Below are 72,089 nucleotides of genomic sequence, written 5' to 3' on the forward strand. Positions count from 1 at the left end.
CAAATGTATGTTTGATCAAGTACAAAGAAAGCACAAACGTTTGCAAGGATTATGCCTAGGAATTCGATTGTCCCAGATTTTCAGGCATATCTTCTGAAACTCTTTCGGATTTCCTGAAATTTATATAATTTCAGGAATATAATATAATGTGCACCCATAGGAGGTCACAGTCCTAAGGCTGTCTTGTCGCCACCTCTCACTACTATCAAACGAGATCACAGGATAATTTCTCACTCTTGTTACTTAGTAAAATCAAAGGAGAGTATGAACCGTCAGCTCTTGATTTGCATCATGACACTGAGGTTTTAACTGCTCTCAACATTTGCTCCTCTAGCCTCCTTCTCATCTACATTGCCCCTTCAGACTACCTGTCCCCTTCATCCCCTTGCCTGTATTAGGCTCACTTGTGTGGACCCAACACCTCCCCATCATCTCTCCCTGGGTTCTAGAGGAGACACATTGCCCGCAACTTGTGTGGAAAGTGCACCACGTAATAGTGGCAGTGAAAAATATTTGAAGCACCACAAGTGTGTGCTTGTTCAGAATGTATTCCTTTAGTAGACACGTTAGTGCCAGAGTGTAGACTTGAATGCAGAGTGCCATTATTTGGTGATAAGCAAAACAAGCACTTTGTCTTCATGGGACCCAGATGTCAGGAAAGACAGCAAGATTGGGACACCTGAGTGAACCTAAACACCCTAGAAAGAGCTTGCATTGAGAAAAGGAGGCTTGTGAGCCAGGTCACTCTGGAAAGAGAACACTGGAGCTTCACAGCTACCAGCGCCCAGCAACATCCACTGAGTGAGGTCTGGTGATCTCCCCAGACATACAACATAAAACTAGTCACCCAGATGTAGTCACAGAAGGAAACTAAACAGAATAAGTGCCAAACTCAAATACCATTTACAAATGTTGTAATCCAGAGATTTGTCAAAACATCTAAGACTGCTCATCACAAGGGAAGAATCAAAACATGAGAGAAAAACAGAGCTGGAGATTAAGCAGGGTCCGAGGCTAGCGGTCAAAGCCCATCCTCAGCCAAACAAATTGGGACTTGCATTGTCATAGAGCATGATAGTCATCAAAGTAATCGCAGCATGGAAGCAAGACAGACCAGTAAACTAAGAATGTAATCTTTGGAAACAACATCAAACAACAGCCATACGCTCAAATGGATGGTTATCACAGACAGCACCCTACATGAAACTCATTTCCTGGGAGGTGGGCTGTGAGAACATAGATGAAGTTGGAGATTAGGAGCCAAGGATATTCTGTCACATTACATCAACATTTATGCATCGTGTTACCATGTATCTCAAATATCACACAAAAAGACCGACTTGGGGATTCAGTCAGTCAGTAAAAGACATGATGTGCGACATAGTCCTTTAATGACACCAGAATATACAAGCTATCCCAAGAAATGTGGACTAAATTCATACAATTCTGTTGGAAACAGATTACTGAATCTCTAAGTTGCTATGGTTCAGTTGACATGGATCACTGCACTGCATAAATTGTAATCTGTGTACCCTAGTGAGCCTACAACATGTCAATTGTGAGAGTGAAGTAATCCTGGTGTGAGAACAGCAGAACACAAAGTTGTGTTGTCAAGTTCAGAGATATTTACACAAAGGCGGTGGGGTGTTCTAACGGAGCCCACGCCATAACAGTTTATCATGGAGTAGTGCGCCATATCAATTTATTATAGGGGAGTGCACAATATCAATTAATCAAGTAGGAGAACCCCATATCAATTTATCACCCTTATGACCTTGCCAGGTAGGTCGCTCCCCCCCCCGCTGCAGCTCCACCACCGCTTCTGCGTTGCACCCTTCATTGGTTCCTGCCTATCCCTAGGTGCTGTTCTCCCTGCCCCCCATGCCCTCTGCACTCTTTTCCTGCCACTGCTGCCCCAGCGGCCCGCCCCCCTGCACCCATTCACGAGCCCCTGCCTCCCGCCTCCCGCCTCCCAGCTGTTCCTCCCTCCCAGCTCCCCTTAAGATGGAGGCAGCTCCTGCGCCCGTCCGCGCCTGGACCACGCCCAATGCCAGAACCCCTGGACCCCGCAAACACCACAACACCAGACTCCAATACGACGCCAGCAGCCTCCACACACTCAACGCGGCCGAACCCACACCTGCTTCCAGGCCACCCCGAAACGGACCCACGGACACTTCTATTGCCACACCTGCAGCTTCACCTGCGACAGAACCACCAAACCTCCAAGGACTGGACCTAACCACCTCCGCTGCATACTCCCCAACACCCGCTCCGCACGCAAACACGCAGTCGAGCTCTGGGATCTGCTCCGTGGCCTTCCTGACCGAGACCTAGTGGAACGACTCCTCGGTGCCCGACATCGCCATAGCCATCCCGGACGGCTACAAGAACACCCACAGGGATCGCACAAGTAGAACGGGAGGAGGAATAGCCATTGTCCACAAGTCCACCCTCAAGGTCGCCACGCACACAGACGACACCCTCAACACCGCAGAACACCACCACTTCCAGGTCCACACCGACCCCAACACCACCCTCAGAAGAACACTCATCTACAGACCCCCCGGACCACGGGCTCAGTTCAGCGACTCCATCACTGACCTCGCCAGCACCTACGCACTCGCCTCCACTGACTACATCCTCCTCGGGGACCTGAACTTCCACCTTGAGAACAACAACAATGCCAACTCCGCCACCCTGATCGACAACCTCGCAAACCTCGGCCTGAGACAACTTGTCACCGCACCCACCCACGCCGCCGGCCACACGCTGGACCACGTCTTCTCCACAGGCACCCACGTCGCCTTCAACCACACCACCGAACTCCACTGGACCAACTGCAATAATTTCACCTTCAAGAAACCAACCACGCACCACCGCACCCAACAGCTGCCTCGCCACTGCTGGAGCAAAGTCACGGAAGAGCGGCTGACCACCACCCTCATCCAGAATCCACCCAACGACCCCACCAACCCAGACGCCGGAGCTCGCAACTTCAGACAGTGGATCGATGACTGCGCCACCAACACCCACGTCCCGCTCAAGATACCCTCCAACAGCCACGCCAGCAATAGAGCCACCTGGTTCACCGACGAGCTCCAGACCTCCAAACGCTCATGCCGGAAACTGGAGAAAATATGGCTCAACGAACGCACACCGGACAACCACAAAGCCCACAAGGATGCCACCCGCAGACATCACCACCTCATCATATTAGCCAAGAGTTCCTCCTTCAAAGACCGCTTGGACAACAACGCACACGACAGCAAAGAGGTCTTCAGCATCGTAAAGGAACTCTCCTACCCCAGGGCCAACGACATCTCGCCCTCACAAGAACTGTGCGACTCACTAGCCATCTTCTTCCACCGCAAGATCGCTGACATCCACGACAGCTTCAACACCACAACTGCTCTGACTACGCCAGACTGCTCCTCCCCTATGAACGCCACCAGCCCCATGCGCCTGACCTCCTGGTCCAACGTCAACGACGATGAGGCACGCAAGATAATGAACTCCATCCACTCAGGATCTCTGTCAGACCCGTGCCCACACCACGTATTCAACAAAGCAGACGCAGCTATCGCACCCCAACTATGGATGGTCATCAACATCTCCTTCGAAACAGCGACATTCCCGGAAAGGTGGAAGCACGCCGAAATCAACGCCCTCCTCAAGAAGCCCAAGGCAGACCCCAAGGACCTCAAGAACTTCCGGCCTATCTCCCTGCTCCCGTTCCCGGCAAAGGTCATCGAGAAAATCGTCAACAGGCAATTGGCCCACCATCTGGAAGACACTAACATCTTGGACCCGTCCCAGTCCAGATTCAGACAAAACCACAGCACTGAGACAGCCCTCATCACCACCACAGACGACATCAGGCGCCAACTAGACAATGGCAAAACCTCAGCCCTCATCCTCCTGGACCTGTGGGCAGCCTTCGACACGGTCTGCCATCGCACTCTAAAGATACACCTCCTAGAAGGCGGAATGCAAGAGACGACCCTTGACTGGACCACGTCCTTCCTCTCCGGCAGAACCCAGAGCGTCTGCCTCCCACCCTTCCGATCCGAAGCCACCAACATCATCTGCGGCGTCCCCAGGGCTCATCCCTCAGCCCAACGCTGTTCAACATCTACATGGCACCCCTCGCACAAGTGGCCTGCCATCACAACCTCAACATCATCTCCTACGCTGACGACACCCAGCTCATCCTCTCCATCACCAAGGACCCACACACCACCAAAACCAACTTCTACAAGGGAATGAAGGCCGTCGCCAACTGGATGAGGAGCAACCGTCTGAAGCTGAACTCGGACAAGAGGGAGGTACTCATCCTCGGTCTCACCCCCTCAGCCTGGGACTACTCCTGGTGGCCAACCACACTGGGAACAGCACCAACACCCACCGACCATGCATGCAACCTAGGATTCATCCTTGACTCCTCCCTCTCCATGGCTAAGCAGGTCAACGCTGTCTCGTCTTCCTGCTACAACACCCTCCGCATGCTCCGCAGGATCTACAAGTGGATCCCGACCAAAACAAGAAGACCGGTGACACAGGCCCTCGTCAGCAGCAGACTGGACTACGGCAACGCACTCTATGCAGGAATCCAATCCAAACACCTACAGCGACTACAACGCATCCAAAGCGCCTCCGCCCGACTGATCGTCAACGTCCCCCACCACAGCCACATCACCCCCCACCTGAGGGACCTACAATGGCTCCCCGTCGACAGGAGGATCACCTTCAAGCTCCTCCCCCATGCACACAAAGCACTCCACAACGCCGGATAAGCCTACCTTAACAGCAGACTCAGCTTCTACACCCCCACCCACCAGCTCCGCTCTCCCAGCCTCGCCCTCGCCGCAGTTCCCCGCATCCAATGAATGACCTTCGGTGGCAGATCCTTCTCCTTCCTCGCCGCCAAAACCTGGAACACCCTCCCTACCCACATACAGCAGACCCAAGACCTACTTGCCTTCAGAAGACTCTTTAAGACCTGGCTCTTTGAGCAGCACCCCCCCTCCCCTCAGCACCTTGAGACCCTCACGGGTAAGTAGCGCGCTCTACAAGTATTCTGATTGATTGATTAATTGATTGATCATGGGGGAGTGCGTCATATCAGTTTATCAGGGGGGAGTACACCATATCAATTAATCATGGGGGATTGCACAATATCAATTTATCATGGGGGAGTGTGCCATATCAATTTATCATGGGGGAGCAATTCTAGTGAGAGCAAAGGCAGAGCTAGAGACTAGAAGAGTATATCTGCTGCCATGATAACGCGGGGACATCAACACCAAGTTCTGCTTGGGTTAGTCAAGGCTCCTTCAGGCTGCATACTTATTGAAGGGAGGTAGCCTTACTGTGAGACTAAAGACAAAGCAGATGAAGAAGGATTGTCTAAATCAAAGCATGGTTACCCATCAACATCTACACAAAGTGCAGCCTGGGAAACATATGGGATGGCAATGAGCAGAGAATGCAGGAAAGCAATCATATTGTTAGAACAAAGACAGAGCTGAAGAAGAGTGTACGGTCCATTTCCAGGTCTTAGCAACATTTATGCAGTGGGAGGATTGAGGATTTCACTGGGCACACACCATGAAACATCACCGGGGAGTAACTATGGATTCAGATCCAAAAAAGAGGACCCCATACACAAAGCTGTCTGCATTTGTATAATTCTGCGTCCAAATTGATTGAGTAGTATCGCAAGTCTTATACAAAAAGATGGCGTAGGCATCATAAATCCATATACAACTACATACTATTACTCCACAACAATGTCATTTTACATTAAGCGTAAATCTTATGCAAATTTTGAGGAGTAGGCATTTAAGCATGTTCAGCCATGATGGCTTCTCAAGTTGTGCAAAACAAATCTGTTCGATTTTGAGACTGTTCACAAACTTCTCTCAACCTACCCCACCCTAGAAATGGCCAGAGCTTCACCAGGGAAAGGCCAAATGTAAAATCCTTTGCATGGTGAGAAGAGGGGAAAATACCTGTACACATATAAGGGTAGATCTACAAGAAACAAACGCAGCACGGTGCCACAAGTCATTTTACTGCGCCGCACTGCGTTAGTTTCAAAGCATAGGGATGCAACATATTTACAACAATATGTTGCATCTCTGTGCTTCCTCTTGCGCTGGCACACCAACTGCTGCAATGCGCCGACGCCGGCATCCTTGCACCATGGTGGAAGTATGCCTGCGTCGTGGTGAGATTGTTTTTGTGCAGGAAGGGGTACCTTCCTGCCCAAAAACAATCAATTGAGGTGATTTCCTCTTCCAAAGTGTGCTTTAGAGTGCAGCACGCATTGAAAGAGGAAAGAAACGAGGGTAAATGAAAACATTTCTCCTCGTTGCACCTCGCTATGCCACCCCTATGGTGGTGTAGCATTCTGACGCATTTCCAGATTTACGATTTCTTGTAAATCTGGAAATGCTTCAGTGTACATGGGTGTTGCATGGGAACACCCACAGCAACACCCATGTCACTCCCCAAACACGCAAAGTGTTGTGTGATTAGGGGCAATAATTACAAGAACAGGTTAAGTCACGCAGGGGGACTTTACCTATGCTTGTAAATATCACTCAGCAGGCTGCCCCACTAGTGCGTCACGCAACGTGATGCACCGGCTGCGCAAGGGGCTTGCAAATCTGCCCGTAGGGTGCAAGAAAAGGGGTTTCTCAATGGCAAACATGAAAATGAAATTTGCCTTCCTCTTTTCAATGACAAACATAAAAAACAAATGATAATTGTATTTGTGCCTATTATGTGTATAACAAAATTGTAAGACTTAATTTCAACTAAAAACCGTTTGAATACAGCACTGTACTTATTAAAACATGAGCTTCACCTTTCGTAGCATTAGAACAAGTCACGCGTTTTATTTAACCAAAGAATCCAGAAACATAACTACAGTAAATTAGCAAAAGGACTCGAACATAATGAAAATTGCTTTCCTCTTTTCAATGAAAAACATGAAAAAACAAATGATAATCACATTTGCATCCTATTTGTGCATCACTTCATGTTAAGAGTTCATTTCAAACAAAAAGCGTTTTAATGCATCACTGTCATTATTTTTTGTTCTGTTATTGGAACATTTCGCTTCCCAGTACACTATATATTTGAAGCACTCTCTCTTGAAAGAAAAAAAATGTTAAAGGTCACAATAACAAGTAATAGAAAAGAGAGAGCTGTGCAAAAAAATAAATACAGCCTTTAATAGACAAGCCAGTTAATCTTCTGCACAGAGAATCATAGTCAGAAACCTAGACAAGATCACAGCCAGGCCCATCCTACATTAACATACACGTCTTTGCTTAGGATCTGTATGGGCCAACGGAAAATATTCTATAGTGTCAATAGCTTTCACACTTATAACGCTCCAAGGAAAATATAATGATTAGCTGTATTTTTTTGGGGGGTGTGATAAATCAATTTTTAATGTTTTTGAAAAAACATGGCCTACTGACCGTAGCATCTGCAACCCAACGATAGGCAGTACACTTGTGTTGTCGAATATAGCCCCATCAACCCTCATCCTCAAGCCCATGGTATTACCACCATGCTTCCCAAATCTTGGCATGCTTCTGTGGGCAGCCCTTTGTCTGGTAGATAGTTTGCTGCATCCCTAGTCCACCCCTTGCCTCCAGTCAGACAAGGTTGGGGGGATTTCCACCTGTGAGCAATGTATCTTTTGGCAGCCAGGATACCCTTTTCACGTGCTCCATGAAGTATTGTGTCTCTGTTTCTGTAGTTGAACATTCAAGATATCAGAGGATGGGGAGGTGCTCTGGGAGGTGGGTGCTGCTTCAGAGACTCTGCCAGCCACATTGCATGGATCTTGGCGAAGTAGCACCACATCCGTTCCCATTTCTCTGTTCTTGGTTTCAACTGCTTCCTTGGAAGATTGAATGGCTCTCAGTCTCAGGATAGCGTTGGGATTCCTTCGCTGAGCCATCACCTCCTTCCTGCTCGTCTCACCTGGAGAGGAACTACACAGGAAGGCAGCCCATGATCAAGTCTGCCAAGATCACAGGGCACTGGTCGCGGATGCTGCTAAGACCATAGCAAGAGACAAAGAGGGTAGAGTGTACGACCAAGGAGATAAGGCGGGCAAGCTCATAGCTTGGCTCGACAAAAAACGACAGGCACACAGAGTAGTGGCTGAGCTCCAACTGGAGTCCGGTGCTGTACTCACCGAGCCCCGACACATAGCTCAAGAATTTGCGTCCTATTACCAAAAGGTATACAGCAGAGGGTCGGATCGGCTGGAGGAGGACTTGGTCTCCTTACTGACAGATATACGAATGCCCTCTCTCTCGGACTTGGAGAGGGAGGACTTGGAGGCGCCAATCACTGCAGAGGAATTTACCCGAGCAATCATGGACCTCCGGTCTGGGAAGGCCCTGGGGCCCAACAGCTTACCGATAGAACTGTATAAGCTGAACCCCTCTAGCCTCGGCCCATACCTAAAAAAGATGTTCGAGGAGTGCAGGGAGCGGGGTATCTTGCCTCGGGATCAACGCATAGCCACGATAGTGGCCATTCACAAAGAAGGGAAACCCAGGGACTCCAGCGCCTCATACAGGCCCATATCCCTTCTAAACGCAGAGCCTAAAATTCTAGCCAAAGTCCTTGCTAACAGACTAAAACCTGTCCTCCCCGCTCTGGTCCACCCGGACCAATCTGGGTTTATGCCACACCGCAACACTGCGCTCAATCTCCGAAGGTTACATGGAGTTCTGGGCCGCTGCCACACTCTCCGAGAAGACGCGGTGTTGCTCTCCCTGGACGCTACGATGGCATTTGACACGCTTGAGTGGTCCTACATGATGGCGGTCCTCCGTAAACTAGGATTCGGCCCCAGTTTTATAGGATGGGTGCGCCTCCTGTATACGAAGCCCTTAGCTCAAGTTTCAGTCAACAACAAAATCTCCAAACTCTTTGAACTTGAACGGGGAACGAGACAGGGCTGCCCTCTCTCGCCCCTCCTCTTTGCCCTCTCACTGGAGCCCCTGGCTGCGTGGATCAGGCAGGATCTCTCCCTGAAGGGGATACGTTGGGCCGATGGCTGGGAGGACAGTATTTCGCTCTACGCGGATGACGTCCTACTGTACCTCACCAGACCCCGGAAGTCCCTAATAGTCGTTCTAGATATTATAACCAACTTCGGGAAAAACTCCGGCTACAGCATCAACTGGGGAAAATCTGTTCTCTACGTACTGCAGGGAGAGGTTCCCATGCTCCCACGGAACTGCCCTATCACGGTGGCCACCGAGGGTTTCCGCTATCTGGGAGTATTCATTTCCAAGGATCCGGAGGTGAGATACGAGAGGAACCTCCTTCCGCCTCTCCAGCGGTTCAAGACAGATACTGCCTCCTGGCACCGACTCCCGCTGTCCCTCCTCGGACGGGCGGCACTCTGCAAGATGATGGCTCTGCCCAGGTTCTTGTACGCCCTCCAGAATCACCCTGACCTTGTCCCGAAGGCGTACTTCGCCTCGATTGAGGCCACTCAAAGGGAACTGCTGTGGGCAGGAATGCCCCGCATTTCCATACAGAAATTGACCTTGGGTTGGTTTGACGGGGGGATAGCACTCCCTGACATCCGCAAATACTACTGGGCTGCGCATCTCTCGGCCATCAACCAGTGCACCTACAGTGATGGGAATGACCCGGCGTTTGGAATGGACAGATGGTTGCTTGAGGGTGGGAACTTCGAGGCGGCACTCTACTCCAAACCGGGGAAACACCCGCTTACGGGGCCTACGCACCACTCGGTACAGATATGGCATGTCGTGCAGCGCGCACTGGGCTGGGCGGACACCCTCACGATGGCGACCCCCCAGTGGGTCTCAGAGAGGCTCGGCAGGTTAGGCCGCACCAAGGGGTTCCGTAACTGGGACTTAATAGGTATCTCTCACGTGCGAGATCTGTGGGGCCCGAAGGGGATGATACCGTTTGCATCACTCCAGCAAACATACAAACTAGCCCAATCAGAACACTTCAGATACACTCAGGTCCGACACTCCTTACAAGCCAACATTCCTGCGGGCACGCAGCCTCCTGCCTCCTCACTGCTAGAGGACAGACTTCTTGATGGTCACCTTCCCGAACATGCAATCTCACTCATATATAAGAAACTCATCAATCAGTCCTCTGACCTACTCTCCCCCCTTAAGTGCAAATGGGAAGTTGATGGACTAGAGATAGATGAGGAGGAATGGCGCAGTGCACTAGCCTCCCCTAAGGAGGTGGCTATTCCGGCCAGGTTTCGGCTCATCCAACTAAAAATCCTACACTGTGTCTACCTTTCAGGGACTAGACTACAGCGCATGGGCCGGAGCGCGGATGGTCTTTGTAGACGGGGCTGTGGAGAGGTGGGAACCTTTTTTCATATACTTTGGGACTGCCCGCGACTATGACAATTCTGGACCCGAGTGACCCGATGGATGCAGGAGGTCTGGGAGGTAGAGGTTAGACTTGAAGCCAAGAAATGCTTGCTGAACATCCGGGAACCTACAGACCTATCGCTTAGTGGGAAAGTTTGGGCCACTCTAGGCTTTGTGGTTGCTAAAAGGAACATAGCAAGGCTGTGGGGGGCGACTCAACCTCCCAAGATTGGACAATGGAAGTCCGATATGGACTGGTGCATGCTCAGGAGAGGACTGTGTATGAGGCAAGGGGCTGCCCGGAGAAATGGACACGGATTTGGTCCGCCTGGAACGATTACAGAGGTTACAGATTACAGAGGTAACATCTGCGAGCCCCCCCCGAACCGCTTCTTCTGACGAACCCCTGTACTGTGTACTTATTACACTGTTTTTATCCCTATGCACTGTGCTTGCTGTATGTGTCCTGAGACTCCTTGCGCTACAATGGTAACCAAATTAGTGCTATACTGTGATGATTGCCACCTGTTTTGTTAATTGTTAATAAAAAGATTTTTTTTTAAATGTCTGCCAAGATCCGCAGTAGGAAATAAAGCACCAAAGCCTCCCTTAGGGCACCGCACAGGCTTTCTGAATCTTGTCCAGGCAGGGAGTCCTTCTAAGCATCTCAAAGTATTAGTTACACCACAAGCCCCTTATCACTCCTATAGAGTTTGTTGGTGCTTTGGTGCTCAGACAAGCTGCTAGGTCACAGTGTGAAGGGGGTAGCAAGAGAGGACCTGCAGCTAGTCAGCAGCAGCAACTTTAGGGGTATTACTTGTATAAAACTAGTAGGATGTTGGTGATATTGGAGGAGGGAGCGGAGCATCTCTAAAATGCATCTGCCATCTTGGCTGCTTTGGTCACACCCCAATTTACAATAGATTTATAGTAAATGGATCCTCATATCACCTTTTTGGATCATTTTTCAGAATTGCTGAGAGATTTTTGGATTGGTAAATTAAGGCAAGGGTCTCATCAGATTAGTAACCTAGCTAGATTTACAAAGGCTTTGTGTCAGGTTTCTGTTACTTTTCAATGCAGACCCAACACAAAATCTTTTTGGAGATTTACAAACAAATGCAAATTGGTATTTGTGTTCCTTTGTCAGAAAAGGTCATTCAAACCAGTGTGAAGCAATGCTTTGTGTTACTCTGCATGAGAGGGACATCCCATATGTGTTGAGCTGGAAGGAGGTTCACCGAAAATAATAATGTAAGTCTATAGAATTTTCTTCTAAATTGTTCTTTATTTTAAATCACAAAACCAGCCAATGCGTTTCATTCCCAAACTATGGAACTTTATCAGGACTGCAACAAAGAACATGAATAGCCATAAGAAACATAAAATGAGTAACGGACATAACTAATAACATTAATAAATTACAACATAAAAAACGACACTCCCTACCAATATACATGATATCATTATTTAACAAAAATATACCTTATGAAGCACATACGACAAACTATAAAGACATAACAATACGAAAATGCACAGACTAATATGATAGTTCTTCTCTATATAACAAACAATACGTAAATAATAATTTTGACATCAAACTTTATACATGAAAACAGACAGAATGCTCTGATATAAATGCCAGCAGTACTATTTAAAAAAATTATTTTAATAAAGTCTCAGGCCAGTAAACTGCCCATTTTAAATTTGATTAGATTTAATTTCAAATAAAAACTTTGAGTTAAAATAATTTAGCATTTAGATTATCCATAGAAGACCATTAATGTCCTTCAACGGTCACTCTATCATATGATGCCAAGATTGACCAAGACATATCAATATCAAAAAATCATTCTGCTATATACGAATATCAATTTGTAAAAACAACAAATATATATATATTTATATATATATATATATAAATATATATATATATAAATATATATATATATATATATATATATATACATATACATATATATATATTCACTGAAAAAACCATAGGTTATAGACCATATATAGTTAGGAATTAGCATTTACAAAACCTTGAAAATTCACTGAAAAACCATAGGTTATAGACCATATATAGTTAGGAATTAGCATTTACAAAACCTTGAAAATTCACTGAAAAAACCATAGGTTATAGACCATATATCGTTAGGAATTAGCATTTAAAAAACCTTATTTTACCCACACAAAACCATTGAAATTCCATATATAGTTAGTTGCACTAACTATATATCGCGCACCCGCAATCCACTGCTGATGATGTCACATATTACATCATTCATGACATGGTCAGTGACATCACTGATGACATCACTGATGACATCTCAAATGACATCACTGATGACATCATCCAGTGACTGTGTGTTTCTGTAAAGTTTAAATATGTTTTACATATTGAAGAATGAGTAGATGTAGAAGTGTCTGGATGAAGGATTTAGTAGGTGCGTGAGTGAGTGATTAAATGTGTCTCACTGAGTGCATGGGTTAGTGACTAAACTGTCTTAATTTGTGCATCATTATGTCTGTTGTTCTGTAAACTGCTGCATGTGTTGATCAGTAGCTATATGAGTAACTATATGGGTTATTGATTTATTGCCCAAGTATTTGTATGGGAGACTGAGTGTGTGTGTGGCTGGCTGGGAGGTGTGTGACTCTGTGCAGATCAATGTGTACTTGTATCAATGATTGTATAAGAGAGTAATTATGTGTTAGTATATGTTTCAAAATGTAAGGTGCTCTATGTTTAACTGTATAGATTAGAAAATGGAAGTGTGATTGATTCTTAACAGGACTGACTAGGTGTGTGAGTAACTCCATGGATGAGTGACAGAGTGTGAGAGTCTGTATAGGTGTATGAGTGGATATGATAGTGTTGTAAAGATGAGTGATTGTATGTATGAATGATTGTATGGGTAAATGAGTGAATGTGTGTGTAAACATAGGAATCACTGAGTGCGTATGTAGTAACTAGTATTGGTGTGTCAATGGTTTCAAAAATTATACTCTGTATTTAACACTGGGTGTAACAGAGGTTATATTAAAGTGTGAGGAGATGCATTGTATTGTCACATGAATGATATCATCAGTGATGTGGTCATTGATGTCAAATGAGATGTCATCAGTGATGTCATCAGTGATGTCATTTGAGATGTCATCAGTGATGTCATCAGTGATGTCACTGACCATGTCATGAATGATGTAATATGTGACATCATCAGCAGTGGATTGCGGGTGCGCGATATATAGTTAGTGCAACTAACTATATATGGAATTTCAATGGTTTTGTGTGGGTAAAATAAGGTTTTTTAAATGCTAATTCCTAACGATATATGGTCTATAACCTATGGTTTTTTCAGTGAATTTTCAAGGTTTTGTAAATGCTAATTCCTAACTATATATGGTCTATAACCTATGGTTTTTTCAGTGAATTTTCAAGGTTTTGTAAATGCTAATTCCTAACTATATATGGTCTATAACCTATGGTTTTTTCAGTGAATTTCAATGGTTTTTTAATAGCAAATATCATAAGCTGTCGAATGTCAAGTACGTGGTAAGTAAAAACATTTTCGTGTTTATGCACACTGATCTGCTTTGAATGCTGCCCCCCCCCCTCATTTCTATTAGGAGTACTCTCTCTTTACAGATAGTGAAAGGTAGTTAACGCAGGCCTTTGCCCCCGTTGTAATACGTCGTGCCTGCTTCTCTCTCCATTTGATTGATTGTTATCCAAGCATTTACTGTTTTAGAATTGGTTCTCTTTGGTTCATTCTCTATTTACAAACAAACACAAAGTCGCAATACTCTGTTTAGTCTTTGCAGATAACGAAAAATCGTGTAAAAAAACAAAAGGAATCGAGCAAAATCAGTAGGCCACTAATGGGATCTCTTTTTGACCTCGCTAAAATAGAAACATTAGGAACAACCCCTCATGACAAATACGAAACTAGTGAGATGAACTGAACTCCACACCATGATGGCTGCAATACAGCTCGGCTCCGCCACCCACCCCGCCCAAAATAACGATAAAGAGCGGCTGCCATGATTGCTCGCGGAATGGCCACGACTGAGCTACGAAATGGTGGTGCTCTCATGCTAACCCCAGCTTCAGTCTGAAACATCCAGAAACACTGTAGACTACCAATTCGATCAGTTCCGGTAGCGCCCCAATGTAACCCGGTAGAGAAGAACTAGCCCTCCCCTCTTTGACTGATGGTTCTTGTTGCCTGTCCCTTCTGTTGTCATTTAACAGAACTATTTAGCCTGCTGAAAGGGGTTGTGTTCCGACCGCTGGTTGGTGAAGACATTTTGACTATATTCTGGACCTGCGTTGTCACGTAATGCGTCATATGACGCGCCGCGTTAGCGCATCCGGAAGTCATCCGGGGCGCGACGCGCAGCGCGTAACGTAAGCATAACAGGTCATGTGACTTGTTAATAAAACTTTTCATTGGTTCATTTTACTTTTCTTATTCTAATGATGAAAGGCTTGGTCATATGACCTAAAAATTACGCTTTTTATTACTTCCGAACATTATTTTTTCTTAAATATATGTTATAATGTTCCAGGCTAATGTACTTTCCCGGAAAATTTACAACTGTCCTGCAAGTAAAATATATTCTTTTTTCGAGAAAAAGGGCGTTTCTTCGTCCCATGACGGAGCCGTTGAGCAAAAGAGGGTCGACCTGCTGTCTTAGTCGCCGATACGCCTGAATATGAGATTCTTATCGATCACTTTATGTTGCAGGAGTAGAAAACACAACAGCCCTTGACCATTTATCTTTACTGCGTTCCTGCGTATTATACCTTTTACCCTTCATGTAATTGGTCTGCTTTATTTCACTTGCCTTTTAATGATTCTAAAACAGTGACTATTATTAAAAACTTTACCAATGTATATACTACTACCATGTTTTCTTTTAAAAACCTTTATTGTGAAAATTTCATTATACAAATACGAGCCTATAACCACGTGGACCGGCCACGGAGCAAACTGTAATCGTATATGATGAGTAGACATTTACACTGTAGAGGAACGTAACGGGCGGGCCATTAGGTTGCAAGAACTAAGGTGTCTAACAGTTGCGGAATCGGTGGACGTACATTTTATAATTAAAATACGACAGGGCCAGTTACAATAAAATTATCTAGATATTCATTTGCGGGCAAGTACCATGGGTGACGTTAATTCGAACTTTCAATAGTACAGTAATCAATAACACATCAGAACTTAATATCAATAGGGATGTCGAAATACTCAATCAATTCTCGTCCCCGCCCGCCATGTGCTTCAAAACTGCATACGTATCTCGTGATTTCAAGGTTCTGCAACCAGTACACAACAAGGAGTTACGAGTCCCATTTATTCCGGCGCCATTTTGGGCGAGGACGGGCAGGTCCAGGATATAGTCAAAATGTCTCTACCAACCATCGACTATGATGATGTTCATATGCTGTATTTATAGAGTAACACTCATCTGTCCACATGAAATTAATTTGCCACAATCTAAACATGTCATTTTAATCTTTCCAAAGTTCTTCTAAATATTTGGGACCGTTTCCCTTGCCTCTGATGCTGTCAGTGCCACTTCTTTGATGAATGTACTGGCAGGTCGGGGGTTCTCCTCCAAATCTCTCTTTTATGCAGCACTATAATTAATTGGTGCCACCTCTCCATATGACGATGCATGGTATAGTTACCATAACTATATTTTTTTTCGGTTCCTCTGGAGAGTACATCGTGGCAGATGAAGCGTATAACGTACCGGGCATTTACCTTTTTTTGCATGTAGAGGAAAGGAAAATAAAATCGAGCGTCCGAGTTCTAAGGTGTCCCAGGGCCATTTTAGTGGACCAGGCCCAAATCCAAAGAACAGGCCGCCATTTTGAGAGTCCTGTTGCAGCCGCCTGTCGCTGTAGCATCAAGAGCGGCCAAAACTCAGCTGAATGGCAACTGAAACGGTAAAGGGGCGCCCCACTACAGCAGACGAGCCTCCACCTAGGAAGGCCCGTTCACGCCGCCTCCCCCCCCCCTTCGGGCACCCCACGCCGTTATTCGGAGCAGTATTGTAGGATGGCCACACCAGTGCAGCAACTTGCTAGACACCACCTCGGTGGTAACCGAATCTCAGCGCCTTGTGGTGTCTTCTATTCAGAAAACATTGTTGTGCTGCCTTCGACCTATTCGCCGCAAGTGCGCACGCAACTCAGCTGCATAGCTTGCTAGACACCACCTCGGTGCTAACCGAATCTCAGCGCCTTGTGGTGTCTTCTATTCCAAAAATATTGTTGCGCTGCCTTTGGCCCCATTCGCACATCGGTCCGCTACTGACGCCATCTCACAGGCCAACGGGGCGCCCCACGCCGACTTTCAGCATTGTAGGATGGCCACACCAGTGCAACTTACTAGACACCACCTCGGTGCCATCCGGATCTTGGCATCTCAGCGCCTTGTGGTGTCTTCTATTCAGAAAATATTGTTCCGCTGCCTTTGGCCCCATTCGCACATCGGTCCGCTACTGCCGCCATCTCACAGGCCAACGGGGCGCCCCACGCCGACTTTCAGCATTGTAGGATGGCCACACCAGTGCACCTTACTAGACACCACCTCGGTGCCATCCGGATCTTGGCATCTCAGCGCCTTGTGGTGTCTTCTATTCAGAAAATATTGTTGTGCTGCCTTTGGCCCCATTCGCACATCGGTCCGCTACTGACGCCATCTCACAGGCTAATGGGGCGCCCCACGCCGAGTTTCAGCATTGTAGGATGGCCACACCAGTACAGCAACTTGCTAGACATCACCTCGGTGCCATCCGGATCTTGGCATCTCAGCGCCTTGTGGTGTCTTCTAGTCAGAAAATATTGTTGCGCTGCCTTTGGCCCCATTCGCACATCGGTCCGCTACTGACACCATCTCACAGGCCAACAGGGCGCCCCACGCCGACTTTTACCATTGTAGGATGGCCACACCAGTGCCACAACTTGCTAGACACCACCTCGGTGCCATCCGGATCTTGGCATCTCAGCGCCTTGTGGTGTCTTCTATTCAGAAAATATTGTTGCGCTGCCTTTGGCCCCATTCGCACATCGGTCCGCTACTGACGCCATCTCACAGGCCAACGGGGCGCCCCACGCCGACTTTCAACATTGTAGGATGGCCACACCAGTGCGGCAACTTACTAGACACCACCTCGGTGCCATCCGGATCTTGGCGCGTTGTGCTGCCTTCGGCCTATTCGCACATCGGTCCGCTACTGACGCGAACTCACAGGCCAACGGGGCGCCCCACGCCGACTTTCAGCATTGTAGGATGGCCACACCAGTGCTGCAACTTGCTGGACACCACCTCTGTGCCATCCGGATCTTGGCGCGTTGTGTTGCCTTCGGCCTATTCGCACATCGGTCCGCTACTGACGCCGCCTCACGTGCCAACGTATTTTCTCCGCATTTTATACCCTATGCCGCATAACAGGTCATGTGACTTGTTTATAAAACTTTTCATTGGTTCATTTTACTTTTGGTTTCCTAATGATGGAAGGCTTGATCATATGACCTAAAAATAACACTTTTCATTGGATGAAAACTTTTTTTTTCCCAAACGATGAAAGCCCCACCTTGTTTCTGGATGTTTCAGACTGAAGCTGGCGTCACCATGAAAGCACCACCATCTTGTGGCTCCGTCGTGGTCATTCCACGAGCAATCATGGCAGCCGCTCCCCACCAGAAGCCTGCAGGAGTCGGGGGCCCCCAAAACTTTTGTTGAATCCTCAAGGCGGAGGGGACGCTTTCGAGAATGGGGTCCAAGACCTAGCAGACAAGCGTCCGATTTCCAAGGTGTCCCAGGGCCATTTAAGTGGACCAGGCCCAAAAAGGAAAGAGCCTGCCGCCATTTTGAGAGTCCTGTGATAGCCGCCTATCGCTGCACCGCAAGACTGGGCGCAACTCAGCTGAATTGCGGCTTTTGACACAGTGGACCAAAAGCGGACGGAATGGCAACTGAAACGGTAAAGGGGCGCCCCACTACAACAGACGAGACTCCACCTGGAGAGGCCCGTTCACGCCGCCTCCCCCCCCCCCGGGGCGCCCCACGCCGTTATTCGGAGCAGCATTGTAGGATACCAAAACCAGTGCGGCAACTTACTGGACATCACCTTGGTGCCATCGTTCTGCTGCCTTGGAACTATTCGCACAACAGTTTGCTACTGATGACCCACCCCCCGCGACACCCCACGCCGGATGCCGAAATCAGTGCGGCACCCAGGCAACATCACCTGGGTGCCGTCCAGAAATCTGGACGTTGTGCTGCGTTGGGACTATTCGCACAGCCGACCGCTACTTCGTTGTTTTTCCCTAAAAATGTTTAAATGTTTTTACTGTTTTTGTTTTGTTGTATATATTTATAAGGTATTAAAGTTTTATAATCTTACTACTTTGTTGGAGTGCTATATATTTTTAATGTGACACATAATTGTAAAAACTTTGATGTACAAAGAGTCATCCCTGGAATCTTCCGCTTCAGGCTCGGTCCCCTCCCCAATCACAATACAGGATGGTTTTCAGATAGTAGGAACGCGTGTGCTGTGACGGATCTCATCGAGTGTGGGCCTTGATCTACTATAACTCCTTTGAAGAGGGGTGATTCTTTACAGCTGGGGCCATAAACTACATCTGCAGGGCTAGCTGATAGCCTAGGACCGGCCTGGAGAATCGGACACAGAGGAAAAGGAGTGTCAGAGGGTGCGGTAGTGAATAGGGCGAAAGGGAGGTGTCGGGCGGGCACAGGGTGTCTCAGGGAAGAGCAGCGCAGATGGGGGGAGGTTTATTACCCATGCATAAGACAGAGAACGGGGGTGACCAGTGCCTGGGGGAGATGCTTGCGAGGGTGGGGAGCCATGCTAAGGATCGACAGCGTGCAGAGAGTGGGTCTGGTCAAGGCATCTAAAATGACTGCCGTGCACGACAAAAGTGTGGCATTTGAAAAAAGGCAAGATGGCGCAGACAATGTTTTTCAACACTTCCTGATTTCCTTCGAATCGAACGTTAACAGACGTTGGGGCATATTACCAAAGTTAAGCGATATTTATCCCTAACGATGCTTAGCAACAAATTTTTTACCGCTAAGCATCGTCAGAAATTATCGCAGATAAACCTTGCTATTATCAAGGTTTATCCCAAATGCGATAAAAAACGACCGCAATGCATTAATATCGCTGAAAACTCAGCGATATTCATGCATTACCGAGCTAATGCTCTTAGCCATGTTATCCACCTCCCATTGGATAACATGGCTAAGAACTGCTCAGGGCAGGTGGTAGCTTTTGGAGATATTCGCGCTTAGCGCGAATATCTCCAAAAGTTGGTAATAGCAGATAGCGATGTTAGCGACTGTTTCCAGTCGCTAACATCTTGGCATGCCCACTTTGCATGTCATTAGTGATAAATATCACTGACATGCAAAGTGGGGCCCAAGATGGTCGCTATCTCCTACTAGCGGTCGCTAACTGGTGTTAGCAACAGCTAGGTAATACAGAGATAATTTTATCTCCGCGAAGCGGAGCGCTGTTACAGATATATATCTTTTTTTGAACGTTAATTTCTCAAAATCCACTGAAACACATATATTTAGGCCTAGCAAAGGCACATCGAGCTACCAGTCCCTACAATTTTGCCAAGTTTCGTGCAAATCCATTCAGCCGTTCGATTATTATTATTATTATTTTTTTTGCCCCGCGGGGCCCTTTTAAAACCTCCACATCAAACCTAGGGGGTCAGGGAGGATCTACTATGCCCCCTTATGGTCATTTGCCCCTTCGCTTTTGCCTCCTCTTGTCTCTCGATCCTACCGAGAGACAAGATGGCGGCCGCTACGGACTGTTTGGAATGTTTACAGACGCCGGAGAACCAATCAGCTTCGCAAAGCTCCGTTACGCGAAAAGTACGCGAAGCGGAGCGCTGTTACAGATATATATCTTTTTTTGAACGATAATTTCTCAAAATCCACTGGAGCACATATATTGAGACCTAGCAAAGGCACATCGGGCTACCAGTCCCTACAATTTTGCCAAGTTTCGTGCAAATCCATTCAGCCGTTCGATTATTATTATTTTTTTTTTTGCCCCGCGGGGCCCTTTTAAAACCTCCACATCAAACCTAGAGGGTCAGGGAGGATCTACTATGCCCCCTTATGGTCATTTGCCCCTTCGCTTTGGCCTCCTCTTGTCTCTCGATCCTACCGAGAGACAAGATGGCGGCCGCTACGGACTGTTTGGAATGTTTACAGACGCCGGAGAACCAATCAGCTTCGCTTCACAAAGCTCCGTAACGCGTAAAGTCCGCGAACCGTAGCGCTGCCTGGTCCGCTGTTACAGATATATATCTTTTTTTGAACGTTAATTTCTCAAAATCCACTGGAGCACATATATTGAGACCTAGCAAAGGCACATCGGGCTACCAGTCCCTACAATTTTGCCAAGTTTCGTGCAAATCCATTCAGCCGTTCGGGCTAAAAGTGAGGCCAACCGCCCTATGGAAAACTCAATGTTAAAAACACGTTTTGGGACCCCCCTTTTTTCTCGACCCCCCCTTGACGAACCCCCCCCCAAATTTTCAGGGGCTGCTCAGAAACAAAATGTTTCATTTTCCTGAAAATTTCAGCCAATTCCGTCCACAAACGCCAAAGTTATTAGACATAGAATTTTCAAAAATCCCATAGAGAAAAAATCCTAACTATATATACCTATATGTATATCACACAAGTACATTTCTTTATAGGAGAATGAATCCATGTATTTCAAGAGGCCTACTATTATTAAGCTAGGTAAGTAGCTATGGGAGCAGGCTTCACCGCAATGCTGGCAAATCTTTTAATGGGCAAGGATGAATATACCCATTTTTACACAGATAATCAATTCCTAGAAAATATCATCTTTTGCAAAAGGTACATCAATGACTTTTTGATGATCTGGATCAGTGACAGTTGCACCCTCCAGTTATTTTTCGAATGGCTAAATAATAGACCCACTGACATACAATTCACTTTATCCCCAAGCAGACAGGAAAACTTTTTTTAGATATTACCATTAAAACACAGGATGATAAACTCTACACCACATTATTTCACAAACCTTTGGAATTCAACATATTGTTGACATATACAAGTCTTCATCCAAGGATCTAACCAGCCATATGGGCAATACATGTATATGTTAACCCAACTTGTATAGTGCAACAGCTGCCTCAGCGAAGAGGCGCCCTGGTGCTGCCAGAAACAAGACATAGAGAATAAGGCCTAAGCTGGGGGAAGAGATAGGTTTTCATATCCTTTCGAAACATCAGATAGCTGTCCAGACAACAGATCTGGGAGGGAAGGGAGTTCCAAAGTGTAGCCACTGAGCTGCGAAATGACCGTCCCCCGGCACGTGCACCTTTCACCCAAGGGACGGTACCCCAAGGAGCGTGGAAGGCGCAAGGTTGTGTAAGGCACTAACAGATTCGTCAAAATACCAGGGGAAGAGGTCTTCAGAATTTTAAAGGCCAGGCAAAGGGCTTTGAATTCAATATGCTTGGCCATAGGTAGCCAATGTAACCGAAGATTGGCATCAGTTGTCAGGCAGCTTCTATGGAGCCAAAGCAGGGCCCTGGCTGCCGCATTTTTGACCATTTTCAGACACATGACCTCATCCTTATTTACCCCAGGTAGAGCGAACTGGTGTAGTCCAGCCTTGATAGGATAGCCGCTTGGACAATCATTCGTTGGGTGGACGGATCAAAGTACCCCATTAGGGGTTTCAATCCCCTGAGTAAGCCAAAGCACGTGCCTGCCACATTCTTGGTGTGATCCTGAAAGCTGAGGATCGAGTCCAGCCACACCCCTAGATTTTTCACCACCAACTTAGGAGTGGGTGGGCTCCCAAGGATATTCGGCCACCAATGCTCACTCCAGAAATCAGTATCTCTCCCCACCAGCAACACCTCAGATTTATTGGCATTGAGCTGGAGACAGTTGGCAGTCATCCACTCCGCAACTTCCGTAAGATCGCTCCTGAATTTGGGAGCATCCTGTGTAATGTCGTCGGAGAGGACTACCACCAACTGCGTATCATCAGTGTAAGAGACAATGACCACCGCAGCCAATGGTTGAACATACAGATTGAATAGTACAGGACTCAGAGCAGAGCCCTGTGGCACACCCTGTCCAATAAACTGGACACGAGAGAGAAAAGGGGGAGCGGTCACCTGGAATGTTCTCTTAGAGAGGAAGGATCTAAACCACTCCAGAGCTGAGCCAACAATACCGACCTCCTCCAGGCGATGTAGTAGAATCTGGTGGGAGACTGTTCTTCCAGGAAAGATTACTTTAATGAGTCAGATATTTTAATCAAAAGACTGTATGTGAGAGGTTGCCCTAGAGGATAACTGAAATAGTCCCGTAAGAGGGCATAGTATTGTCCATGTGAAACTCTTCTAGAACCAGAGAGTAGAGTAAACAACAGTAAAGAGAGGATGATTTGCATTACTACTGTTTGTATTCTTAGTAATGAAATTAAGAAAATAATTAGCCAACACTGGAATATGGTATCAGATGATCTTGATTTAAGTGAGAGCATAAAGGACCATGTTGTAAATGCCCTATGGAAGAAAAAGGATCCACCAGACTTGCTGTACCAATGGAATTGTCTTTCCTTATGTGGTCACTTCAAGTGTGGGAACTGTATGGCATGTGATTAGACCATTGATACAAAATATTTTTTACACCATGAAAGGAGATACACCCTAAGAAACCATACCAACTTCAAAAGCATTAATGTGATTTATGTAATCAAATGTTCTTTTGATATACTATACATTTGCCAGATTCGTCAGAAAGTCAAAGCAAGGATTCTGCAAAACTGTAGTAGAATACTTAGCAAAACGCAAGGGGCTCCCATGGTGGAACACTTTAGAAAGTTTGGAAATACAGGAGATAGTCTTATATGGCTTGTAATTGAGATGGTCACAAATAATCCCAGAGTTGGTGACCTCAATAATGTGCTTAACCTAAGAGAGTGTAGATGGATGCATCTGTTGGACACAGTGAACGGGGCCTGAATGAGCTGGAGGAAATCACCAAACAGGTAGCTTTGTGTACCAATGGCTGAAAATATATCACATATACGCTTACAAAAACAGTAGGTATGGGGTTCAATGGGCGAATTTGTAATATATTGCATTTAACAGATCTTGCAATTTACAATAATTCACACTATATGCTGGTATGTAATTTATTTAGCATATTTTCTGATAATTGATGCCACACTGGTTATCCTCACTAATCTATGCTAATACAAAAACAATGAATTGCTGTGCACAATCTCAAATAAATATTCAAATGCTACACATTCTTATGCAGTGGATGTCCTTGCTTATCTAACAATTGAATACGTATTATGTGGAACAAAGCTGTTATGTCCATTAGGAAGATGTGTTTAAATAGGAGGGTGTTTGATATATGCACCAATTGCATCATTATACTCTGTAGCAGAATACTAAAGCAGGAGTGCCCGTATAAAACTCTACAGAAGATAATAGAACGCTAAATCTCCCTTCTGCCATCTTAGAAGTATAACTTTGGCAAGAGTGGGTAGTGCGAATCCATACGCCGGCATAGGCTTTCTTCTTCATTGGCTGCTCCATACCACGGGCCAGATGTAGGTAGGCATTTACCGGTCGGTAACGGCCGAATTCGGCCGTTACCGACCGGTAAATGGAATTTGAGATGTAGGGGCCATATTTTTACAGAATCGGTAAATTTACCGATCGGTAAATTTAGCGATTCTGTAAAATACCGAATCGGTATTTTTACCGATTCGGTAAATTTGATATGTAGGTGGGACTCTTCTGAGTCCCACAAGCCTTACCGAATCGGTATTTTACCATCAAATTCAATTTGATGGTAAAATACCGATTCCGGTGTGCATGCACATCTGTGCATGCACACCTGTGCCATATGACAGGCAGACCTGCCCTTAGGGCAGGTATGCCTGCCACATGGCACCCGAACCTGTTTTGGGGGTGCTAGAAGGGTGTCAAAGTGACACCCCCTGCACCCTTGTGAAATTCGGTATTTACCGATTCGGTAAATACCGAATCGGTAATGCCCATTCATTCCTATGGGCTTCGAAGCCCATAGGAATGAATGGGCATTACCGGTCGGTATTTACCGAATCGGTAAATACCGACTTTTACAGATTTGGTAAATCCACATCTGGATTTACCTACATCTCCCTCCTTATATTTTACCGATTCATAAATACCGAATCGGTAAAATTCGGTATTTATGAGTCGGTAAAATATATTTACCTACATCTGGCCCCACGCTACTTAAATTAGAATTCCAGTAAGCGGGAAAGGGTCATTATTACATGAAGGTAGACAGAAACTACGAGCCCTTCTTTTCTTCCAGATTGGAGTTAGGATACATGATTTTATCCTACTTGATATTCATTATTCATATATTCAAAACTAGCATCCCTCCATCCTCCAGGTATACCGTTGTCTGATTTATCCTATGTTTTTCAGAGTCCCGGGTAAAATCTGGCAATGTTTGTCATATGGTGACTTTCAAATAGGCATAAAATAAATGGGTCCTAGTATGCACCTCCCATTTCTCACAGAAGCTGGGAAATCCCATCAATCTCCCCTCTTGATAGAGACTCCCGAGCACTATAGAAGTGCTCCTCTGTATTACCTCTCTCACAAATTGAGGTAAGCTTGGACAAAGCGTTGTCCTTCATGACACTAGTTGAAGTCAATACATCCATTTATGACAGTCCATCTTAGTCGAACTGTTCCATATTGCCACCAGTGTCTGGAGGTGCATTGGTATGGTTTTAAGTGCTTTTTTGGACACGAGCGGATAGACAGCAGGTGCCCAGATGTCAGCAGAGTGTCTAGTCTGTCACACACTGGGCCCCTCCTCTCTTCTTCTAGCCAGGGGATTTGCATATTGTAATTGTGTTACTCTGAAGTTAGGGAACAGCATTCCTCCTTTCTCGCATGGGAGTTTACGTGTCTCCAGCGCAATCCACGCCTTACTACTTCACCAACAATCTCAGAGAGACAGAAGCATTGCTCCGTGATAAACTGGTTTTATGAGCCAGCACATAAAGCACCGTTGGTAGGATTTTTGTCTTGCTTAGCGCAATACGACACATGGGACATCGGAAATTGATTTGTAACCATGTGGTGATATTGGTCTTCAGGTTTCTAAGTAATGATTCAACATTGGGCTATTAGATTTTCTCTTGATCCCTGCTAAGCGTGATGCCCAGATACCAAAATGGTACTGTAACTAGTTGGAGAGGTTTCATGGAGTTATCACCCTCCTCTGCCCCATTCAATGGATCGAGGACATATGTTGAGATGTTAAGCTTAAATCCAGACAGCTGCCCTACTTCCCTCAGTGTGTGATCTATGGCAGGTCAAGTCTTGTGAGGGTCCTGCAAGGTCAGCAGAATGCCATCTGCATAGAGCATGATTATTTTACATAGGCCCCCAGAGAGACTCCTTCGTCCATATGTCTTTACCACATCAGTTGTGTCTATGGTTTAATGGTTAACGAGAAAATTAGTGGGGAAAGGGGCCGCACCTGCCGGGTTCTCCTGCGGATATTTTAGTTGCCCAACAGCCTGTCTCCCATTTCCACAAGTGCCATGCTCCCCTGGTATATGAGAAATGGCCATTGTATGGACCGCTCCGGCAAGTTCATACTATAGCCCATTTCATGTATGCCCAGTTAACCGTATCAAAGGCTTTATGTGCATCCAGATTGGCTATCACATACTTTTCCCTGTGTGAGTGACATGATCCATAATCAGTAGGGCTATATGTATATTGGAAGTGGTTGTTCGACCACCCACGAATCTTGCCTGGTCAGGGTGTATCAGGGTCTCTGCTGGGTTTGCCAATCTGCCCGCTAGGATTTCATCCAGAGTTTTCACATCTACGTTTATCGTCAAAAGTGATCTAAATAACTCACATTCCAATGGGTACTTCCCAGCTTTCGGTGGTATGGCTATATGTGCCTGAAGTAGGATAGCGGGAGGTGTCCCTGCCGTTTGTGTTTCTTTGAGCATATCCAGGACTGGGCCAGCCTGCCGTTCCACATATTTGTGGTAAAATTATGTGGGGAACACATCACTCTCTGGGGCTTTCTCTGTGACCAAATTCCTAATGGCCCAACTAATGTCCCGCTCAGTGAATGATTATTTTAATTTCTCTCTGAGGCCAGGAGCTAGTTGCAGTAGATTAGTTTTAGTAAGAAGCCACTCAATGGCCCCTTAATCTTACCTCAATTGGTCATCATAGAGAGAGGTGTAAAAGTCTTCAAAGCATTGGAGGACAGACTCCTGATCCATGACTACCCAGCCTTCCCAATTACATGTAACTGAAACTGCCCTATTTCCATTCTTCTGATTGACCATTTATGCTAATAGTCTTCCAGGTTCCCTTGTTCATGCTGTAGTTTACAATAAATTTTAAAATGATGTTTGCTTAGGTGTTCCCTAACATCCTTGAGCCATTTTAGTTCCTCATTTCATTCATTCCACTCTGCATTCCCATTCGCAATCTGGTAATCCAGCAAACGTATACATTTCTCATGTGTTTCTATTGTGCCCGTCAATGATTTCCTGACTCCATATGTTGAACCTTTGCAACCCCCCAATAGTAGCCTTAACACTTCCCACAACACTCCTGCCAATGTTACAGGCCCTTTATTTGCCTCAGAATAATTCCATATCACAGCCCTTACTTCTCCCCTGTATGGGGCATCCTGCAGTGCCGCCTCTGGGAGTTTCCAGTGAGATCTAGGGAGCACTATAGAAGTGCTTCTCTGTATTACCTCTCTCACACATTGAGGTAACCTGCAAACTCTTTTAACATTAGTGCATGATCTGGCATGGTGCAATCCAAGAATTGAGCATAACTTATGTCAGATATGTGGTCCCTGTACACCAATGCAAAATTGATTCGAGAGAATGTGCTTTCTGGCAGAGAGTAAACCAAGTACCTTCTCCAAACCTTATGATTGGAGCACCACACCTCAGTCATGTCGGATCGTACAAACTGTGGATTTTATTCCAATAAGCTCTGTTTTCCAGGCCTGTGAGTTTGTCCTCCTGTGGCTTGTGTTGCAGCTGCACTTCTACCAGGTGCTCTGAGTTACTGTTCACCACTGACTTCATGGTGGCCACAGTGTGTTCAACAGCAGCAGTCCGCTCCCTGAGCTTGCCACATGCTGCCTCAGGAGTGACACTGATTTTGCCACCCCATCAATCTTCTTCATTATAGCCCTATTCCCCTCGAGCATCAATTGTTTCAAGTCTGCTGTGTAGGGCAGGGAGGAGTCAGCCAGCTCGCCCCCCTCCGACACCCTAAAATTTTTTTGGGGTGGCCATTTTAGTGGAACTGTCTTCAATGGAGCTTCTGGCGTGTGGCAGTCTCAGCTGCGCAGAGCTCTTACCACACTGTGATATATGTGCTCTGCCACCCCCAGCAGGGCCCCTTCCATACTCTGCAGCCCCTGTCCCTTACTAGAGTCTCAGATTAGTAGTCAGAAATTTGTGCGGCCACTAACAGTGTCAGCGCGGGTCCTCAGTCCTCCTAGAAAACACTCCAGGTCCCCCAGCAACACACCCAGGCAAAGCAGCTCAGTCCACACAACAACATGGTGCACTGACCCCCCCCCCCCCGCTCCATCTGCCTCCCAACTGGTCCCATTGGCTTACGGAGTCACCAATGCCGCCTCTGTGTGCAGCCTTGCTCAGTACAGCAACCCGCTCAGCTCCACAAGGCCTTCCCCCTGGCGTTCTCTCTGCGCTCCTATAACAGTTGTCATTCAGCTGACACCGATTGTCTCATGGGCACCGCTCCTCTTCAGTCTGCTTCAGTGAACGTGAGGCCAGGGTCACAGCCGACAACCAAAACTGAGGGCAGTAGGATGCACTCAGAAGTACCATGCCCGGCTTGTTATCTGCATAATACCAGCTGTAGACCTCGTCATGGTGGGGGAGAAAAACGCATTGTGAAACCCCCCAGCACAACTGCAATCTCCAGCTTCCCCTGCACTAGGACACATTTGCCACAGACCAGGAAGGAAGACTGTGGCGGAGACTATGCCCAGAGCGATATGAAGAGGAGTCTGTTCAGGCAGCCATTCGGGCTCCTCTACTGTATTAAGTTTTGTTTTTGTTTTTACTGAAAGGAAGTATTATACATATTTTTTATGATTGCAGGAATAACTTGCACAAGGTAGCCCTTGGATTGTTGAACATTTTGAGCCATCTCCATTGACCCAGAATTTGCGTATTATCTGGATGCACGTGGGAGTTTTTATGATGCGTAATCTATCACCTTGTGTCACAATTATCTAATAACTGCCTAACCCACTCTTTTCATAATACATGGAGAAACATTTTTAGGTCTAAGGAAGTTCAACCATAGTCTTTCTTCCATCTCAAGTGAGTCTCTGCAGTTAAGGTATTGCATAACCAACAATTAATTCTAGGTACACAAGTTCTAACATAGTATTATATATCTAACATGTGTAGGTCGCTCCCCACTCATTCCCGATGAAGAACTGTTCAGATGAATAGAATATCCACACTGTATTTGAAGGTCAAAACGTCAACACAGTTTTAAGTTACCTCTACTGAATCTCCACTTTCTGGGCCCATATGGTCAGATGAATCAGGCCCTATAAAAGAGAGACTGTGCAATTTGATACGTTGGACTGGCTGTTGTCAAAGCATCTTTATTAGTTATTTGTCAGTTTTGTATGTGTTTAATTTTATTTACCTGCACAAATGTTTACATCAAATGAAATATTGTCTTTGTTATTTTCTTAAAATACATGCTATTTAGTTAGCTGTTCATACCTATGTTTTTGGATTCTTTTTCATAAAAAGAAATTCATTTGTGTGGTATATATGTTAATAAGAACTTTTCATCCTACAGAACCATTTGTTTATGTATTGGCTTAAAATCAAAGACATATGTCTTCAAACACATAAGTAAAACATGACTCGTCACAAAAACAAATAAAAAAAGGCATGAAATGAATGTATAAAATAAAGCAGGGATTGCGCAACCAGCACTGGTGGCCCAGGCAGTGCAGCACCTGCAGTATTTGCTGCACTTGTTCAATGCAGGGTGCATCACGGTGGTGTAAGTGTGCCACCTAATCAAATCCATGAGGATAGGCTCAAGAATGAGGGATGACAGGTCATTATTTTGATTTTCACTGTTTCTCTAGACACGTCTAAATGCTAATGCTTGCTTTGTTCTGCTAGATAAGGTCCTTCTAATATGCTGGTTGCTGGTTTTAAAATAGGTATTAATGTTAGTTCATTAGCAGAAGTCGTTAGCATTTGCATCTGAAAGGCAATTTGTGACGTCTTATCCACTGGGCTATTTAACCATGATTGCCTACAGGAAAAACAGGCAGACAGCCAGGAATTATTATTTTACATTTCACATTTCACTTTGGCACTACCACCTAGGATACCACCATCTTTTTTTTCAACCAACAGCATGCTGCATTGTGGAGCTTGCAGGTTCATTATCAGCCCAAACGCCCAGCATACATAGTACAGTTGGCTTAAATATCACATTTTGCTGGAGATGTTATAGCTGAAATGGAGCCACCTGTCAGCCATGCCTTACACTTTTAATAAGTCACCTAATACATTAAAAAAATGCTTGTTTCATGCATACTTCATTCACTCACATCATGTATTCAAACATGCATTGCAACATAGATCACGTTTTCTTACATGCAGAGGAGAGCTTTTTATAAACTACACAACACAATAAAGGTACAACATGGACAGACACAGTGCAATCTTCTGTAACATTATTAATTGGTTATGGATTGGTAGCAGCAGCAGAACGAACATCACACAATTCTCTTGTACATAAAGAACAGGTACAACACAGGTTGCCAACACACTCTACTCATACAGGATAGGAGCAACACGGGTAGCCAACATACTAAAGGTGTTAAAGGACTGTTGCATGATTTCCATGAACAGACATACACAAGTACAACAGTCTTGCAAGAGACCATCAAACCCCTTAAAGAATTACTGAATGTTCACGTACTTATATAGGATGATGAATACTAACCTACCTAGAGTGGTATGCTTCATCAATGGATTCCATATCCTTCACTCACTAGAAACCATTGAAGAGTATTACTGTTCACTAGTTGTACAGTGTTCTAGTTTTGGGTTTTCATGTGTAGTTGAGTTCATGGCTGGCTTTTAGCATGTTCCAGCTGGGACCAAACCCCAGTGTGCTGATTTCCAGAGGGATGCAGGAGCTGCTTGCAGAAGTCTCACTCCGACAGGCAGGAGGGGGAGTCAAGTGTGGTTTAGGTGATGAAATGTCACTTACATGAACATTTATGTTCTCCCTTTTTTAAACTATCAGACCTATATTAAAATTATATATGGGTAAGCTAAAAATGTTTTTAGTGGTGTATCCCTAGCTCAAGATTAAAAACTGAAGGTCAGAGCAATGGACCCTACTTTTCTTTTCCATCAACACATTGCAGTGCTCAAATATAGCATAGGTGTATCAAGCATCTTCCCCATGAATGTAGGTATGCTGCATCAAATATTGCGACACAATCCCAAGGGTAGGTCACTTCCCCACCGCTGCTGCTCCGCCTGCCAGTCTTTTGCCTCCTGCTCCCCCCTCCAGATCGGCGCTCTCCTAACCTGTTCGAGCGCCGCCTGGAATGCCTGCGCCTGGTTTGAGTGCCCCCGTGTGCCTGCCTGCCCCATTCTCTTTCTCTGTACCCCTGCCTGAGTGCCCGTGTGCCTGCCTGCCCCATTCTGTTTTCTGTACCCCTGCCTGAGTGCCCGTGTGCCTACCTGCCCCATTATCTATTTGGTACCCCCGTGTGAGTTGCTTCGCCCGCCAGGCTCCTCAGCCCCGTTCTACCGCCGCTGCCTCCCGTGCGGCCCCGCCCCCCCACACCCATTGGATTATTCCCTCCCGCCTCCCAGCTGACCCCTCCTACCCTTCTCCCCTCTTATGACGCCCACGGAGCGACCGCGCAGAGAACGCGCGCAGCGGGCGCGCGCAGCGGGTGCGCCGATTGTGCGCCAAAGGCGTGCCAAAGGCAAGCACGTCTGCGACCGTCCGCGCCTGGACCACGCCCAGTGCCAGGACCCCTGGTCCCCACCTCTACAAGACGACCCGACAGACCTACGACGCCGCCGCCCTCAACGCATTCAATGCCGGCCGTAACCCCGCCTGCTGCCGGGCCACCCCGAAACGCATTCACGGACCCTTCACCTGCAGAACCTGCAAGTTAACCTGCCTCCGAACCTGCACCGCACCCGCCAAGCCAAGCACCAGCAGCAACCTCGAGTGCATCCTGCTCAACACCCGCTCCGTCCACAGACACGCCGTGGAACTCTGGAACCTCCTCGACACAACATCACCAGACATCGCCTTCCTCACGGAAACCTGGATGAACGCCTCCTCAGCCCCCGACATCGCCATCGCCATCCTGGACAGGTACAAGATCATCAAGAGGGACCGCGTCAACCAGACCGGAGGAGGCATCGCCATCATCCACAAGAACACCATCCGCATCACGACCGACTCCAACAACACCTTCGCCGCCGCCGAGCACCTCCACTTCCAGATTCACACCGACCCTCAGAGGCACCCTCATCTACAGACCCCCGGGACCACGCACACAATTCAGCGAAGACATCACGGACTTCATCAGCCCACACGCCCTCCCCTCCGCCGACTACATCCTCCTAGGGGACCTCAACTTCCACCTGGAGAACAACAAGGACCGCAACACCGCCACCCTGCTGGACAACCTCGCCAACCTTGGACTCAAGCAACTGGTCAACACGCCCACCCACTACGCCGGCCACACGCTTGATCCCGTCTTCTCATCCAGCAAGCACATCACCTTCAGCCACTCCACCGTACTCCACTGGACCGACCACAGCTGCGTCCACTTCAGCTTCAGAAGAACCACAACCCACCACCACCCGCAACAGGTTCCTCACAGAAGCTGGAGCAAGATCACCGCCGACCAGCTCACCACCTCCCTCAGCCAGAACCCACCCGCCAGCACAACGGACCCCAACGAAGCAGCCCGCAACTTCACGCAGTGGCTGACTGCCTGCGCCGATGACCTCGCACCACTGAAGAACCCTCCCAGCAGACCTAGAAGCAAGAAGGCCTCCTGGTTCACCGACGAACTCAAGGACTCCAAGAAGACCTGCCACATCCTCGAGAAAGCCTGGCACCTCGACCAGACCACTCACAACATGACCGCCCTCAAACACGCCACCCGCAAGCACCACCAGCTCATCCGCACCACCAAGAAGAAATCACTGAAGGAACGACTGGACAACAACGCCCATGACAGCAAGGAACTCTTCACCATCGTCAAGGAGTTCTCCAACCCCAGCACCGGCAACAATGACATCACTCCCTCACAAGATCTCTGCGACTCTCTCGCCTCGTTCTTCCACCGCAAGATTGCCGACATCCACAACAGTTTCGGCGCACCATCCACGCACCCAACCGTCGAACCAACGCCCCCCACCGGCACCCTCCGCACCTGGACCACGGTGACCACCGAAGACACAGCCCGCACGATGAACACCATCCACTCCGGATCTCCGACCGACCCCTGCCCCCACCACGTCTTTAACAAGGCCCACTCCACCATCGCACCCCAACTCCAGGACGTCATCAACACCTCCCTCAACACCGCCACCTTCTCGGAGAGCTGGAAGCATGCCGAGCTCAGCGCGCTACTGAAGAAACCAACAGCGGACCCCACCGACCTCAAAAACTTCCGCCCCATCTCGCTCCTCCCTTTTCCCGCCAAAGTCATCGAGAAGATCGTCAACAGACAGCTTGCCGCCTTCCTCCAGACGAACGGATCCCTCGACCCCTCGCAGTCCGGTTTCAGAGCCAACCACAGCACACAGACCGCCCTCATCGCAGCCACCGACGACATCCGAGCCCTGCTCGACAACGGGGAAACAGCGGCGCTCATCCTCCTGGACCTCTCGGCAGCGTTCGACACTGTCTGCCACCGCACCCTAGTTCAACGCCTCAGCAACATCGGCATCCAAGAGAAGGCACTGGAGTGGAACATCTCGTTCCTCGCCGGTAGAACACAGAGAGTCTGCCTCCCCCAGTTTCGATCCGAGGCCACCGAAGTCATCTGCGGCGTTCCGCAAGGATCATCTCTCAGCCCCACCCTCTTCAACATCTACATGAGCCCTCTTGCTGCCATCGCACGCCAACTCAACCTCAACATCATCTCCTAAGTCGACGACACCCAGCTGATCCTCTCCCTCACCAGAGACCCCGACACCGCCAGAACCAGCCTGCACGAAGGGATGAAAGACGTCGCCGAGTGGATGAAGAACAGCCGCCTGAAACTAAACTCAGACAAGACGGAAGTCCTCATCCTGGGACCATCACCCTCCGCCTGGGACGACTCCTGGTGGCCCCCAGCCCTGGGCACCGCTCCCAAGCCAACAGACCACGCACGCAACCTAGGCTTCATCCTGGACTCCTCCCTCTCGATGACCAGACAAGTCAACGCCGTCTCCTCATCATGCTTTCACACCCTACGCATGCTTCGCAAGATCTTCAGATGGATCCTGACCGAAACCAGGAAGACGGTCACCCAGGCCCTCGTCACCAGCCGACTGGACTACGGAAACACCCTCTACGCCGGAACCACAGCCAAGCTACAGAAAAGACTCCAACGCATCCAGAACGCCTCCGCCCGACTCATCCTGGACATCCCCCGACGCAGCCACATCTCCGGCCACCTGAGGGACCTGCACTGGCTCCCTGTCAACAAGAGGATCACGTTCAGGCTCCTCACCCACGCACACAAGTCCCTCCACGACCTGGGCCCAAAGTACCTCAACGACCGCCTGACCTTCTACACGCCCACCCGCCAGCTACGGTCTACCAGCCTCGCCTTCGCCGCCATACCACGCATCCGAAGAGCCACCGCCGGAGGCAGATCCTTCTCCTACCTGGCGGCCAAGACATGGAACTCCCTCCCAATCCACCTTCGGCTGACCCAGGACCACCTCGCCTTCAGGAGACAACTCAAGACCTGGCTGTTCGAGCAGTAGCGGATCCCTTCCCCAAGCGCCTTGAGACCCTTCCGGGTGAGTAGTGCGCTATACAAGTTTTTTGATTGATTGATTGATTGAATCCCTACTTCATAGGGTATGTTCACCAGCCTCAGAAGGTGGGATTTGGCCACAATATTTCTTCAAAAATATTGTGAGACACAAATATTGTGTCAACAATAATGTGATGTCAAACTAGTGTGGGGCAGAATACAGTGGATAAGTACATAATTTTCATAGTTGTATATAATATCATTTTGTATTTATTTTGTGTGTTTCATAAGTTTTGCTTTGAAAGTTAGTATTACGTTAATGTTAGTCTGTGGAATTATTTACTGTTTATTTATATATTTTTTAGTGATATATTTAAAGATTTAATTTAATTTATTTGAAGTTATTTATTTACTGGTTTATTGAGGTTGTAGGCGAATAGATACAAAGCTTATTTTAATGTTTAATTCTAAATGTTCATAAACAATATATTTTATTATGTAAATGTATTATTAATTATGCAAGGTATTTTAAATATATATTTTTGATAGATTATTGTTTTAAAATATGTATACTTGTAAAAGATACAACTGTTATAACATTTAGGGGTCGATTCCGATTCGGGAAACTAATCCGTATGACGTTTCGAATTCGTAGCCGTTTCCGTACGAATCGTACAAATCCGTCCGAATCGCGTAATACGATACGTAGGAATCTTTGCGAACCGTATGAAAACCAACGTGAAATCGGTAAGACACAGGACCCTCACGGTGAACCGTAAGAATCATAAACATGTTGTACGACCCGACAAGTATGATCCGGACCGGGGACCGAGAACGCAATTCGTACGGAAAACGTCGTATGAGCAATTCGTACGGACAGCCACCCATTCACATATGCACCGTACCCCTGCATTCATGGGGGTACTCACTCTACTCCTATGCTATGTACCACTACGCACCGTACACCTATGCACCGTACACCTATGCACCATACACCTATGCACCGTACACCTATGCACCGTACCCGATGCACCGTACCCCTACGCACCGTACCCCGATGCACCGTACCCCTGCAATCATGGGGTGAACTTGCGTACCCGGGGAGTCCGTTTCGCACGCGGTTCGAGTTGAAATCTGCTTTTACGGATGTTTTATACTCCCTTACAAAAAGAGTTATACGGAGTGTTGTCGTAATGAATCGCACTTGCTGGGTCAGAAAAGGCTGCTTCGAACCGAATGGACATCGCGTACTGCGTGTTCCGAATGTGATTTGTACGGATTTTTTTGTCGTATGGTCTCTCGTACGATTCGTACAGAAATCTGCTTTGGGTTCGGATCATACTTCATCGTACATACAGGGACGTTGAACGTGTATGATTCGTACAGGATAAATGTTCCGCACGGCTATTCGTAGGGGATTTTACCGAATCGGAATCGACCCCTTATTGGGTAAATTAGATTATAGATTTGGTAAATTTGATCTATTTTACTTATTTGTAACTATTTGTAGATAATATAATTTAGGATTATTTTATGGTAATGTTTATTAAATTACCATGCATTTTCGTTAACCATTATTTACATTTTTTTTAGTGTTGCATTTTTTGGGTTGGGAAGTGTTTTAAATATATATAATTTTCAATGTTTTAGACTGGTAAATATTTTTTATTTTTTATATATTCTTAATAAAGTATTTTATTTTGCTTTTTTTGTAAAATGTTTGCAATGTTTAAACATATTTACTAAAACATCTGTTTAAAAATATTTCAGGTAATATTTTTATTATATAGATATTCTTACAATTGAGAGGGACATATTAAATGTACATTTTTCAATTTTCAAAAATGTCCTTACTGTTGCTTACATTGGAGTGTGAATAGTAAATGTTGACCCCTCCAAAATCTAACACTTACCTACTTTCGCTTATGTTGGAGTGGGAATAGTAAATATGATCCCTCTCTAGTCCTATACTTTCTCCACTGTTGCTCAGTTTAGAGAGAAAATAGGCAATATGACCTCTTCAAACTTTAATACTTTCCCTACTGTTGCTTACTTTTGAGTGGAAATAGTAAATGTCATACCCACAAGTGTAATTTCTTTACATGATTTGGAAAAAATGTTTTTAAAGATGTAATTTTGTGATTTCATTTTAAGTTATTTCAGATTTTTTTTAAGTAATACTATTTTTTTTAACTGTGCGCAAATTTATTGTATATGATTATAAATATGTATATTTTTAATATTTGATTGAAAGTAATTTTGAATATTGTTAAATTTTTTTTTCTTCTCACAACAGATTTTATTGTTGACGAACAATAAAAGTCCAGAAAAGATCCAGGGCAAAGCATCACATATACAATATGACAAAAGTAAGGATGTCAACATTTTACAATGAGACCCTCTGAAGCATGAGGGTATATAGAACAGAATGTGTACAAAAATAACATTGCAAACCAAAAAAAAATGTGTCACCCGATCTACATATCCTACAGTTATGCATGAGTCAAATAGCAGTATTACAGTACGTGTACACCCGGGGCTAGATCCTGCATGCAACATGAAATTAACAGGGCAAATCTTCAATACTTTGCGCAGGAGGAACTAGTTCAAGGAAAAGACCACGATAGTCGGCCCTCTGCTTACATATTTTTGGGTGTTTCTGAGGGCAGCCGCGTGCCTTAAAAATTAATATTTCAAGCCCTATAGAGAAGTCAAGGCCACGCTTCCAGGCCCCAACCAAGTGCGGAGAGGTCGCCTTACATGCCCTGGCGACGTTGCGCAAGGGTAAGCCCTAAGAATAGCAGGTGGCGTTTATACCTGTTCCCTTCGATTTCGTCAGTGATATGAAGCATGGTTAAGGACCTCGGAAAGGCAGATCAGCACCCCACCCCAGAATCGTGACAGGGCTGTGCATTCCCAGACTGGGTGGAGGAAGGTGCCTCGGCTGAATCGCATCGGAGGCAAGAGGGAAAAGTGATCATCTCTACGCACCAGAGCTGATACTGGGTATAGTATGCCCTATGGAGATACTTGAATTGTATGAGTCAAAGATGTGCTGTTCTGGCCACGCTGCATGGGGATTCTAAAGCCTCCACCCTGTCATCCTCCTCAAGGGGACCTAAATCACTCTGCCACGCCTCCCTAATCCTGTGAAGAGTATCATTACTATGAATGACCAGGGTGCGATATAGAGCTGTGATTTTGTGTGCACTCATCTCACTCATGAACTCCTTGGCCTCAATAGGGCTACAGTCGGGAATTGTATCTTGTTGTGTGAGATAGGGGAAAAGGCATGATGGAATTGAAGATATTTATAGAATTGGGAGCGGGGCATTTGGAAATCGGCCTGCAATTGTTGGAATGACTTGAGAGTCTGGCCCCTAAGGGCATCCCCGATCATGGAAATTCCGATAGCAACCCAGTCCGCAAATCCAGGGAGCTCGAACAGCTGCGGCAGGACGCCATTATGCCAGAGGGGAGTCTCCTTGGTAAGTTTACCCCTCCAACCGATTTTACGCAAAGCGTGGCGCCAGATCGTTAAGACAGTCCAGGTCACAGGTGGCAGCGCGCCGAGCACTGCATTGGAGTAGAGTATCAGGTGTAGTGATTTAGGGTCCATCAGCCATCTTTCAAGCGCATAGGCAAGATCCCGCTTGTCTCCATACCACCAGTCATTTAGGACCAATAGGTGGGAGGCCGCATGATACAGTTGGACATCTGGTGTCACAAGGTCCCCGTCGTAGGTGGATTGAAAACATGTTGGCAGAGAGCTGAACTCAATTATCGGACCCATCTGTGGGGTATAGAATAGGGGTCATTCTGAAGTTGGTAGAGCAGGGCTCTGTTCACGGTTTTTGGGGGCATACCTGAACTGCGGCGTGGTTGTCTGTGTCCCGCTTTCCCGCTGCTGGTCTCCCTCCCGCTGCTGCACTCTTCCACCAGTGCAGCGAGGAGCGAGGGGACTACCACTCCCAGGAGCCTTGGCGGCGGAAACCGCTACCGCCTACTCCGCGCCCGGAGGCGCTTAAAAGTGAGATGAGCCCCGGAAGAGCGGGGCTCTGTTCATGGTTTATGGGGGCATACCTGAACTGCGGCATGGTTGTCTGTGTCCCGCTGTCCCACTGCTGGTCTCCCTCCCGCTGCTGCACTCTTCCACCAGCGCAGCGAGGAGCGAGGGGACAACCACTCCCAGGAGCATTGCCGGCGGAAGCCGCTACCGCCGACACCGCGCCTGCGAACTACAGTGTTCATGCAGTAAAGGGTGACAGAGGACGCCCGTCGGGTGGCCTATTGATCGGGGTTAGCCAAGATCTTGATGTTATCATCAAACCCCTTGATTCTGACCACAGGGACTTCCAGATTCTCGCTCTCAATTTCAGAAATGGAAAATCAGTCCATATCTATAATTTGTACGCACGGAGCACGGGGGGCAAGAATTCAGAAGTCCTAACCCGCCTGGATGAATGTATTGAGTGTTATTCGCAGCATTCATACATTATCCTAGGTGGGGATTTAATACGACCTTTGAACCCTTGTTAGGTGGCGACTGGAACATCATGGATGATGAAGACAGGGAGTGGGGTGTCCCGAAGCTCGAATTAGACCCAGTTAAAAGGTGGACTGAACTCTCAATACAGTTAAACTCTTTTTGTTTCAACAAAGGGCTGAGAGCGACTATGGCAGGACTGTGCATGATAAACTAGGGGCCACTACCTATAGGAGTGGCGCTCGTGAAAGAAGGATCGACTATATCCTGATTAGCCTGGGATTATGGAAACACCTAGTGGATATGTCGGTAGTTGAAAGGGTTGAGAGCGATCACAACCCACTATTTATGTCCCTGACCTACTGGGAGGTATCGATTGATGCAAGGGGCGCGGGAAAAAGACTCACCCACTGATATAGTCATTTCAAATGACATGCGCCATCTTCGATGGACCAAAGTTGTAGAGTGCCAAGAGCACATTGATTTTATATCGAGCAAGCTATCACAAGCTACAAGTGATTTGGGACAGCAAGCTAGCAAAGGGACCCTCGTCTCAGCTCTAGAGATGAGCACAAAGATCCATGAATCCTTTTTTATTGATCTAAAAAGCCTGTTTGTAAGGCCATGTAAGTCGAGTGACAAACGTGTTTGCCAATCTCCTTGTTGGTAAACTAGGGAGTGTCGACAGGCTCGATTGGATCTGGGAAGAGCTATAAAAAGTTAATCAAAGCATGAACGTTCGCCTGGCTAGGGTGGCATATAAGAATGTAGTCTCTAAATCCAAGCGTGCATGGGATGAGCAAAGGTGGCAAGACTTAGAAGAAGCAGGTACCCAAAAAGATCTAAGGAGATTCTGGAATGTCCTTAAGTGGGGAAGTGAAGGAACTCTAGATAAACCCCAAAATTGGGTGGCTCAAGACCAATGGGTGGCCTATTTTAAACCTCAATATGCCAAGGGTCGGGAATCATGTACAATCATGGAGGCTCCGCACCTATCTCCCATGGAAGATGTATTTAATCTTGGTGATGTGCTTATTGCCCTAAACCTAGTTGTCCCAGGAAGAGCACCAGGCATAGATAGTGTTCCTGCTGACACATTTTTGTTCGACAAAGACTCTTGGGTCAGGTATTTATTGCTTCTAGCAAATGCAATAGCATACCCCAATCTTGGAACGGGGCAGAAATTAAATGGTGACACTTTTGAACGTAAGGGCTGTGCACCCGGCACCGGGCGGCTGGAGGGCGGCTTGCGTCGTGTTTCTGTAATTCAATTAGAAGCCGTTTAGAGTGATTCAATCGCATAAACACACGTCGATCGACGTCACCATTTAATTGAAGATTTGTATCTGCGAAGTTTCTTGGTCTAAGAGGGTAGACCACAGTGTGAAGAAAACGTATTGGTCCTGATGAGAACTCCCAAAACATAGGAGTTCGAAACGCGTCGACCTGAGACCTAACTTGTTTCAAGTTGGATATGACTCTGTTGTCAAACTTTAATCACACACCACTAGAATTTAATGTTATAACTAGCGAGGTCATTCTCCTTTGCATTTAATTTAAATAGGTGCAAAATTAGTACAATTCGCTCTAGCTGTGTTCAGTCACTTGCAGATATCGTTTTGACACGAGTCCATATTGTTTTTTTTTGGGTATATAGGTATGAGAGAAGTATGAATGGTTTAGGTAGGATGTGTCATGTAAATATGTATAAATATGTAATTGTATAATTCTTGTTGTTTTTTGTTTCATGCAAAAAAAAGTGTTTTCAAAAAAATATTAAAAATAAAATGCATAACTAGTGTGAGATAAATAAATAAACAACTAGTGACGTTAGTAACACACGGACCTATTTGTTTTATTCAAAGAGGTTTAGCCGGTATTAAGCTTAATAATAGGTGCAGTATTGGCCTTTCTTTTGTTCTTCTCGTATCCTTGGCTTAGCCTTACTGTTGAAAAGCCAAAGCCCAGTCTTGTTTTTCCCCCCCCTTAATAGTGACCAACATTTTAAGGACCTCTTCCACTGTTGTTGGTCCAAAGACTTCCAGATGTGCGAGGGCTCCGACTGGTTCTCTGCTAGCCTCTGTTATCTGGTAAATCTGGGGCAGGGTACTTAGAATGTTCTCTATTTTAGTATAAAAATAGTTTGCCAGGTCTTTACATTTCTCTCCTGGGTTGTCATGGGCTGCGGAGGGCTCGGGAACTTTCTTCCTATTTCATTTCTTCCTATAGATCAATTAACATATGCCTATAAACAGTGTATGCACTTTAGTTCCCTTGAAGTACATTGTATATATATGCATTTAAGAGAATCAATTATTCAAACCGAATTTTAACTTTATTTATAGTTTTACTCTTCAATAAACTGTATCGGTACTATATGCTTTTATGACAATCGTCGAATAAAGCTTGCTTGACTGACTGGTAGAGCAGGTATGGCAGCGAAACCCTTATAAATATGCCCTACCTGCCAAGCAGCGTCAGGGGCAGAGACGACCACGTGCTCACCTGTTGCTTAATTTGAGGCAGCAGGGGAGCTAGATTTTCAGACCAGAAATCCGGTTGGGCCGAGAACAAGCGCACCCCAAGTTTTTATAAAGCCCTCAGGCACCACTGTGACCCACTGCGTCCAAGCCCCTCGCTGATCACCATCCCTCAAGGGCCATAGACAAGACTTGTGTGCATTCATATAGAGGGCTGAAGTTTGGCCGAATATTTCCATTATGCGGACTGTCCAGTGCCCAGACCTGTTCGGGTGTGTAAAAAAGAAGAGGACCTCGTCAGTGTATAGTGTTATACGATTGAACACCTCACTTGACCACTTGAAGTCATACACATGAGCATCAATACGCAATCAGGCCGCAAGCAGCTGGATGGCTAGGGTGAATAAGTAGAGGGACAGAGGGCAGCCCTGCCTGGTACCCCGCCCGATATAGAATGGCTAGGAGACAGAATCAATGACTCGCACTGTCATTGTATAGGAGTCGGATGTACTGTAGAGGTCTAGGTCCTATGTTTAAGCAGGTGAGGATGCGAACAGATAGGTCCAACTGAGGGAATCGAACACCTTGTCCATGTCGGCCAGAAGAAGCGCTGCCGGTTCATCTAACCGGTCCACGGAGGCAATTGCGTTATGCACCCGACGGATGTTGTGCCGAGTTGCCCGGTTGTGCATAAAGCCTGCCTTATCGGAATGAACAAGCGTGGAAATATGTGGGACAAACCGGAGAATGCGATTGGCAATGATTTTGGTGAGGATCTTGGCCTCATCATTAAGGAGGGAGATTGGTCTGTAAGAGGCATGGAGCCCGGAGGGTCGGCTGGGCTTTAAGAAGATCACTATCTCTGCATGACGCCAGTCTTCCAGGAGACAGCCCTCATCGACTACCACCTTAAGGGCCACTAGGTAGTGCAGTGATACATGGGACGAGTATTTCTGGAAGAACTCCCTTGGAAACCTGTTCGGTCCCAGTGATTTGCCAGTGCGCATGTCAGTAAGAGCAGATTGGACCTCATCCACGGTGATCGGGGCATCTAGGTCATCCCGCATGTCATCAGTTAGAGAGCGCGGGAGCAGGCCAGCTAAAAATCGGTCAATAGTGTCTGCAGGAAGAGTTTCCTGTGAGGTATATACATTGGCATAGTAGTCGGCAAAACTAGTAGCAATACTCGCTGGATCAGTAAGAACCTGGCCCGTCGGTCCCAGGATCTTGGGCATGGTAACGGGGCAAAGCGTCTGTTGGCATAGATGAGGCAGGAGATTGCTAGATTTATTCCCCCCTTGATATATGCGACAACACATGGCCACCCAGTACAGCTTGCCTCGTCTAATAGGTCGCTGGCGTATAGCTGCTGGGCAATGAGAAGTTGGCGACAGGCTGGCGCTCCACCAGCCTCCCGACTCCTGTGCTCCAGGTACAGAATTTGGGCTTCTGAATGGACCAGCTTCTTGCGGCGCTGCTGACGTCGCGCGGTACAGAAGGCAATGTCCACCCCCGCAGAGTTGGTTTCATGGCCTCCCACAGGATCCCTGGGGAAACTATAGTGCCAGTATTGAGGGAGAAATATTCAGTAAGGGCCATGTAAATTTTTTGATAATAAGTGTCGTCCTGTAGCAACCAGGAGGAGAGGCGCCAGTGGGGCGGAGACCGAGCCGGGCCCAGTCGCACTGCCAGCAATATGGGAGAGCGATCAGACAGACCTCTGGACAAGATCTCAGCCATCTCAATATTGTGAACGTGTGAGGGAGATATGAATATGTAATCGAGGTGGGAGTAGGAGTTATGGGTGACAGAGAATTACGTGTATTCATTTACAGTAGGGTGTAACTTCCTCCAGGTATCAACCCACCCGAGGCCCTGTACTAAGGGATGCAGTTAGGATTCTTGTGTGCCTGTCAACGGCCCCACAAACCGCGAACTATCAACCGAGGGACACATAACGTCATTCCAGTTGCCCCCTGCCACCAGCAGGCCCTGGGAAAAGTCAGTCCATAGGGAGGTCACTCGTTCTACCAGGAATGGCGAAAAGGGTGGGGGGCATAGCAACATTAGAGGCTCACCAAAGAGCGTGCCTGTTACCCCAGCATACCTGCCCTGAGGATCAGACAAGGAACAGCCATGGACAAATGGTAGCCTGCGATGAATCAGGATTGCCACCCCTCAGGACCCCCTGGTGAAGCCAGAATGACAGGTCTGAACAATGCCGAAATGCGTCAGACATAGCGTCTTATTGCTCAAGAGGTGTGTTACATGAGCAAAAGAATGTCAGCGTTATATCGCTTAGCCTGGCGAAGCACCGCTCTGCGCTTAACCTTGTCTAGTAAGCCCCAGACAATCCAGCTGACAACACTTAAGCGTCTATCCTGATTGTAAGTCAAGTCGGGTCGGGCGTATATACATAGACCAGTAAATGTGTATCAGGATACGCACAAGCTCTAAGGAGGAAAAATATCAGTGTGACATAAACAAACAACAAACAATTCCCAAACATCCCAATCCTCCCGCCACCCACCCCCCCAAATACCTCAGAAACGCTGAAGCATCTGTGCTGCATGGCGAGCGTCCCTCCCCCAACAGGGTGTGAGAAACACTCCCATCCAATGGATCCCAACGAACCATGAAGGGTACATCTATGCAATTAAAATCTTGCCAGAATGTACAACACTATAGAGCCCACAGTATATTGCCATCAAGAATAATGCAGCTTTAATAGAGTCTAAAAGCATATAATCATGTTGGGGACCGGGATTGCCGACCATCCGTTGCCCCATACGAAATCCACTGCGGGGTCTGGATCCACGCCTTGAGCGCGACCGGCATTGCTGTTTCCCTGTGGACCCAAGCCCATCTCGATCCATGCCTGCTAAAGTAGAGTCGGAGTCCATACCAGAGGGGGTGTTAGTTTTCCGTTTAAGCGACTCGTCTGTCCACTGGAAAACATCTTCTGGAGAGTCAAGGAAATATGTTGGTGATTTAAACACGACTCACAGGCGGGCCAGGATTAACAGTGAATCCTGGAGTTTCAGGCCATGCAAGCGGGCCTTGGGCTCGGTAAATGATTGCCGGTGCTGCTGGACTGATTTGGTGTCATCAGGAAAACTCATGATAGGTACATGAATATCCCTTTGTTCCGGGCCTGCTGGACGATCCCATCTCAGTCTCGGTAGTTGAGAAAGCGTGCAATCAATAGGCGGGGGTGAGCTCCCAGGGTGGCTTCTGCTGCAAGACGTGATGAGCCCACTCAATGATGAGGCAGGGATACAAGGAGTTAGGAGGGAGCCAGTCCGTAAACCATTTGGTCAAAAAGGTGGCAGTGTCACTGGATTTGCAGTCCTCAGGAAACCCAACGAAGCAGAGTTTGTTCCTCCGGGCCCGGCCCTCCGCGTCTTCGACCCTGGCTTTGAGGCATGTGTTAGCGACTCCAAAGATGAGACCTTCTTCTGAAGTGTGGTGACCACATCTTCCATCACGGAGATCAGCGTTTCCGCCTGCGGGATGCGCTGCACCGCATTACGAAGGTCCTGCCAGAGGAGCATGACGTCAGATCCCACCACACCGATTTGGCTTCGAAGGCATCCCGGGACTGCATAATGGCCGACAACAGTGCCGCGAGCCCCAGGCCCGGAGGTGGGACGGCAGCCTCGGTGTAGTTGTCTATGGTAGGCTGTTTAGACGTGGCTCCGGTAGGTTTGTCCCTAGCCACCATAAGCAATGCAGGGAAGGATACTCCAGATGAAATTGATTGAGCAGGAGAAGGTATCTCGGCCCTCAGCCAAAAGGACGCACCACTTGTAGGGCAAAAGAGGTCGTGGGAAGGGCCTAATACCCACAAGCCGCACCAGGACCTAGCCTGCTGCCTCTGCAGGCAGAGACCCCCAACACCCCCCTAACGGGCAGACCCTGAAAGTAGCACCGGGGTATGGTCCTAATCTACCCGATGTAGGATAGTGGGGAAAGCGTGAGTGCCAGAGCACTCACCAAAGCGACGATCCAAGAATGTCTCACAAAAGTTGCAGGCAAGTCAGTCTCCAAACCACTGCCTGGGCACAGGACCACCAGAAATGCAGCCAGGGAGCAGATCAAGAGGCCTGTTGGGCTGCTCCACGTGTTGGATAGGACGGGAGGATTGGGGGAGTCACTCCTCCAACACTGGCCCCCGCACCGGGGCCATCCACATGGCCACTCGAAACAATCCCAGGGGTCCCAGATGGGACTCCCGATGTAATGCGGGAAATGGGGGCACCACTGCCCGCAAGGCCAGCCCTCCAACAGCGGGAGCAACCACCGTAAGGCCTGCTCAGGAGGAACAATTTGGGCAGCCGATAAACTCTTACAAAATGGCCGTCCCCAGCCTGCAGCGTTCCTCCCAAGGCTCCGGTGTAGGGAGGGTGGGAGAGCGGAGGCAAAGAGTAGCCACCGCGACGTCCAGGCAGCAGTCAGGAGGATCCCCACGGTCAGGCAGCTCACACAGTCGACCGCGGGCAGCAGCCGAAGACTCCCCGCAGTGGATGTGGGGCACACCCAGAACGATCCTCTGACCCGGCCGAGCTGACAAGGAAGGCGGGGCTGCAGCAGCTGGAAGTCTGGAACATGCCTAGGTGACGGCCTAAGAGATCAGAACAGCCCGCTGAGGCTCAGGGCATAAGTATTTGCGGTGAGATGGCAGGAAAGTCGAAGGATGAATGTGTGCCGGCGGGAGCAGTGTTAACGCGCGGCCACCACATTGGACCGCTTGGCCACGCCCCCAATTATTATTATTTTATAAACATGCTATAATTGTTATTTTTACATTTTGTTTATTATTTTTCTTTATATAATTTGCACAATATATTATTATTATTAGTATTATTATTATTATTATTATTATTACTATATGTTTGTATGGTATACTTTTTGTATTATATATTTTTGTAATGTAATAATGTATGTGGGAGAGGTCAATGTACAGTGTGGATCTCAATCTATTTCAATGTTCTTTCAGATGTGGTGATCATAGAAAAGGAAGGATAGTGACGAAAAATAATTACCTACGGTCACATTATTTGGTCAAGTTTGGAAGGTAGGATTGCAATCAGGAGTCATAATTAGACATTATGCAATTCTGGTCCTAAATGGATATTGCATTCTTATCCCCTACAGCCCTGATGACAACAATTGTATTAGTGGCCCAGAAGGCAAGTTGATTGTCTTGTGTTTCCTTTGCAAGACCTTTATTGTTGTTAAAGACATAGCAACATTGCGATCTATCAAATCACAACAATAAAGAGTTAGTGTACAGTGCACATTCTGAACCAAAATATTTCAAAGTACTCCTAAATGTGATGATCACTATAAAGGAGGCAGAGGAAATACAAGTAATTATCCATTGTCACAACGTTTGGTCAAGCTGGGAAGCTCTGATAGAGACCATGATCTCTGGTTGAGGGGCCTGCAACTTGTTTTGCCATGGGTCCAACAAAAGCTTCTGAATGGCAATGCTATGTATTGCATTCAACCTATCATTTGTTTTTTATAAGACACAGCACAGTAGTGGGAACATCTCGCTTCATAGTTATAGCTTGGGCAGAAACAGTGCAAGCTTTCCTACTACAGAGCAAAATACAGCTAAAGCAATAGCAGTGTAAGCTTTTCCCATCACCGAACAGGATGAAACTGAGCAGCAGCGCAAACGCTACTCACTCACAGAATAGGAACAGCATGGCAGTAACAATGCAAGCTTTCCTCTCCCACACAAGGGAAAAAGATTGATCTTCAATTTCCACAGAACAGATTCAGCAGGACAGACAAGCACAATTGTTGATCCCTCTCAGAACATGGACAGTTAATTTGTGAGTGAAATGTAGGTTACAGACAGATCTCTGGAGCCGGTACTAAACTCACTGAGAGGAATGTTTAGGTATAGTAAGCGAATGAGCAAGTTCTGACACCATTCTTACTCAGGTGATATGGCATGCCAACACTCTGCAAATCCTGCTGCTGGGTCTCAGGAACCTGTTCTTTGTGTTGATTCATTTGTTTCTCACATATTGAGAAATTACAGTAACCTTGTATGTCATTGTTGTTTGAAGTAGCCTTGTCACAGACTAAGGACTTCATTACAGCTTTGGCATTCCTTTACAGAAGCCACCACCATGCCATACGCTGGAAGACCGCCAAAGCTGTGGTGCACCTGCCCGCCAGATTAGGAGTTTAATCCTGGTTGGGCGGGAGGTGCTGATGTGGTCTCATCATGGTGGTCTGTTAGGCTCATAGGAGAGCCTAACATGCAGCCCACCACTGTGAGGATGTGGTCCGCACGTTCCTGCATGGTGTGGCATGAAAGGAGTGATGGACAGGTAACTCACAATATGGTTTGAGGTACTGTAGTGGCACTGCCAGTATATTGCAGCTCCCTGACCGCTGCCTGAATGCCACAGGATCCTGAATCCCTGTAGGACGCAGTGGTCCTGTGGGGGTCCAACCACCACACTCATTATCTTGCGGGTGGCCAGTGTGGAGGTGGTCTGATCGCCACTGCGAGTATGGCGGTCCAATGAACTGCCGTACTCATAAAGACCTTAAGTAACTATGCTTTAGACAGATACACAGGTGACAACCTCTTCGAAAACGTTGTTGGAAAGTAAGGCAAGACAACGAATTACACAACTTTGCGTTACTTTGTGGTACTATCCAACACAATTCACAGTTTGCCTTGGATAGTAAATTCCACCTGAATACTTAAAATCAGGTCTGGTGCAAAGCGTTTGTAAATCTGGGCCCCGGTGTATAAGTGCATGTATATATTTGTAAAATGATTTTTGGAACACGTGAGTCTGGTAAGACTGCTGCTACACTTTTGTTACTATGGACCGATTTTGCAGCAAAACCAGCCCCCAGTACACAAAGCAGGCCCCACCGGTTCAAAACTGGCCCCCAAAATGACTGGTGCCTGCTACTTCCAGTCCGGCCCTGCACAAAACAAATAGGAAGGCATGTTTTATTGTTTGGACCGAAAAAGTTGCCAAAGCTACCATGTGCTAGACTATCATCTAATGTTAAGAAAGACCTCGGAGCTCCTCTGTTTTAAAGCTACATTTTTCCAGCACTCTCTACTTTGTTTATTATGGTCATTTGCATTGTAAAACTAGCCATTACCCAGATGAAAATTGCTCCTGGCTTATCCCAGAAAGCATAACATCACAGCTCGAGCTTCATCTAAATTGTTGTAGATAAAGTCAATGAACCGCTTATGCCATTTGTCTTGAAAGTGTCACAGTCTTGGACACATTTATTTTTTATTTTACATTTGATTAACTTTTTTTAAACTTGAGTTAATGGACATATATTTTGTTGAAATGTTAATAAGTATATTAGAAAGTTAACATCTACTTTGGAATTTAAAATGTTTTTGATAATAAACTTTTTTTACAAATGAAATGTAATTTGTTGATATTTAATTGGATTTCTCTACCTGGGTATGCAGAGATCACTACCACTGGAGCAGAGATCTCTGTACAGAAAAGATAGACGAGGTGGAAGCAGAGATCTCTGGCTAGAGGTTTGTGATTTTAATTTTGGAGTATGAAAAGTAGGACTACAAATGGAAACCTCGCATAAAGAGTGAACTAGTACTTAAAAAGGCAGACTTCCAATTAGATCAGTTTAGGCTGCCATACAACCTTTTGTTTTAAGTGGCGGTCCACCATACATAAGGAAATTTGGCAATTCATTTCAATAAATAAAACACAAAGTGCAAACTGCAGGTGAAAAATGCTACCAGCACGCGTGCCGCCTAACGTTTTGGCTATCTCTGAGCTTTCCATATGGAACGAACAGACCACAGTTTTGAATGAGGGGTTAAATTGGTCCAGATCACATATAAGATTTAATGACATATGCACTTATACCATAAATAGTATCATAACTGCCAAAATGGATGATGACCGTAAGTATAATTATAGTTAAATAAAAGAAACAAGATATATCTATAAACAATGTAATATTCAATTCAATAGAAATTACCTAAAATTATATAATAACTTCATAGTAGTTCTTTACATATTCCAAAATGGCTTTTGTGTCTAGGGCCCACATTTTCAGTATTAATATTTCCTCATTGCGCCTCTGAAAAGAGGAGTAAACAGTACTGCCATTTTTAGGTCTCGCTTAGGCAGCATTCATGTGTTGCTCTAGGAGGACCTTTAGCCATCGGTCTTCACTTTTCAATCACTGCACTCGTGCTTGTGGCGGCATCCACCTTGTGGGAGGAAGCAGCAGTGCGCCACGAGCACGACAGCAGTGCTTGGAAAGTGAAAACTTCTCACCCAAGCTCACGCACACCACTCGCAGGCTCAACTCTCAGTTTGGGCTGAAAATCCGTTCCACTCGTGGAATTTTTGAATTTTTGATAATTTCGCGGTCCGTGAATCGCGAAATTGTCAAAGAATTCGCGAGTTGGTGGATTTTTTTTGCTTGGTCACGCTTCAAAAATACAATCTTGCGCGCGCGACGTTGACTTACCGTGATTCTGAGTTCGCCGAGTTGTTTTCCTCCTGGTTTGCGTGCGCTGCGCCATTTTCGATCTTGCTGCATGATCGCGTGAGACTTTTTGACCGCTAGTACATCATTGCGTGATTGCGCAAGACTTTTGGACCGCGAGTACGTCATAGGGTCCCGCAATCTTGCACTGCGAGATGCTCAGAACGTGAATGCGTCATAAGGGCTACCACGATCACGCATCGTGAGAGTAAACAATTGCGAACACGTAGATGCGCCACGCATTTGACTTCCGGCGGGAGATTTGAACTTCTCGCTTTAACGAAATAGCAAAAATTGCAATTCTGCACAAACAATCTATCGCTGGTAGCATAAATCTTCTGAAAATGATGATTTGGATCAGAATAACTCCTCAGATTGAAATTTGGCTGCACATTTTGTGTGCAAGGAGTGCATTTTTGGGGGTTTGGGAGGAAAGAAGTGCCCCAGTGTGTCCAACTTCCTGTCCCTGTACATCAGGCTCAGTGCTTTGTCCATGTCCTGGTCACTTTTCATTTGGATCTGGAGCTGGAAGGATTACTCTTTGTGGCTGCTGCTGTATAATTGTATTTGAGGACTTTTTGTTGGGATCACTTTTGGAGTTGAGATTTTATAAGTAAGTTGGTGTTGTTTGTTTTGGGCATTGCAGTTGCTGCAACTACAATGTATAAACTTTTTCCCAACTTTTTAAAAAATAATTAAAATATATTGTGGGTAGCCACAGTATCTAGTGGGCCCAGAGTTAGTCATGGGTGCATGATACAACTGTTTCTGTGAGTTTTGTTGAACTTAAATATCATTTACGGCATGGATGGCATGGAATTGAATAGCTGACTGTTATTATATCTATGTGGATGTTTTTTGTAATTTTGGGGTGCATGTTAAAGCCACACTAGCCAGTAGGCCCAGGGGTAGTCAGTGGTGCATGGGCCATGTCTTTCTGTTGGGTCTCTTGAATTTAAACATCATTTGGGGCATGAATGCCATTGGATTGGGGTGATTTTTTGTGTGTATTTCGATTTTTTGGGTGTTGTTGGGGCCTGGTCCTGGGCCTAGCCATGTGGGTGGGCGCCATTTTGAGGCCTGGTCCAGGGCCTGGCCATGTGGGTGGGGGTCTAGGGGCCCTTTTGAAGCCAGGCAGTGTGCTTTGTGCCATAGGCCTGTAACCAGTCTGCCTTGCTTTCATCCATTATGCCCAGGGGTAGTCAGTGGTGCATGGCCAAGTCTTTGTGTGTGTTCTCTTGATTTTAAACATCATTTAGGGCATGGATGCCATTGGATTGGGGTGACTTTTTGTGTGTATTTCGATGTTGTGGGTGTTGTTAGGGCCTGGTCCAGGGCCTGGCCATGTGGGTGGGGGCCATTTTGAGGCCTGGTCCAGGGTCTGGCCATGTGGGTGGGGGTCTAGGGCCATTTTGAAGCCAGGCAGTGTGCTTTGTGCCATAGGTCTGCAACCAGTCTGCCTTGCTTTCATCCATTATGCCCAGGGGTAGTCAGTAGTGCATGGGCCAAGTCTTTGTGTGTGTTCTCTTGATTTTAAACATCATTTAGGGCATGGATGCCATTGGATTGGGGTGAATTTTTGTGTGTATTTCGACTTTTTGGGTGTTGTTAGGGCCTGGTCCAGGGCCTGGCCATGTGGGTGGGGGCCATTTTGAGGCCTGGTCCAGGGCCTGGCCATGTGGGTGGGGGTCGAGGGGCCATTTTGAAGCCAAGCAGTGTGCTTTGTGCCATAGGCCTGCAACCAGTCTGCTTTGCTTTCATCCATTATGCCCACGGGTAGTTAGTGGTGCATGGGCCAAGTCTTTCTGTGTGTTCTCTTGATTTTAAACATCATTTAGGGCATGGATGCCATTGGATTGGAGTGATTTTTTGTGTGTATTTCGATTTTGTGGGTGTTGTTGGGGCCTAGTCCAGGGCCTGGCCATGTGGGTACGGGCCATTTGAGGCCTGGTCCAGGGCCTGGCCATGTGGGTGGGGGTCTAGGGGCCATTTTGAAGCCAGGCAGTATGTTTTGTGCCTTAGGCCTGCAACCAGTCTGCCTTGCTTTCATCCATTATGCCCAGGTGTAGTCAGTGGGCAATGGCCAAGTCTGTCTATGTGTTCTCTTGATTTTAAACATCATTTAGGGCATGGATGCCATAGGATTGGGGTGATTTGTGTGTGTATTTTGATTTTTTGGGTGTTGTTGGGGCATGGTCCAGGGCCTGGCTATGTGGGTGGGGGACATTTTTTAGGCCTGGTCCAGGGCCTGGCCATGTGGGTGTGGGTCTAGGGGCCATTTTGAAGCCAGGCAGTGTGCTTTGTGCCATTGGCCTGCAACCAGTCTGCCTTACTTTCATCCATTCTGCCCAGGGGCAGTCAGTGGTGAATGGGCCAAGTCTTTCTGTGTGTTCTCTTGATTCTAAACATCATTTAGGGCATTAATGCCATTGGATTGGGGTGATTTTTTGTGTGTATTTCGATTTTTTGGGTGTTGTTGGGGCCTGGTCCAGGGCCTGGCCATGTGGGTGGGGGCCATTTTGAGGCCTGGTCTGGGGCCTGGCCATGTGGGTGGGGGTCTAGGGGCCATTTTGAAGCCAGGCAGTGTGCTTTGTGCGATAGACCTGCAACCAGTCTGCCTTGCTTTCATCCATTATGCCCAGGGGTACTCAGTGGTGCAAGAAACAACTCTCTCTGTGTGGTCTCTCTCTCTTCTATTAATTTAAACATCTATTTTGGATTAGAATTGCAATTTTTATTTTGGGTCTTTCCGTTTTTGGGGGTGTTGTGTTAATAATAATAAATGCCTAGTTGCAAATATTATTTGAAGCACGACATATGCTACATTTACTTAACTGATGTTCCTCTGGCTTCCTTTGCTTTAGGTGCACAAAGACTGACAAAATCATCCTCAACATCATCATCACTTGCTGTAGTGCCAGGAAGAAGTCCTGCTGCGGTGTGTGCACAATGTCATGTGTCGTCACATGTGGTGGCCACAGACAACTCTGCAACTCGTGCAACAGCGACCTGCTATTCTGACATCTGAAGATGGGCCCAAAGAAAGGTGGCCGTAGCTCCTCTACCAAGAAAGTTGCCAGTGCCACTGTCAGTGTGTAGGAGCCGAAGAAGCAAGTGGAGCAACTTACCAAGGAGACTGGTGTGCCGACAGTCACTTTTTTGGGAAATAAAAAACTACACCTGCAGCAGCGGTGTCCGCCGGGGAACAAGCGGGGAGCAGCACCTCCGCTTCATTGGTCTCTGTGCCACCACGCCAAGTTAGGCCCAAGTCCAAGAGTGCCGCAGAGGCAGCCTCTTTAATTGCTCTTTCACCATCGGCCAGTGATGTTGGCGTTGACTCATCGCAAAGTAGCATCCAATCAACGCAGGGTGTAACTCATCTGATGAGTGTTCAACCACAGCCGCAACGACAACCACAGGTGCAACAAGGAGAGGCGCAAGGAGAGGCGCAAGGAGAGGTGCAAGGAGAGGCGCAAGGAGTGGCGCAAGGAGTGGCGCAAGGAGTGGCGCAAGGAGTGGCGCAAGGAGTGGAGCAAGGAGTGGCACAAGGAGTGGCGCAAGGAATGGCGCATGGAGAGGCGCATGGAGAGAGGCATGGAGAGGCACAAGTAGAGGCGCATGGAGAGGCGCATGGAGAGGCGCATGGAGAGGCACAACTGCCCACAATGCATCATCCGAGCATGTCACTCCTCCTGATGATCCATTGTCTTCCAAATCCCCAGCAAGAAAAAGGTCAAGGAGGGCTAGTACAAGTTCTTCTTCAAGTCCCCTTCCTTCTGATGATCTAGATCTTGATTGAAACCCACCAATGCAGTCTGAGAAGGAGGCACACCATGAGCCGACAAAGGTAGCTAAAAGGAAGGTTCCCGCAAGGCTTTCACTTATGGGTGATGACGACGAACAAGAAGTAGAAGTGGTGTATTCTGCTGCTAATGAACAGTCTGATGATGACGACCCAGTCATCACAGTGGTCACTCCAGCCCCAGCGGGCATGCAGCACACAGACATTTTTACCCTATGCCGAACTGCTGCTGTGCAGGATGTGGGCAGCGTGGCACTGGTAGTACCACAAACACAGGTAACTACTACACCAACACGACCTACAGCTTTCATATTTTCTCATCAGAAGGACCGGCAGGGACCTCCATCCAGCTCGACCTCCATTACCTCAAGTAGTGGTGCTGTATGTGCACAACAGAGTCAAATTCAGCCACGCCCATCCTCCACTTTATCTGCCATTGAAAGTAGCACCTCCACCACCACCAGAAATCTCCAGTCCCAAGTTTGGGACTTCTTTAGTATTAGCAAAAAGGCAGAAAACCTAGTCATTTGTTTGATTTGTAAATAAGTAGTTAGTCGGGGTAAGCTTGGTACCAACTATGGTACCGGAGGCCAGAGAGCTCATCTCAATAAACACCACATTATCCAGTGGGAGGCGCACCTAAGTAACATTCGGAAAGCCAAAAGTACAAATCCAAATGTAGACATTGATATTGTATCTGATGACAAGGAGGAGCTGAACGTGCAGGGGGGAGGTGAACAACCAACAGACATTTTTTCTGGTACACACAGTACCCCTGGCAGCAGCACTGCAGTGGTAGCGCCCACACCCTCCTCTACCCCAACAACATCAAGGAGGCACAGTAATCTGGTAGAGACACCAATGCGAAAAAGTACATCAATGGGCCTAACTGGGTTGAAGAGGTCTTGATCCTCCTCATCACATATGAAAACGGTCCAGACCATCATTAAAAGCGTGTTTTGGTCGGAGGCGCCATTTGAACACAACCACCCAACGGCACGTCTTTATAATGCAATGCTGGCTAAAATGTTAGTGCTGGACCTTCTCCCTTTTTCTTTCGTGGAAGGGGTGGGTTTTCTAGAATTTGTGGCAACAGTCTGCCCTAAATGGAAGGTTCCTAACCAGTCCTATTTTGCCAGAGTTGCGGTTCCAGCACTATATCAAGATGTGCTGGAGGTGATTGGGGCAGCTTTGCAGAAGAGTGCTGTTCACACTATCCACCTGACAACAGACATGTGGACCAGTTGCCAAGCCCTTGATTACATGTGCATCACCGCACACTAGGTCTCTTTTGCAGGGGTTAGAGACAAGATATCTGCAGGTGTTGACAGTGCCACAATTGTTCAAGCTAGTCAGAAACATGCAACAGTAGCCATGTTTGCCATGGAGAAATCTCATACTGTAGTAAACATTTTGGAGGAGTTTAACAGTAAGGTATTTAAATGGCTGCATCCAAGAAAGCGCATGATTGGTTATGTTTCCACGGATAATGCCAGTAATATAGTTAGGGCCATGAATGATGGTGGCTATTTCAGACTGCCCTGTTTGGCGCCCAGTATTAACATTGTTGTTCAAGATTATTTGAAAAAAGAAAACAAAGCCAGCAAGTTACTGACCACCTGCCGAAGAATCTGCACACATTTCAGCCATTCTTTTAAGTCCCGGAAGCAGCTGAGGATCATTCAACGTGTCCGTAGAGTGCCAGTCAGAGGACTCATCCTGCAGGTGGCAACACGTTGGAACTCAACCTTCTACATGCTTGAGCGTCTGTTAGAGCAGTGCTTGGTAATCAATGAGTATGTCTTTGCACCGGGTTCCTCTATGAAAGACATGGGGCTAGAGGTGGAGGAATGGGACCCAGTTAAAAGCCTGACAGACATGCTTCGTCCTTTAGAGGTCTTCACGCGTGAAGTCAGCAGGGAGGACTGTACTTTGGGCAAAGCTATCCTATTGTTGCGCATGCTAGAGCACCAACTGAAGGCGGTGTCTTCAACGTTCAAAGATGATACTGACAAGCAGGACGCATATCAGTTGGCGCAGAGCTTATTAACCCGCCGACTTGACAATGCAAGGCTTAAAGGAATACATTGTGAACAACATTACATTTGTGCCACTATATTGGATCCACGGTACAAAAAGACACTGGCCTGCAATACATTCATTCCTTTTAATGAAACAGATGTGTCAAAGTACAAACATTGGCTAGCTCTGTCAGCCACTTGGTTCGATAAAGAGCAGCAGGAAATTAAAGGAACCGGCAAAAGTGCTACTGAATCAGCAGGCCATCCGGCGTCAAGGTCCACTTCTGTGGCCGAAGGCAGTCACTTTCCCTCACAGCCGTTACTGACACCAGCAACTGTATCATCATCATCCTCACCTGCACCAGACCCAGCCATATTATTGTCGGAAGCGGATTAGATAACTCATCAAGGGTTTGCTCGTTCCAGAGTTGATGCAAAGGCCTCAGGTAGTATGCAAAGTTCAGCACCCTTGGATGACCTTGAGTGGATGGTGCAGGCCTATCTGGATGACCCAACAGAGGTCTTCATTGATCACAACCCATTGCTGTATTGGTATGGGAAAAGGTGTCAATGGCCACTGATCACCAAGCTGGCTCTAAATGATTTGTCTTGCCCACTCGCAAGTGTGTCTTCTGAACGTGTTTTCAGTGCTGCTGGTGCCATTGTAACTTCAAAAAGGACCTCTCGCCCAAAAATGTGGAGAGGTTAACAATGATCAAGACGGATCAGCACTTCATACCACCAGATTACAAAATACGTGAATCCACGCAGGAAGAAGAGGACACCGACTTAGGTGACGGAAGTTCTTCTCTGTTAGCTGACCTACTCCCGTCTAATTCACAGAGTTTGAGGACGAGCTCTAGTTCCCTGACACCTAGGACTGAAACTGACTTCCTTTTTTTTCGTCCTTATTCGCTTTTATTCATGTGTGTCTTTCTTTGTTTTGCAACTTTTACCACAACAAAACTCTAATCACAACAAATCCATCAGCAGCACTGTCTACGTCTTATTTCCTTATTGAAGGTGCTGCTGTCTGCATTCCTGAAGTTCACAAGTTCACAACTCAGTCATGCTCCTCTATCCTCCTCCTCCAGACTCCCCCTATCCATTTCCCTCAAGCCAGATGGCTGGATTACGCAGAATCAAGAAACTGTTGCTTCGTAGACGAGTCCCCTCAAAAGAAGTGGGGCTGGAATTACTGACTATATGCTGCTTGCTGACAGTCACTTCTGAAATTGACACGAGAGGCTGCCCTGTGGGCCTTCACTTTAAGAACAAGATGTGGACAAAAATTGGAACAGGTAATGAATAATGAGATGGCATGCAGTGGACAGCACTGGCTGTCTGGCTCTGATGAAAGCAATTGCTGTTTGTTTGTTGTGCATGAAATGAATCATATGTCGTCTGTTATTATTTAGTCTTTTACACACTAAATGTAATTCAAGTCTACTCTGTTTTTACCTTACTTAATTCAAATTGTACTTCTACTGCAGGGGCCACTACGTTGCATTTTTTAATATGCAAAATGTCCTTGGACTCACTGTGTGTGTAGACTGCAACTGCATGAACAACATTGAGTTTGCCAATATACCATGATGATGATGAGTCTTAATGATCAAAGTTACATAATATCTTTTATCTTTACAGTCAGTCACTGAGATGGATAGATCATCATCGTCATTTTACGGAAGAACTATGGCCATTTCGTGAGTGGCAAACAGGTAAATAAGTCAACAACAACTACAGCAGAACTACATGTCTGTCTAGTCATGGTATGGAGTGGTCGAGCCGGTGTAGTGTTGTTATGCCAGAGTCCAGACAGCAGTTCATGTAAAATTGCGGCTATGTGGCTTGCTGCATACAATTAGATATGCTTTGTCTGTCTGTGTCACAGAGGTACGCTACATCAGGTTGCTTCACTCAGTGGTGCCTGCCTTGACCTTCTGCATGGCCCTGGCCTGCTGTGTGCTAATTACTATCCTTGAAAAGAAGACTCAGAGTACGCACTTTAAAAATGATACTTGTAAGTAATGCTGTCGCCTCTGAAACTGAAAGTGTTATTTTTGCACTACACACCGTACCTTATATTTTTTTCACCGTGGTGTTTTAATATCACTTCCTGTTTTTCCATCAACAATTACAGGTCGGCTTTTACCCTGTGCTATGGGAAAAACGATTAACTCAGGCTTACCATTAGCGATATGCAATTCTGCATCCGTCAGGCAGGCAGTGGACAGTGTGTCTGGTCACCAAGATTTATCGACGGAGCGTCAGATGGAATGGAGGAGTACCACGAATAAGAGGAATGGCTGGATGCATGCAGCTTCCCAAATTGAACAGGACAACTACAACATACAGTTACAGTATCCTCTTCACTTCTCCTTATCTTTTAAATAATGTTATTGTTGTGAACTTCTATGAGTGTGACTCTGTGCGTTTGTTTGCTCTCTGCTTCAAATTCATCCCTCCAGCTATTTGATAAGTTTCTTTGCTATTTTTAAAACTAATTTAATGTACTAATAAGTGTTTATTCTCTCTGAGGGAGGATAGGCAAGTAAAATTGCGTAATTACTGCAGCCCTGTACGGTTAAATTGTTTCTTCATAGTTAGTAAGTTGTAGTAAGTACTACTTTTCAGTAACCTAACCATCCATTTAGCAAACAACTTCATGCATGCAGTAGCGCACTTCCTTTATGTCCCTTAAAAGATTTATGGATATCTTCGTATCCAAAGATTTGTTTTTCTTCATTTGTTGTTTGTCCATGCTGTGGTTTTTTTTCCTCTCTCCACAAAACTTTCCCAAAAAACCCCATTCCCATCCAATTTTCAACCCCTAAACCTCTTCCCCTGGGCTGTGTGGTTTTCATTGAGGTGTGACTAAATGACAACAATAATTCCACACACTTGCTGGGGAGGATAAGGTCAAAGCAACAGAAAATCAATTGTAAGGCTGGTGAAGGAATCTGAGAATATATTTTTATTCTTATTCTGCTTGACACATACCCATGAGTATTTGTAAATCAGATAAGAATTTCATGTGCGCCATCAAGTGGATTGATCATCAACAACATCCTCCTCCTACACATGACAAATCGAATGCTTACGCTGCTGTGTCCTTCACCCTCACTATTATTTCTTGTAGTAGCCATACTCCACGCAACTAGTACTTATATTTTGAATACTTTAGCATTCCTTAGGCTACAAGTTATGGCACTGTTCTTGTGTACTGCACTATCTATCGTACTGTTCTAATGCTAAGCTCAGGCCAATCAATGTTTCATTTCCTTTCTTTTCATATGCTGCTACTGCCAGTGTATACCACTACTACTACCACCACAGCGATGACATTTCATCCGTCCAGGATTCCATAGCCAACCTTAATCGCCATTTGCCATGCAGCCAGCCATGTGCCTAGCCCTATTCTCAAACACGAATCACAGGTAAGATTAGCATTTTGGGGGAGGAAGAATAATGGAGTAGGAGGAGAGGAGAGACTGGCGGTAGTACTAGTAAAGTAGTAGGACAATTGAATTCACTAACTCTGTCAGTGGCACTTTTGTACAAATGTGGGTGATTAGACAATTTCATTCAACCAGCCAGTTAAGTTTCAGGAAAAGAAACGTACAGTTAACCCACCCCTGCCTCCCCCACAAAACAGTAAAAAAGATGGATGCTATGTTTAAGTTGAAATAAATAATTATTTGAACCCTAACAAAAATAAACTATCCCACAAGAAGACCCGACCCACCCCCCTCCCTAACCCCAACCAATGTCCTTGAAATCAATGTCCCCAGTCCAAAAACCCCAACGCCCAATTCCCACCCCTCCCAAAAATCTTTAAAAAAGGGGCAAGGTATAGTCTCTCTACGTCCGCCAGCGGTGTCCTTTGGCCAGGTGGTCACGCTGCTCTCTCCAGAGGTCCTTGAGCAGGGCTTTAAACCTCGCCACCTCCTGCTCAAGGTTGGACACTCTCAGGGTCAAGCGGTGCACACGACCCTGGCACTTGCAGGTACTGTGGGGGCAGCTGTTGTTTTTGCTGCTCGGCGGTGGCGGGTGGCTGCCAGACCATGGCTTCGTACCACTGGAGGATTGCGCTGACCGTATGACCCAGGGGCAGCAGAGCCGGATGCAGCTGTTGTCGATGTCGACTGCGATTCCTCCTTCTCCTGGGCCACCAGCCGCCGATATTCGGTGACAATTGCCTCCAGCTTGCGTTGCCGGGCCCGTCTAGCCAACTCCTTCCTTATTAGTTTGGAAGCAGTATCTATATGAAGAAAGAAAAACATACTGTAACCAATGCTCTTTAAGATTAACACAAAATAATTCAGCAGAAAGTTGTGTCACAGTAGCACTCGCAACTTGCAAGCACAGTACATAACATTTGTGGCACGTATCTATCTAACCTCCCACTTCGTCGCCCTCTGCTCTAACATTAGTGGGAGTTTCAGGAATTCTACTAGCACTATATGGACTCACTACATTAGACTCAGACAGTACACCAGTCTTCGTCTTCTCTCTTGTTTAGCGAAGTTGGTACGTAAACTTGTGGAAGCCGGAATAATGCCAGCGCAGTCAACTTGCACCCGAAAAAAACAGAAGCAAGCCATGATGACACAGACTTGCGTTACTGTTACCAGTTCAGTACATGCAGGTGGGGAAGCTTTTACTTTTCTATTATGGGTGGCACTGCCATACTCTGTTACAAGGGCTACTGCTTAATTAATTTAACTTTCACCCTGCCTTGCCCCTGACTACTACAAAAGGAAAATGAAGATAAATAATATGACCATCTATCCCTTCACAGGATATTTGTTTACATATGGGATGACATTTAGGTGCTTTGTTTTTGATTGAGTGAACACCGATAGGCCACACATGAATGACAGAGTTGTAAAAAAATTATTAACAGAGGTAGTGAGTGAGTGGTCACCGTAATTGCTGGATATATGCTATGCTTGCAAACTACTGTTGCTAGTCATGGTAGTATTCTGAAAAATTACAACTTCTACTTTCCTCGGCTTTGCTACTCTGGCACGGGCGTGCGGTGTTACATGCTCTTCAAAGTAACAATCTTTATCCAGTGACCGTCTACTCTGTCTACATACACCTATGCTAACTATGAGGAAGATACCATCCAGGCAGGCATCCATCCATTCAAAGTAAATGTCAATCATTCTTCTTAATGTCTGACACTCAACTGGACAAACCTCACTTTTTCTCACCGAAAAACAACCTTTTTATTTTAGTTTGTAAAACGCCAGCCATGCATCCGTGCAGTAAAGTGTACTTGTACTGTACAACATATACACCCCTGCAGAGAGCCCAATCTGCAATCTCAATAAGTAAGGAATATAATAGCTTGCCACTGCCCGCCACTACCGTGGAATCCCCCACAGCAGTTCCTGCTGGCTGTGGCACCGCATCCGACCCTGGAGTGCCCACCTCCGCGCTGGCCCCGGCACTGATGGTTGGCTGTGCCGATGGTGTTACTCCTAGAAAAAACATTTAATATTTTTAGATGCCATATACACCACTCCCTATTTTGTCTAGGAATGAAAAAAAGTTACTAGTACTGCATAAACAAATTTAATAATTTGTGACTCTCTAGTCTAAACTAAAAATGTACCTTTCTTCAGGGAATGGTGTTTTTTATTTATGCTTAGCCATAACATGTGATGCTACCCTTTTTGACACAACTGATGAATGCTTGCTTTTTAACACGCACCATTTTTCTCATAACAGACAGAAGCTTCCCTTCTACGAACAAGAGCAAGATCATCATCATATGTTAGTCAGAGTCGTCAACGATTCATCCCCACCAAGACTTTAAGTTCCAACCAGGTGAGGGCTCTCCCGCAATTAATGTGTGAAATCATCCACTTTTCAGTCGTTCACCGTTTATCTTATATATGACATTGATTTTAATAAATGTTTTTATATAATGCACAATTTAAATTTTTAAAGAGTACACACAGAGCTAGATGTTTTACTTTTAATAAAGCTTTAAAACTTACATAGACTCTGTGGTTTTTGGTCATGAGTGAGTGAGCGAAAAGGTTTGCAATTTGCAAGCAGGAGTCCGTGACTCTGAACCCGTAGTCTTATGTTCTGGGTTGTATAATCATTGGGGATCATCGCTGTATTCGGGAGCTAAATAATGACTATGACACACTAGCTAGTCAGTAAGGAGATTGGGGGTTCATCTTCTATAATGACTGAGGTATGTGGAAAGTCTAACTGCGCCAATTATCACCAATGCCCTATTTCTTGTCCATAGTTCTGTATGTGCAGAATAGCCCCAACAACAGTAGTAGTATGTCCTCCTATCAAATCAAAAAGAAACTAGTATCTTATTCTTGGTGGCCATTGACATTTTATTGTTGGGAATTGTCAAAGCATAAACATTTAGAAGACTTCAATAGACATTATGGACAACCCAGAGGACTGCGCTCAGTGCTTAGAGCTATTGCTGAATAGGAGTTTTGTTTAACAGTACACCTTTTGCCAACTGTGCAAGCTTAGCTAGCTACACTGACAGACTAATAATAATCTAGTAGTAGTCAAGAGAGTCATAGTAGAAGCAGGATAAGAATTTAGAAACAGTCTACAAGAAGATCAAAGACGATTTAGGAAAGAATAGAATTATGAGGAACGTTTGGAATAAATAGGTGCTGTAAAAGATAGGGAAGTATAATTAATAATATTAACAGGAAAACTTAGTGGGGCCAGCAGAGGAGCCCTCGGCGGACCTATCCTGGCCTTCCTGTTGTTCCTGCTCCGCCGGCGCCGCTACCTCCTCCTCTGTCCTCTTGCCCCTGGGGCGAGCTGATATACAACATTAAAGAAAGACACAAACATGGATGATTGTTGTCAACCAAATTAAACATTTAAAAAAAAACAATAACAAATTATTTCAGGGAAATAGACAACAATTGCACTAAATGTATGGACCTATCTTATGTGGTCTACTAGGATATTAGTATTGCTGGATTTGCGGACCGTCTACTTGGAAAGTTATGTAACTCACTAAACCAACTACAAAAAGGTTCTACTAGGACTGGCAGGCAGCACTCCGCAGCAGGCGAAGTAACAGACACAGTCTGTCATGATTGCAGACCACTAAAAAGTTTCCTACTATATAACCAGTCATAATATACTCAAACTATCAATCCACCACCACTATCTCTTCTTAGTGGCAGGAGTACAAAGGAAGGACTGGACTTAAGTCTCTAGTGTCTAGCATTACGCAGTTCTGTAAAGTACACTCATACATAATCACTCAGGCCAAATGAGCACAAAATTGAAAACAAGTAAGCATAGTAGCACCGCCAGTGAGCAGGCGAGCACCTGCAATCACAGAAGCCTTTAAAACATAATTTACCTGCAATGTAATCTCTAGTGTCTAGCATTACGCACTTCTGTAAAGTACACTCATACATAATCACCCAGACCAAATGAGCACAAAATTGAAAACAAGCACCACCAGTGAGCAGGTGAGCACCTGCAATCACAGAAGCTTTTGAAACATAATTTACCGGCAATGTAATCGGCAGCATACTTGCTCTACGGAAAAAACAAATATTTGTAATATCATAACACAGAGCAGGAGAAAAAAAAGTATTGATTAAATAGCTACTACTACTCACCAAGCCCAGGGATCTCGACGCCAAGCAGGTCGAGCAGGTCGTGTTCCCGGTCCAGGATGTCGGACCACCGGTGCATCACCTGATTGTAGGTGCGCCGGACCCCAGACTCCCAATACATGGCTCGGCACACCTTCCCCCATAGCTGGCGACGCTCCCGGAGCCCATACCCGTTACCGGGCCTGCTGCCTGCCGCGACGGTCTTGCAGAGGTATCGCTGGACAAAGAAAACCAGTGCGGCCACCTCCACCGTGCTGAAGATCTCCCGGGCAGTTACTGCTTCCCCCCTTAAGCACCCGCAAGACCGGCTAGGGGGTGCGGGACCCTTCCCGTTCAGATTTTTGCCGGGTCCCTTTGCCATGGTCCTGGACAGTAAATAAAATAGGAAAGAATAGGGAAAGTAACGCGAACAAGATGGCCATGCCCATGTACGACCGCATGGGTAACTTAGTGGTAGCCGCGCTGAAAAAAACCCTGCGAACACGCAAAAATTAAAAAATCCGCAAATTAGCACAAATTCACAGATTTTGCAGACCGCAAATTCGCTTTCACGCTAATTCGCGTACCGCGAATTCGCACATTTCACCCATACTTACTCACCTCCTGTTCCCCCTCTCTCTCACAACCTCTTCATGTGCCCACTCTTCTTCCTGTATGCAACGCTCGCCGGGGCCGCGCTTGTATAGCCTCCCTCCTATTTTGGGTTTCCGTTTTTTTTCCTACCTGCTTCCCCTGATTCACTCCGCTTCATTTCTATCTCTCACCCACTTCCTGTTATTCCTTTTCAATGTTCCGATTACCGATTACCTCTCTTTATGTTTCTTTCCACAGCTCCACTCCTGATTCCATTCTGACGTCACCACTCCTCCAGCACCTTCCTCAATATTCTGCTTCTCTCCCTGCTGCCCTTTCATTCCTTCTCTTCCTAGACGCCTCTTCTATTTCTTCTCTCGCACTACCCCTCCCTTCCATCTCCATTCTTTTTCTACCCTACCTGCTCTCTCAGACGTTTAATCTCCCACTCATACCCTTCGTCTCTGTTATAGCTCCTTCTTTACCGCCCCCTTCCTTTCCTCGCTTCAGCCTCCTCAACCCTCGGTTAACCTTGTGGTGTGCTGCTTGCATGGCTCGTGCAGCGGTGCGCGAGGGGGAACTTCCTCCCCTGCAGGAAGGCCCAAACTAGAAGCGATGGGTCATAACTCCTGCTCCTTGAGCCATCACCAGCCCAGGGACGGGAAGCGCTAGAGGATGCCCCTCCGGTAGTACTAACTGCTGATGGGCACTCCTCAGCCACTGATCACAACTGCACGTAAGCATCTTGGCGCACCCAGAAATGCGTTGTCAGCACAATAGGCGCTCCAAAAAAAGTCTCCTATAGAATCGGAATAATTAGGTGACTTGGTTAAGCAGCCAATTACACAAACCAGTGGAAGTAAATATACTTACTTCATTCTCTTGGACAATCATCAGTTTGGTGATAGGGACAGAACCAGCTTGACGAGAAGACTGTTTTTCAGCACCACACAAGGGTTGGTTACACACACTGGGTCAACATCCTTAGAGTCTTCTTGTTCTATTTTTCAGGTCATCGGGCATCCGTACACTTTTTTTGACTAGTTCCCTTTGCTGGTATCCAATGGTCAGCTGCAGTATTTGGACCAGTTACTTTCACAGGTCCCCTATGATCAGTGGCAGTATTTGCCCAGTTTCTTTCGTTGGTCTCTCAGTGGCAGGATTTGGACCAGTTCCTTTCACTGGTCTCCTATGGCCAGCTGCAGTATTTGGACCAGTTACTTTCACCTGTCTTCTGTGGTCAGAGACAGTATTTGGACCTGTTCATTCCACTGGTCTCCTATGGCCTGCAGCAGTATTTGGACCAGTTCCTTTCATTGGTCCCTTATGGTCAGAGGCAGAATTTGGACTAGGTCTCTACACTGGTCTCCTATTGCCAGCAGCCGTATTTGGACTAGTTCCTTTCACTGTTTTCCAATAGTCAGTAGTAGACTTCTGTGATTCTACTGTGAGTCTTCTGTGTTCCTTACATCAACTGTAGCATGCTAAACACAGATAAGGTCTCAAAGGCGAGACCTATTGGCTATGCCAATGCTTGTTAGCTTTTCAAAGCAATAGTTAAGCATTTGTTAGAAGGTGGGGTCCCAGCAATGTTGCTTACCGACCTCTTAAAACATTGCATGTGGCCCTCACTATTGATGATAGTAACACTAAAGAAAAGGTAGAAATAATAGCCAAGTTAAGATGTGTGGTAGGATTATTGATTTGAGGGTACTATTGGCACTTAATATGAATGCCCTGATAAATGAGAACTTTATGGACCCCTGAGAGGAATACAGTGGGTATTAGGTCTGTTGGGCAAGACCTTAAATGAGTGGATTATGAGGTGTGGCCCTCCTGCTGTTGTATGTCAGTATATAGTATACACAAATATTATCTGCCTGAATATTGTTAACAGAAAATTGTCCCAATGGGCGAGCATATTTTAATAGTAACAAAAATGGCTTAATATTTTTGTAGACAATATTTAGGATATGGTGGGATAATTGTGTCATACGATATTCTGGCAGCGATATTCTATCACTGTGGGAAATGTTGTAAGATGTGAATACAATTGTATGGTGTCTAAAAAGGAATGTTCATTCTGCCTGTGATAGGGCCCTGACATGGGATTCTAGGTGTATGGTTCTTAGATGGATGCCTGGTCACTGCCCTCGCAAGTAATCATTTGAAATCTGGGACATTGAGGAAGAGTGGAGAAAGGTAATGGACTTCTAAAGGACTGGATATCTTCGCAGCTGGGAATACTTCAATGGGAGGCATGGCTCGGGTGTATCCAAACACTGCTGACCTAGTAATTTATTGAAGCAGTTGTATACTGCAGTGGTAGTAGCAGTACTCTAGGCATGATGGGGTCCTGCTATAGCACAAATAACAGTGTGTAACCTATACAGTTAATGCAAAATCTAGGTACATAGCAGTGTTACATCTTGGGGAGTAAGATGTTAGTATGAGAGGGAGTAAGTGTATTAAACTACTGGAGGGGATGAAATTCTTGATAGGTGATATCCATGGAAGCTGACATGCCATAGATCATTTGGGGATGAAGATTAAAAGCACTTTATTTTAGGAGTATGCTGCAATAAATACTGAATGATGTGAGGTTCAAAATACAGGCAGTTGTGGGTCAGGCACAGAAGAGGTTAATCAAGAAACTGCCGATCACTTCCTGATGCAAACTAGCCCTGCTAAGTAAGTGATTATGTACAATAACGTTGTATGGATCTTGCATTTTGTTCAAGGCTGGTGTGGAGACCCAGGAAGTAATGCGGATGAAGAGGACTTCCCCATGCTACCAGCTCATGTAGGTCTGCAAAACATTCTTTTGTTCAAGCTGAAGCACAATTTGGTATATGTGAGTGGCTCCATCTCCCTACCTTTGATTGAGGATTTGGGGTACTGATGTTGACAGCTCAATATTGATTCCAGACGAGACTTATATGGTTCTGGCTGATGATGATATTCAAACTCAACAATAATGACTATGATGAAGGCCCTGACACACTGAAGCCTGATACCCAATGCTCTTTAGGTTTCTGCCTTTTGGCTGCTCAAACCAGGTGGGATGTTGTTACATCCTGCTTTTCCTTTCTTTCTGTCCTTCTTTAGTGTTTGTTATAACTAGCTCAGCATACATCTATGATGTCACATAGAGTGCTGGTTGTGTATGTTTGAAATGAGAGTCAGTTACATCTGAGGCTGAGCAGCTGTCCAGCTGCTCCTGGTGGGGTTACAATTGGACCTACATATTTTTGTATTATCAACTTGACCTGAAACTAATCTTCAATAAATTATATCTATTTTAATATTCTGGATTTAAGGACTTTTAATTGCTACAGATGTGTGTCGCAATTTCTGATCGGTGGAATTTCCACTGCACTTAGTAGAAATCTACAACATTATGCTTGGAACTCCATTGATCAGAAATGCTCAGTTGTGTCCAAACTGACTGCAGAGTATTGCTTTTACCTTGTGACGGGCCCATTACAAGTCTTACGACATTTGCAAGTGGCAATACAGCACCCAGTATTACCAGTATAGGGGTTACCGGGAATACAGAGCTGAGGGATTACAAGTGAATTCCTCTTAAACCCGCAATGGAATGGGGATTTGCTTGCTGAAATTGGCTACTTTACTGATTTCTACATGTAAACCAATAATCCTGACCCTTTTCCAAGGGCATATTCATAAATGTTTGAGCTGGAAAATCTGTCCCCGGAGTATTAATGCAATTTCAATGCATACATTGCAGCAAAATTTGAGATACAAAAGAATCAAATTCAGAGCTTCAAATGATAGAAATGACAAGAGTGACAATACTAATGTGGCACTTGTTCACTCTGTGAATATTAATGGCGCATTTATACTCAATAAGCAGTCTCTCTTTCTCTAGTGGAAGAGGCTGATTCTTTTTTAAACTGTTTACTGGGAAATCAAAAACTGTATGAAGTCAGAAATGACACACTATATATCACGTGGGTGTGTGTTTATTTATTGTACACAGAGAGAAATGTGCGCCAGCCCTTGCTACGTTTTGCTTCCACTGGTCACAAACATATCTACGCATGTCAAAGTGCAGTCATCGAGGAGGCCATTACAATTACCCTCTATCAAGTGGAAAAACAGCTAAGATTGACCATAATGCTGAATATAAAGGGCCTCATTATGAGTCAGGCAGAGCGGAGTTTCCTAATGGAATTCCACTCTGCCTGATTATGAGCAGCTATTTTTTTCGACACCTGAGTTTTTCCAGGTATTTGAAAACCACACTTAAATTTGTCTGCCGGTAAAAACATCTGGAAAAATAGCATCAAACTTTAGCTGTAACAGCCAAGTCTCATTTCCATTTCTTCTGACAGAAGGGAGAACATAATGCCCCCACTGCCAGAAATAAGTTCACCTTACCGCCCCTACTCTGTCCGTCCCCTTTCTCAGACTCCACTCCACCCACAGGCCTGGTCAGTCATTTACCACATGCTTAAAGCACGTGGTATATGCTTGTAGTAAAACCAATTCCATGTGGTCTTATGACTGGAAAGATCCCACTCTATAACTTCCCATTCCATTGGGGTTTTATTGATCATTGTTCAGTACTTGTGCGAAATTACTCCACAGTGACAGTAAAATCGCTCGCGATTTTACTTGCATCCCAGTTTTGTTCAACTTATATTAAGGGTCTCAGTATAGTGTTAAAAGTCCTGGATAAAGTTGAATATGATAAATGTAGCTTCTCCAATATTGTAACAAACTTGAAAATAGGCAATTGAGATTCATATTAGTATAGTCCAGCTCAGCAAGAGTAACATAATTAAATACATCTACAATCTAATATAATGCTGTTTTTAAAGTTGTCAAGATGTTTTTCTTAATGAATGTTGATTTACACTAAGTAAGACGTCCAGTTACATGCATGGATTTGATTGAAAACATCTGCACAAGATTTACTGAAGTACGCCAACTTTTGTATAAAACATTTTCATAAATTATAATAGTATATTTTTCTGCCATCACTGTACCACTGATGCCAATATTTGTGATTGTTTTGTGCTTAGCACACAGCTTTTAAACAATTTTTCTCAGCTTTATTGTAATGGGTGCAAATCAAGCATTTACTTTTGATGACAAAGCACCATAGATCTGATTTACAAAGGGCCTCCACCCTCGTGGAGATTGACCCACAGTCATGGGCGAGTCTCCACTCTCGTAGGGGGGGATCTCTGCAATGAGAATTCTCATTGTGGAGTTTCCGCCCTGAGTGCGGAGACTCCCCTCCACGACTCCAGGACCTCCTTCACAAGTATGGAGGCCCTTTGTGAATCAAGCCCTGTGTCCCATGAAGTAAAAGGTAACTGAGAATAATGTTTGCTAGATTTTACAATCTACATTGATATTTCACCTTGAATAGAGCAAAGCTAAAGCAACTGTAGACACTGGAAAATGCATAGAAGGAAACAGTTCCTTTAGGCAGCTATTGCGATATACAGCACTCAAGCAGTTTTGAGACGCTTTCATGGAAGTTGTCGTCTTTGAACGTGTAGAGGATAGGATTCAGACAGTTGTTGGCAAAGCTCAAGCTGGTGATAAAGAAGGCAATACGAATGACCACACTGTCTGTGGAAAGTCCATAGTGAGCACCACCACAGTGCTGAGGTGGAAGGGCGTCCAGCAGAAGAGGTACACTGCCAGGATGACCAGCACCATGAATGTCACTTTCTTTTTTGCCTCGTCCATAGGTTTGGTTTGGCTGTGCAGACGAATGTGCATCACTTTGTAGAGTATGGTTGTGTAGAGGATACCATGGCGGAAACAGGGAAGGCAAATCCCAACACGAACAGGTAAATATGACTCATTTTTCACCACAATTCCTCTGGGTTTGGAAACGCAAGGCCACACTGAAGACTCCCATGTTCATCTTGACAGTGAAGAAGTATATACTGGAGAAGGTATTGTACTGATTAATAGAGATGAGTAGAGCATGAACTCTCCAAAGGGCCATTGAAGTAGCAGGTTGTGATGGGGGTCTCTAGTTGGCAGTGGCTTGCACCCTGTCCAAGTAGAGCCCCTTATTCTAGTTAGGGTAAGGGAGTTACACAGCCAAGATAACCCCTGCTCACTCCATTAGTAGCTGGGCATAAGCAGTCAGGCTGATCTTAGAGGCAATGTGTAAAGCATTTCTACAAACACACCCAGTAAAAAAGTGAAAACACTGCAAAATTACACCACACCAGTTTATAACAATACCCAATATTTATCTGAATAAAACATGACCAACACAATAAAAATACAACATACTTAAGTAAAGATATGATGTCACTTTTAAAAGGTTCAAAATAATTCAGTCCATAAAAAAAAGTATGCATCACTTATTTCACAAAGTACTTGGAATGTGTCAAAATCAAAGACGAAAACGGGCGCAGGGGAGATGAGGCACCCGAAAATCAAAGCGATGCATCAATTTCTTCCTCCCAGGGGAGGTGATGCATCGATTCCTTAGTGCCAGGGGAGGTGATGAATCAATTCCTTGCTGCAGGGCAGAGAAGGTGATACGTTGATTCCTTACTGCAAGGGGAGGTGATTCATCGATTCCTTACTGCAAGGGGAGGTGATGCGTCAGTTTGCAGGTAAGCGACCTCAGTTTCTTACTCCTGGGCTACATCAATGATGAACTTGGCACACAGGTGCGATGCATCGAAAATCCAGACATCCTGGTTTGATGCGGCAGAGGCAAAACAAGAGCTGTATCGATTTTCCAGCCGTGAAGCAGGTGATGTGTTGATTTCTTCAGCCGCACAGCAGGACCTGCAACGGAGTCCAATTGGGTGCCTCGGATTTCTTAGACACTGTGCTCAGGACTCTGGTTGTAGTGATCTTTTCAGCCGCACAGCAGGCTCTGTGTCAATTCTTCAGCTGCGCAGCAGCAATGCGTTGGTTTTTCAACCTCACAACAAGACTGTGGTGGGAAAAACAGGTATTGAAGGTGGATGCATGGATTTTCGGGCTTCTTTGCAGAAGAACCACCTTCAAGAGACCAGACCGGGAATTGGCACCACTTGGCAGGTCAGATCTCCCAGCAGAGGAGTTCAGGGGCTGCAGATGAAGTCGTTGATGGCCCTGAGACTTAACAGGAGGCAAGCACACACAAGCCCTTGGAAAAACTTGGCAAGCAGGATACAGGAAGCAAAGCCTAGTTCTCTCGCTTTCCAAGACAGAAGCAGCAAGCAGCAGGCCAGCCCAAAACAGCAACAAGCAGAGTGCAGGTGCCCTCCTGCAGCTTCTCCAACTCTTCTTCGTGGCCGAATCTCCTCTCAGTCAAGAAGTGTTCTGAAGATATGCACACAGCTCCCTCTGTGTGACTGTTTAAAGTGAATGCACAAATGACATAACTGTCACTCTAAACCAGATGTGGATTGCACCAAAAACAAATTCACTTTATAGATGTATTTTTAAATTGTAACTACAGGGACCCCAAACTCCAAATCTCCATCTCTTCCCAATTGGAAGTTTCACCTGTAAGAGGTTACTAGGCAGTTCCAATGATAACCTATGGGAGAGGTAGTCCTTGCAATAGTGAAAAACTGAATTGGCAGTATTTCACTATCAGGACATGTAAGACACCATTACATGTCCTACCTTTCACATACACTGTGCCCTGCCCATGGAGCTACCTTGGGCATACCATACGGGTGCCTTATATGAGGAAAAAGGAAAGGTTTGGGCAAGTGCACTTGCCAAGTCGACATGGCAGTTTAAAACTGCACTCACAAGGAAAGGCACCTCATGTGCGTGGCACAATCAGTGCTTCAGGCCCACTGGTAGCATTTGATTTACAGGCCCTGGGCACACACAGTGCACTTTACTAGGGACTTACCAGTAAATCAAATATGCCAATCATGGATAACCAATCATAATCCCAATTTACCCATGGAGCTCTTGCACTATAGCAC

This window comes from Lissotriton helveticus, chromosome 4_1, assembly GCF_964261635.1.
Source record: "Lissotriton helveticus chromosome 4_1, aLisHel1.1, whole genome shotgun sequence".
In the NCBI taxonomy this organism is placed as follows: Eukaryota; Metazoa; Chordata; class Amphibia; order Caudata; family Salamandridae; genus Lissotriton; species Lissotriton helveticus.